The sequence below is a fragment of the Leucopleurus acutus genome, assembly GCF_964270905.1.
Source record: "Leucopleurus acutus genome assembly, chromosome: X".
In the NCBI taxonomy this organism is placed as follows: domain Eukaryota; kingdom Metazoa; phylum Chordata; class Mammalia; order Artiodactyla; family Delphinidae; genus Leucopleurus; species Leucopleurus acutus.
In genome coordinates, this window is record NC_139148.1 from 93550690 (window position 1) to 93612166 (window position 61477).

Sequence of the window (61477 nt, forward strand, 5' to 3'; positions counted from 1 at the left end):
GGACGTTTGTTGCTGGTGTGTCTTTATCTTAGGGCCCTGCCCTCCTGTGGCTGATCTAGTAAATGAATCCCAACCGCAGCGTTAATGGCAGAAAACAGCTTAATGTATTGCCTTCCCAGCTGGTGGGGACCCTTCAGGGCCTTAACACAAAGGAATGCTTGATTGTAGCGCTCGCAGGCTCCACATCAAGACTGGTAGGGGAGATGGTTTGAAGGAGCCCCAAGCCTGATTTCCCCCTTCCTCATCTCAGTAAATGGCATCTCCATTCTTCCAGCTGACTCCTCTGTCTCACCTCCCACAACCAGTCCGTCAACATAGCATCTTGGTTCTATCTTCAGAATCTAGCCAGAATCCACTCACTTGGGATCATAGCGCCATTATTACCATCTTGGCCCAAGCCTCCATCATATTTTAAATTGTATTCCTGCAGTAGACTCCGAACAGGTCTCCCTCCTCTGGCTGCCACCCTCCTGTACTATTTTCCACACAGCAGACAAAGGCATCCGTTTTAAATGCAAGTCAAATCCTGTCTGCTCAAAACCCTCCGGTGGAGCAAAATCCAAAGTTCCTGACACGGCTTACAAGGCCCTACGTGATCCAGCCCCCAGACTCCTCTGCGGCTCCCCGCTCAGTCATTCCGCTCCGGCCACACTGGGCTTCCTGGCTGTTCCCCACGCACCCCAGTCCTCCTCCCACCTTAGAGACTTTCTTGTTCTTTCTTCCTGGAAGGCTCTTGCTCCAGATGTCCTCATGGCACTCTCAACCTCACTTCCTTCAGGCCTCTGCTTAAATGTCATGTCCTGGAAGAGGTCTTCCCTGACCGTCCCGTCTAAGATAACACCCCGGCCGCTCCCCACCCTCACGGCCTCAGTCTCTGCTGTAGTCCCTCACTCTGCTCGATTTGCCCTCGTGTCCTTATTTGCTACCTAAGAGATATTTCTGTGTTTATTGTCTGTCTGTCTGTCCCTGCTAGGATGGGCGCTCCCTGAGGCCAGGGAGTTTTGCCCATCTTGTTCACTGCTGGATCCCTCATCACCTGGAACTGTGCCTGGTACAGAGTGGGCCCTCCCTAAATTTGTCACACGGATGAATAAATGCCCCCAAAGACATGAGGGTGCCCCTCACCAGGACTCCTGCATTTCCTCAAATCCACGGCCCACCCAGGAAAGACTTAGTTTCCAGCATTTGCTAACCATGCGTCCTGCTGAATTTGTGGGAGCTTTCGAAAACTGGAGAGCCTAGCTGATGGAGCATTTCTTATAGAATTGGATGAACAAAGTAGTGGAGAGCCCAGAACTAGGAAGCCAGGACACCTGGGTAAAATCCCTAATGGCTCTACTCCCCAATAGTGGAGAAATAGTGGAGAAATCCTTTTGGAGGGCTAGGCCTCCTTTCTTCCACATCTAAAATAATATTTTCTATGAGTCTCCATCCTAGGGGCAGGACATATCTTTGAAGTGAATAAGATTATTTCTGTAAATCCTTTGCGATGTTCATATTCAGACGTAATAAAAACCACCATTTAGGTATATCTCACATTAAGAAAATCAAATATATAAAACTTCAGTGCATGTTATTACAAAGAATTTTTGCAAACTCCCCTAGGCCTAGAGCATTAATAATGGGATTCAACTTACTCCAATTCGATTCATGCCCAGCTTACAGAGAACATACCAGTCACCTAAGGAAGCACTTAGCACATTGCCTTGCACCTAGTAGGGAATCAATACTTATTTATTGGCTTATTGATCAGCAGAGCAAAGGGTACCCATAAGGAGACATCTTAAGTCCCATGCAGCAAAGGTCGGGTTTTTCCCAGGGACGGAGAACTCACCAGCCCTCTCTGTTCTTTTTCCAGTCCCCCAAATCCGCCTTCATCAGTGCTGCGAAGAAGGCCAAGCTGAGATCCAATCCCGTGAAGGTCCGATTTTCTGAGCAGGTGGCAATTGGAGAAACAGATGCAGTAAGTGCAGCTTCGGCCTCCTCCCCTCGGCCCTTGGCCAGAGTCGGCCTGGCCGTCGAGGTCTCGCTCTGGGCCAGTTGCTCATCTGCTGCTCCTCAGAATGGACAGCATTATGATGAAGGGGTTGGAGCGGGGACCTCGGGACTCTGGGTGGGTATTGAGTGAGGGGTGTGTGGCATCCAGAGAAGCCCTGGGCATTGTGGGGAGAAGGAATATGTATCAATACACTCAGAATCCTCACGGTGCTTCAAGAAATTTCCATCTCTAGCACAGTGCTCCATAAATATCGTTTGGCTACTTGAAGGAAGGAAATAGTGGTTTTCTGAAGAGGTGGTGACATTGAGCTCTCTTCACGTTGAAGTGATCCCACAGCTCCAGGTCTCAATTGGAGAAGACTGTGCAATGAAGGGTGAAGCAGCCTGGGGGAAATGATATAGACTCATTAAGTCACAGAGCTTTTAGTAGGCACCGGCTGTGTTCCCAGTGTTACAAGGGATGCAAAATAAATGCCTGTTTCCTGCCTCTGGATACCTCCCAGTGATGTTGGGAGTACAAGCGGCTCAGACTGAGACAGTATAGAATCCACTGCAGGGTCGTATGATTTCGAGGAGCAGGTGATGCTTGACCGCCCATGCCATGCAGCGACCAATCTGGGGGGTCATGGCCAGCCCACTCTTTCGCACTGCTTTGTGGGGTTAACATGAACTGAGCCATCTGTTCCAGATAAGCAAATGAGAAGAGGTGGGTGGAGCGCAGAAAGATGTGTATTAAGCGGCCATGGATAACTCTGAGTCCTCTAGGAATCCGCAGAAGTTGGTGATATCCCATGGGGGTGGGTGAGGGAAGGACAGCCGGAGCTAACAGGCACTGTGTGCATTTACAGGCTGTCCTGGGCTGGGCTCTCGGGAGGCCCGTGGCATTTCTGTAGTGAGGAACAGCTGCAGCTGAGACAAGCTAGGAGGCCCAGCCTGAGTGGAGAAATCAGTGGGTTGCCAGGCACCCCTATAGTTCTTTGAGGCAGAGCCACCCAGACGAAGGGATGGCTAGAGGACAGAGGTGTCTTCCGTCTCCATTTCCCTGACTCTCATACCCAAACTCCACCTAGGCCCTCCTCCATCCCTGTTCAAGGAAGGCTGTGAAGCCCAAGTGACAACTGGGCCCCATTGGCTAAGCCATCGGAATAATTGGTGGCTGAGCTCCGTGTCGGTCACAGAAGAAGAGGTTGAAGAGAAGCCGGGGCCAGTGAGCAGAGAGGAAAGGGAGCGGTGTGGAGTCCTTGTGGATCGGAGTAAAGCAGATCCTGAGGTCCAAGTCACTAAGGGGACATCTGTGTCCTGAACCCTTGAACACCCAGAGGAAGTGAGGCTTGAATTTGGAGAGTACAGATAGGTACAACCTATCCCGTCTTGGCATCGCCGAGTAACCCACCAAGGCCAGGCCACCCAGTGAAGAATCCCTCCTCTCCTCCCCCTCCCCTTCTTTCCCTCCTTTTTCCTCCTCTTTCTTCCTCTCCCTTCCCCACTCCCCCTTCCTCCCCCATGATTCCCCTCTCCACATGTCACATCTAGCCACAGGCAGAAGCCAGCCCCCACTGCAGACCAATCTGCACATAAATGCCCCAGTGTAGCTAGAAGCCCCCTAGGGTTACTCTGTCGCTCCAGGACAGGCTCCCGGACAGGCCACCAAGCATGGTGGAGGCTCTTGTCTGGGAGAGACACAGGGATCAACCTTCTCACTCTCGCTGTGCTCAGGAAATGATGTCACAATACACCCCCCCCACCACCACCCCAGTGTGGACCGTAGCAGCTTCACCACCGGTCAGGTCCCGGGGAGAGTCCAGGCCCAGGTGACTCCCAGCTACCCTATCATCCCTTTCTCTTGGTGTTCCAGCGCTTTATTAAGTAGCCAGAGCAAAAATAAATCCTGTGGGTGTTCCTTGCCAGCTCTATTTTTAAGCAAGATCAATTAAGTAATTATCTGAGTCCAACCCAGTGTGCTAAATAAAACCAGCCACCGCTGAGCGTCATCAGCCCGGGAATCCGGGGCCTCTGGGCTTGGCGGGAGCGAGGCGTCTCGGGATCAGGGAGAGAACCGGGGAGTCACTTTTCCAACTTTAGATCCCATCACTCCCCACTGTGGCTTGACTCCATCACGAAATGATCTGATGTCACGATAGCACCACCCCCCTCCTCCTACCACACCCTGACCCAGGAGGACTTGCTTATGTTTTCATACTTTGTCCGTGACAGTCCCTAGATCCTGACTGTTCTTGTCTGGCCTCTCTAATAGTCCACGCCTGCCACCTCCTTTAAAATCAAAATCCAATTCACCTCATCTGGGAAACCTGTTGGTTTGATTTGGTGTTATTGTTGTTCTCTGGTGGATTTGCGTATGTGTGCCAGGTCACTACTAGTGTAAGGCTAGACCCCGGTCCTCTGCGCTTGCTGTAGCCCCGGGTATTCGAAAATGGGCTTTGGGGGCTTCCCTGGTGGTTCGGTGGCTAAGACTCTGTGCTCCCAATCCGGGGGACCTGGGTTCGATCCCTGGTCAGGGAAGTAGATCCCACATGCCGTAACTAAATGATCCCACATGCCGCAGTGAAGATCCCTCACGCAGCAGTGAAGATCCTGTGTGCCGCAACTAAGACCCAGTGCAGCCAGATAAATTAATTAATTAAATATTTTTTTAATGGGCGTTGCCAGTGGTTCTCAATCAGGGTCAGTACCGCCCACTCTCAGAAAGCTTTTCGGAACATCTGAGGGTGTTCGGAGTCATCCCAACGATTTGGCATGTTATTGACATTTATTATCTCAGAGTCAGAGACGCTAAATGTCCTGCGAGGATTATGGCAGTCCCTGAATGATGAGTTGTTAGAGGTATGCAGGCATGAAAGAGCACTGTGGGTACCGGGAATGGTAAGATATGACTCTGGAAAAGTAGGCAGGGGCCAGGTCACAGAAGACCTAGGATGCCTTGAGGGAGGGAGACTGGCAGAGCAAAGGCATGGACATGGAAGTGATCTCGATGTGTGAAGGGCCAGGTGGAAAGGCAGGAGTCAGGAGATAGGAGCAGGTGAGTGAGGCAGGCTCCTAAGGCCTTCCATCAGCCCTTCAGAGTGTGGTGGCCTCTATGGGCCATGCCCCCTCTGAGCTGTGGAGCTTTGAGCCACAGTAGACTGTGGATGTGCAGTGACATCGAATGAAGGGTGAGCTTTGGATATGGCCCAGTGTCTTCTTGGAGAATTCGGTTCTGGTCTCCACGTTAACATTATCATTGATGGGTTCTTTCCTCTGTATCTCTGTCCTTCCATACCTTTGGTTCCCTGTCTCCTTCACTCACTCCTTTCTCTTCCTTTCCACGCCCCTCCTCTGGCTTCCCTCCTCCTTCTAAATGAGTCCCCCTCCTTGTCCTTTCCCTGCCTGTTCACAGAAGATGATGAAGAAAGAAGCTCTTCTCCTCATCCCCAATGTCCTGAAGGTTTTCTTAGAAAATGGGCAGATCAAGTCGTTCACGTTTGATGGCCGGACCACTGTTAAGGTACCCACAGGGTCTCCTCTCCCGGATTGGTGTTGTCCTCTCTTAGGAGGTGCTCTCCTCTGGAGCACACACCCCTGCTGGTCCTTGGGTTCCTCTGAGTCTGCACCAAGCCGCTTGCTACCAGAGCAAGGTGGTCTTGGTCTTTGAACTCCTGCTTCTGGGAGCACCCTGTTGCAAAAACATACAGTCCTCGGATGACTGTGGTGAGGGAAAGTTGAATGCCCCACTGTGTGCTAGTGACTGTTTGTGTGTATGTGTGTGCGTGCGTGCACGCATGTACACGTACATGCATGTGTGTATGCATGCATGTGTGCACACATCTGCTAACTGTTTCGTGTCCATGTTACACTGCGTCCTTCAAGGAGTGCTTAGGAGCTAAGGAGTATGAAGATCATTAAAGCATTTATAAAGCAAAAGTGATTTAAATTGATACAATAACACCTACGCAAGTTTGCACACAGAAATCAACAAACCATCTCTCAGGAGATTAGCTCAGCCATGGCTGGCTTTTTAAATACCAACCAGCTCTTAAGCACTGAACCAAGATTTGAAAAGTCCACCAACAGTCCCTTTGGCTATTCCTTTCCCAGGAAGAGCAGTTAATGAGCTCTGATTCTTAACGGCTCAGCCAGGCATCTAGAAGTTGTAGTTATTCCCTTAGTCCTGAGGAGGAGAGGCGATGTACCATTAACCCTCAGGTTCAGCTCTGCTCTGGGATAGAAATATCTGCTCCTGCTTCTTCTGGATTCTCTCCAGAAAGAGAATGCCATCCCCAGAATGAATGTTTCCATGCAATCAGTGCTGCCTGCCCAGAAAACCCACCTTGGCCCACGAATGTCCTGAGGTGCCCCCGCTGGGGCTAAGACAACCCTATAAATAAAGCAAGCCCTGGGCCAGGAAACTTTCCCTAAGAGGAGTTATCAGGTGTTCAGAATTGGCCTTGCCAGCGGTTCTCAGCCAGGGTTGGCACTGTCCCCTCCCAGGTAGTTTTTAGGAATGTCTGAGGGTATTTGGGGTCATCCCCATGGTTTGGCATGCTACTGGCATTTGGCATCTCAGGGTCAGAGATGCTAAATGTCCTGCAAGGAATGGGACAGTCCCCGAATGATGAATTGTCCTGTCCAAAGTGCCAGTAGCGCCCGAGTTGCAAAAGCCTGGGCCTAACCCGTGTTGATTGAACCGAGAGTTTCTTAGGAAGGCTTAGGCCTGGGTGGGTCCCCCAGGGGACTTAGGACCAAAACACACTCCTTAGGGTGCCGCAGAATGGTCTCTTGACTATCGAAGGCTTCCTCTATGGGAGGGACATTGAAACTAGGCCACCCAGGGGTGTCCAAGTTCCCCTCCTCCAGATGTGGGTATCTCTCTGTGTCAGAATCCTCCTTTGTGTTAAATCATGGACCGGTATGTCCGTTGTCGATCTGTCTCCACACTGGAGCATTTACTCCTCTCTTTCCCCGTGGAGGCTCCTCTGAGCGTCCTCCCACCTCACAATGTCACCGCCGTTAGTGCTTCCAGGTAGCCCCAGCCTTCCAGGACAGCAGCGTCCCCTGGCTTGTGACCTTACCATGACTTCAGGGAGGGTGCACTGGCTGTTCATTGGAACTTGGACAGGCTGCCAGGCCTCTTGTCCCAGAGAGGTACCTGGGTGAATTGACAGCCTGGCATGGGAGCTGTTAGACTTGTAACACCGGTTGGCAATCACCAGCTTGGCCGTCCACAGTCCCAAAGCAGCCGAACTGCAGAGAAAATCTCATCTCTCCCTGCCAGCACTTCAGCAACACTGGCGCCTCTGTGACTACTTGGATAATACAAAGAGATATTCTCAAGTACCCACCAATTTCCAGCCTAACATTTGAATAGCTAAACAGCTGTCAATGTTCGCTGAGGGGCTTGTTTGGCAACCCTGGCTGGAAGGGAGCTTCGCATTCCCAAGCCTGCTTCTTTCCGGCCTTCGGGGGCTGAGCGATGCCGATTCTACGAACACACACGCTGGAGGCCAGTGTATGCTGAAGCCACAGCAAATAGATGGTAGAAGTCTCAAAACTGACATGTGGGCAGCCCCCATGGATCTGCTTCCAGACACCCTAATATCAAGAGTAGGACAGTGGAGCAGAGTGCAGAAGTAGTCAAATTCATGACTGTACATAAAACACATGACATTGTTCCTCTGCGTGGATGCATTTTTCAAGTTGCTAAATTGATCGTCTCTCAAAGCCAGCTAAATCAAAGATGAACATTTTGCCAGTAACTCCAGTCATTCAATTTAGGTTATGAATCCAGAAATCGTCTACTTTTTTTTTTTTTTTTTTTTTTGTGGTATGCAGGTCTTTTTTTTTTTTTTTTTAACATCTTTATTGGGGTATAATTGCTTTACAATGGTGTGTTAGTTTCTGCTTTATAACAAAGTGAATCAGTCACACATAAACATATGTTCCCATATGTCTTCCCTGTTGCGTCTCCCTCCCTCCCACCCTCCCTATCCCACCCCTCCAGGCTGTCACAAAGCACCGAGCCAATATCCCTGTGCCATGCGGCTGCTTCCCACTAGCTATCTACCTTACTACGTTTGTTAGTGTGTATATGCCCATGACTCTCTCTCGCCCTGTCACAGCTCACCCTTCCCCCTCCCCATAACCTCAAGTCCGTTCTCTAGGAGGTCTGCGTCTTTATTCCTGCTTTACCCCTAGGTTTTTCATGACATTTTTTTCCTTAAATTCCATATATATGTGTTAGCATACGGTATTTGTCTTTTTCTTTCTGACTTACTTCACTCTGTATGACAGACTCTAGGTCTATCCACCTCATTACAAATAGCTCAATTTCGTTTCTTTTTATGGCTGAGTAATAAGAAATCGTCTACTTTTTAATCATGTAATTGTGGCTTTGGCTTTTGTTAATTCCTAAGTTGCCGGACAAACCAGAGTGAACGTTCTGACTTATGGGAGAAGCTGAGGGGAGAACCAACACAGTGCCTGGCACTTAGGACACACTCAGGAGACAATTTGTTGAATGAAAGGAGAGAGAGGGGGAGGAAGGGCCATGACCTTCTTTTGCCATATGCCTGGCCTGGCCAAGTTCAGAAACACCTCCCTCCACCCCCTGCACCTGTGGTGTTCCCCAGGGCCCAGGCCTCTGAACAGCACTCCTGGGTCATTCTCCTCATCCTGGAGCACCATGCCTGGGCTACCATAAAGGCCAGTGTCTCTGTCTGGCCCACTTTCCCAGCGTCAGCCTTCTCCCCAGGACTATCTTTCTGGATGTTCAGTCCCCGTCTCCCATTTTGGGTCCTGTCCTGCTTAGAGTATCTTAGAGCTGGAAGGGATCTCTCTCTCAAGGCTCTTTTGTCTTCCACAGGATGTCATGGTGACATTACAGGACCGGCTTTCCCTGAGGTACATCGAGCACTTTGCCCTTGTCCTTGAATATGCCGGGCCAGAACAGAACCACAAGTTCCTGCTTCTCCAGGACAAGCAGCCCCTGGCTTATGTAAGTAACTCCTTTGTCCTGGCCTGATAGCTTTGCAGATGGCCTTTAGTAGAGAAGAGGCCACCAGGTACTCTCCTTCTGGAAAAGTCATCATGATATGCTCAACCAGCTCCCAGAAGTCCCAATTCTCAATCAAGATCTTTATGACCCACCCACAGAGGCCTTTTCAAATGTCTCTTGGGAATTCCCTGGAGGTCCAGTGGTTAGGACTCTGTGCTTTCACTGCCAGGGGCCCGGGTTCAATCCCTGGTCAGGGGACTAAGATCCCACAAGCCACACAGCACAGCCAAAAAGAAACTCTGTAAAATGTCTCTTGTGACCTAAGAAAGGCATGACAGTTGTTAGTCTTGGCGGTCACTAGTGGGGAAAGCATGGGATGGTGATTTACCGCGTGCAAGACTGAATTGAGCAGTGTCAACTCCACTGTCTCCTGGAGGTCCTGCTAGACTTTTCCTCCTGCGAGGGGAAACTTTACCTTCAGGGTGAAGGCTGTAACATGGAAGGATGAGCGAGTGGAGTCTAGTGAGACCTCTGAGGCTAGGACACGTGTGGGCTGGGAACGGGCTGGGTGCGACCAAGCATGGACAGCATGTCACCCGTGTCAAGTTCCAAAGTAGAGGAGGAGAAAGTGTCTTATCTTCCCAGCCTCTGGAAAAAGGCCAAGGAAATCCAGGATTGCTCGATAGTATTTTACCAGTGGTGATGCACCGTGGAGAGCAAGAGAGGCAACCAGGGCCAATCAGTGTTCCCAGGGAGTGGGGACTTCCTTCCCTGGTGGTCCAGTGGTTGAGACTCCGCGCCTCCAATACAGGGGACAGGGGTTCAATCCCCGGTCAGGGAACTAAGATCCCACATGCCGCGTGCCGCGGCCAAATAAATAAATAATTTCTCAGTTGCTTTAAAAAAAATATATTCCCAGGGAGGGAGGGAAGGAGTTGGAGAGGGACGGCTGGGAAGAAATGTCTGAAGGAAGCGAAACAAAAGCTGAAATCAGACACGCAAAAATGAAAGGATTTAGGAAAGAAGAATTCTTCAAGTTTAGCTCTCAGCCAGATGCAGTTCAGAGACTCACAGGTTCCCACCTGTGAAGGAAAGGTGGGTGTCCTGCCTGGAGGGAGGCCTAAGCGCCCCCCCACCCCTCGAGGGGCCTTGTGGATCCAACTGGTCTCTTGTTCCAAATGGGATTTTTAAGCATTTTTATTACAAAAAAATCTCAAATATACACCAAAGTAGAAGGAATTGGATAATGAACCCTCATTACCTATCCCAGCTTCAGCAGTTACTGGGATATTGCCAACTTGTTTCAGCTACACCTCCAAATGGGATTTTAAGTCTTTGATTTGCTTTCTCATAAGCAACTTCCTTTGCTTGAGGCTGAGCCCCTCTGCAAGGCAAAGGCATTAGCCCCACAGCAAGAAGGGTCAGAGAAGTTGCCAGGAGCCCTTGCTTCCTACCTCATGTCCTGGGCCTTAGGTTGTTGATAAAGGCCAAGTCGTGGATAAGTGGTTCGAAAACTCTAGTCACTTTGGGTCAGAAGGGCAGAAAAGACTTAAGTCCTCATCACTTTCCCCAGTGGTAATTGGAATCAGCCAGGCCCCGCCTTGAAGAGCCGCCGAGCTGACTCCTGGCACCCAGCCACTGATCCCAGCTCTCTTTTCCTCCCACCTCTCACCCCTGGGATTCAGGTAGTGCAGCGGACACACTATCATGGAATGAAATGCCTCTTCCGGATAAGTTTCTTTCCCAAAGACCCGGTGGAGCTGCTGCGTCGGGATCCTGCTGCTTTCGAGTACCTCTACATCCAGGTAGAGTCTGGCTTGGGGATACACAGACAGACAGACCAATGGACAAACAAGCTGGCAGGCTGTTCTGCCATCACAATGAAGTCGCTATGTAAGTTTTTCCAACCTTCAGGTAGCTCTGAAGGCTCTCTTATTTTCTGCTACCGCTGTAGGCCATGGTCAAGTTGGTTGGCCTGGCAACCTGAGCTGGCTCTGGCTCCAAGTCTTGTCTGTTTGTCTAGACAGATCTTATCAGTTTTCAGGAGGAAGCAACCCCAGTAACTCTGGCATCTTCACAGCATACCCTGGTTTAACAAGTGCATTTGAGTAACAGGAGGTCCCAATCCCCAATCCCGAGCTCCACTAAGGAGATGGTTCCCAGTTCAGTCCATCCAGAAACGTTTGCTGAGCACTTCCTCTGGGCCAGGCCCTGTGCTAGGTGCTGACAATCAAGGTGGTCAAAGAACTATCCTAGATCGCTAGAGCTCATAGGCAGATATGTGCACAAATAAAGGCAGTGTGACAGGCACGCACCATGAGGATGGCAGGGTACAATGTCAGTAGGGGCACTCAGGAAGCAATTTGCCAACTCTCCCTGGGAGGGGCACGATGCAGGCTTCACAGAGGAAGTGATGCATGCGTGCTGTTAGCCTTGAAAGATGAGTGGATGTTTGCTGGGTGCAGAGATGGATGTTTAGTTCAAATAGTTTGGAATTTGGTGACAGGACCTTGTCCACCCTCTCTCTCCCCTTTGTGATGATGTGTTCAGCTGTCTTCCTTTTTTATACTGAACAGCTTTAGTGAGGTCTAATTGACGCACGGCAAACTGCACGTATTTAAAACGGCAGTGTGATAAGTTTTGACGTATGTTTATATCCACGAAACCATCACCGCACTCAAGATATTAAACACATCCAACACCCCCAAAAGCCTCCCCAGTCTCCTTTGTAATTCATACTCCCATCTGCAGGCAGCCACCGACCTGCTTTCTGTCACTGCAGATTACTTTGCGTTTTCTACAGTTTTATACAAATGAAATCATACGGTGTGAACACTTATTTTGATCTCACTTCTTTCACTCAGCATAATGGTTTTGAGGTCCACCCATGTTGTTGTGTGTATCAGTAGTTCATTCCTTTTCATCGTTGAGTAGCGTTCTATCGTATGGATGTACAAAAATTTGTTTACAGTTCACCTGCTGATGGACATTTGGGTTGTCTCCATGTTTTGGCTACTACAAATAAAACTTCTATGAACATTCACGTACAAGTCTTTGTATGACATATGCTTTCTTTTCTCTTGGGTAAATACCTAAGAATGGAATGGCTTGATTCATACAGTAGATCTATCTTTCTTTAATTTCTTGAAGAAACTCCAGTGCTGTTTTCCAAGGTGGCTGTACCATTTTATGTAAGCAGCAGCCGTGTGTTAGAGTCCCAGTTTCTCCACATCCTCACCAGCACTTGGTGTTAGCCGTATTTTTTAAGTTTCCGTCATTCTAATAGCATGCAGGGGTATCTCATTCTGGTTTTCATTTGCATTTCCCTAATGACTAATGATGTTGAACACCTTTTCGTGTGCCTCCTTGTCATCATACAGCTTTTTTGGTGACGTGTCTATTCAAATCTTTTGCCCACTTTTTAAATTGGGTTTGTTTGTTTACTTATTATGGAGTTTTGAGAGTTATTTGTGTATTCTGGATACAAGTCATTTGTATGTTATTTGCAATTATTTTCTCCCAGTCTCTAACTTGTCTTTTCAGTCTCCAAAGAGTGTCTTTCACAGAGCAGAAGTTTGAATTCTGATGAAGTCCAATTTGTCAATTTGTTCTTTTATGGCTTGTGCTTATGATGTCATATCTAAGAAGTCTTTGCCTAATCCAAGGTCACAAAGATTTTGCTCTTAGTTTTTTCTAGAAGTGTTATCATTTTAGGTTCTACATTTAAGTCTGTGGTCCATTTTGAGTTAACTTTTATATGTGGTACAAAGTATTGACCAAAGTTCTTCTTTTTTCCATATGGATATCCAATTGTTCCAGCACCATTGATTGAAAAGACCATCCTTTCTCCATTTAGTTGCCTTTGTGCCTTTGTGAAAAATCAGTTGCCTGTATGTGTGTGGGTCATTACTGAGCTCTCCATTCTATTCCATTGATCTATGTGTCTATCTTTATGCCAACATCACACTCGTTTGATTACTGTAGCTTTATATTAAGTCTTAAAATCAGGTAGTGTCTGTTCTCCAACTTTGCTCTTTTTCAAAGTTGTTTTGGCCATTCTAGGTCCTTTGCATTTCTATGTGAGTTTTAGAATTAGTTTGTTAATTTCTACCAAAAACCTGCCGTGATTCTGATTGAGATTGTGTTGAATCTATACATTGGTTTGAGTCTTCCAACCCATGAACACAATATATATCTATTTAGGTCTTCTCTAATTTTTCTCAGCAGTGTTTTCTACTTTTCAATGTACAGGTCTTTCACATGTTTTGACAGATTTATCCTTAATTATTCCGTTTTTTGATGCTATTGTAAATGGTTTTGATTTTAACTTTAATTTCTGATTGTTGCAAGCATGTAGAAATACATTTGGTTTTGTATATTGATCTTATATCCTGCAACCTTGCTAACTCATTAGTTCTAGTAGTTTTTTTTTTTGTAGATTCCATTGGATTTTCTGCATAGATGATCACTGATGGAGTATTCCTTTTACACTCTCTCCTGTGCTGTAGTGATACCACTGTGGCTCTCTAGTCTCTTAGCTCATCCTGGTTTCACCTCAGCACAATGGGCAACTGGTCTAACCAAGGCTGAATCCTTGATAGCTGGGATTCTGACCTTCAGGGTTTGGGGGCTGTCATACCTTTGGCCAGTAGTTCCAGGAGACCCTTTTTAGGATAGCATAGGGAAGACTGACTCATCACTGCTTTGATCTGCAGACCCCAAGGAAAGAATATCTGCCCCATCCCTGCAATCCATCTCTCACTGTGGGCTTCTGGGCCAGAGACCTGTAGAGAATCCCTCCCAATGTCTCCTTCCTTTGTTCCCATCTGAGTTGGTAGAGGAGCCTCTGATGGCTGGGGCTGGGGGGCGGTGAGTATAGGCCCCAGAGAAAAGGCAGAAAGGTCTCTTGTAACAGGAGGAAAGAAAGGGAGTGTTGCCATGTCTCACTTTTGCAGCGCCCTAGATGTTCTGACCATTTGTGCCTTGCCATTGTGTGTACCAGTCACTGAGAAGGGGGCTGTCCAGTATCCGCTGAATGAAGCAAATAGTGTCTCTGAGACCTGAGGTTCCTCTGTTACCTCTTCCCCAAGGGCAGAATCTTCCTCTTCCGCTTGATCTAGGATGCTTACTTACACCACGAGTTTTTTCTAGGATATAAGGGAGTCCGTGGGGGTGGGGTGGGGGGTGGGGAGGGAACGTCTCCTTTAACTGACGGGTTTGGACTGCCCTCTCTCACAGAGTCGGAACGATGTCATCCGAGAACGCTTTGGAATGGACCCCAAGCCAGAGATGCTTTTGGGCCTTGCTGCCCTCCACATCTATATCACTGTCTCAGCTACTCGACCTAGTCAGAAGATCTCACTCAAGAATGTGGAGTGAGTTGCGCCAGGGCCCTTCCGGATGGGGGCAAATAGCTGTGTAGGGAGAAGGTGCAGTGGTTGAGCTGTGCTCTGCGTTTTAGGAATGTGGGCCTGGGATGGGAGTGAGAATTGGAATTCCTCACACCTAGACCAGGATGCCCTTGGGCTACAGCTTCTACTAGAGAACTGTGGCCAATGTTACTCGCCTGCCTCCAGCCCCTCTGTCTCTCTCTCCTAATCTCCATTCCTCCATCTCTGTCTCAGATTTCAGCTAGTTTCTGTCTTACCATTTTGCTTTCTCTGTCTCACCTTGTCTCTCTAATTTCTTACTTTTCTTCTGCTTTTAGGAAGGAGTGGGGCCTGGAACCCTTTCTTCCCCCCTCCCTCCTACAGGGCATCAAAGAGAAGAACCTCCGGAAATCTCTCTCTCAGCAGCTGAAGGCGCACCAAACACATCCTTCCAGCAGCACCAAGGTATCCAGAGTAGGCCACCGGGCACCCTGCTCGGGCACTAGTGGCCATGGGGGACTCCTGTGTGCTTTCCCAGCAGGTGTGGTCTTCTGGGGAACCCTCCCCCACTGTTTTTGACTTGGATACACATCTAGCTTGGCCAGATATGGGGCATGATTGTGGAGAGGGGTTTTCCCCAAGCCTGAGACACCCCCAGAGACTGCTCAGTGGCAAGTAACTGGGAGAGCCCAGGGTCCTCAAAGCAAAGGGACAAAGGTGCAGGAGGAGAATATTCTTGGGTCGTTCCACCCATTTAGTCAGTGCTGATGAAGCACTTGTGGTGTGGACAGCACTGGACCCTGGGGAGACATGTTTCCCGTGGAAACAACTGCTCTGTCCCTCATCAGCTTTCTAATTCATCAGCCCTGGTACAGGGAATTCTGGGAGATAAAAGCCCAGCCCCATGGGGCAAGGCCTGACCTGGAGAATGGGTCGCCGGGTGGCGGGTGGAGGACTCAGGTCACTGCTGTGCTCTCCCGAGCTTTCCCACTCCCTGCCTTCCCAACCCCGCAGGCCCTTCTCAGGCTTGCAAGGCTCAGTCTGCTTGCCTAGGAGGCAGGCGGGTGGTGAGGGGCACCAGAATCCACATGCAGATGGAGACAGTGGACACAGTTGCCCCCTTATATTCCACCCATGCCAGATTCCCTGCATTACCAACTAGCTTCTCTTTTAAGATGCAGATTTCCCCCGAGAGAGTTAAGCCATTCCTACTTTGCTGTGCATATTTAATCAGATTGTTTTCTTCCCAGCTGAGAGCTTCAGGGCTCCCAACCATCTCCTCAGCAAACACTTTTTCTGAGCGCCCCCCACCCCCAGTGCTTGGGCTGGAGATACAAAGATGAAGAAGGCCCGGTCTCTGCCCTCAAGTCAGGCACAGGCTGGTGGGGAAACAAGAGGCAGTCACAACACAGTGCGACCAGTGCAGGTGCCCTGGAAGCGCGGAGGAACAGCAGCCAGCCCAGCCTGGAGGAGATGGAAAAGGCCAGGAATCGGTGCATTTGATGCCAGAGTTGGGTCTTAAAGGACAGATAGAAGTTTGTCTAGATGAGTTGCGGGGAGGAAGACTTTCCCAGGCAGGGAGATCCAAAGAGATCAGCAGAAACCAGTGCGGAGGGTTCAAGGAAGCTGCCTGAGTGGGGTGCGGGCAAGAGAGGAGGCCAAAGAGGTTGGCAGGAACCTGTTCACGGAGGGCCTCGTGTGCCGTGGAAAGGGGTCATCCTTCACCCTGTAGGCAGCATGGAGCCACTGAAGGCTTTAAGCGGCCAGTGGTGTGATTATGTTTTAGGCTGTTCCCTCTAACTGAAAATGTGGAGGGATGGAGGGAAAGGAGTGTTAGTACTGAAGGTAACCCGGCTGCCACCGTGATGCAAGTGGGGGACATCCAGGCAATGACCACGGGGCTAGAGAAGAGGGATGGGTAGGGTGGAGAGGGACTCAGGAGGTAGAATCAAGATGATCTGGTGACTGGTGGCCCTCAGGTGAGAGGCTGAGGGAAGAGTCCAGTGTGACTCACAGGTTTCTGGCTCAAGTGCCCGGGGGATGCGGGTACCACTGATGGAGACTTTTCTGCCAGAGGAAGAGCAGGCTCGGGACTTAGAGGTGCTCAGGATAAAGGTACTGAGTGCGACCCCCAGTTGGGGAGGGCCAGTACCTAGTGGCCATCAGGGATCTCAGGAGAGAGGTATAGATGTCGTGGGGTGTTGGAGTTGGGGAAAGGCGTCGAAATTAACCGAGGAACAAAATGAGTAAGCTGGATTCTTCAGGAATGAAGATCGGGGGATAGGAGGAGGGTTTAGGAAGGGAGATGGGATGCTAGAGTCTGGCAAGAGCTGTCCGAACTGGAACCTTCCTGTGGTTCTCCCGAGCGTCCCACAGTGGGGCTTTCTGACTGGTCTGACTAGTGCCTGTCCTAAGCTGTTGACCCTCCTTCCTGCGAACATGGGTTTGCTTTTCCTGTGCACCTCAAGTTTCTCATATTTCTGAGTCGGTTGTTTCCACAGGGCTCTGCGATTCAGGCCAAACTCCAGTATCTTCGAATTCTGAATGAACTTCCGACGTTCACGGGCGTTTTGTTCAACACTGTGGGCCTGGTCAGTGAGGGCAGCGAGGGGGAGGGAACCCTTCGGGGGCGCTTGTCCTTGGCTGGGGGGACAGGAGAGACTCCATTAGATCTTTCAGGTGGCATGCTCTGTCCTCTTCCTCCTTCTTCTCCCTCTTCCCTCCCGTGGTGCTCTGGTCCCGCCTCGGGTAAAATGGTGAAAGTAGGAGGCAAAAAAATAAAATAAAAAATTTCAGGAATTCCCCGGCGGTCCAGTGACTAGGACTCCACGCTGTTACTGCCCAGGGCCTGGGTTCGATCCCTGGTTTGGGAATTAAGATCCCGCAAGCCTCGCGATACGGACAAAAAGAAAAGATAAAATGTAAAGTAGGAGGCTATATTTGTTTACAGTATCCCTCTAGGCTCTTTTGTGCCCCCTTTTCTCAATTTCAGAGGTTAGCAAACTTTTTTTATAAAGGGCCAGATAAGTGAATAGTTTAGGCCTGGCCGGCAGGCCATGAAGATCCCTGTCGCAACTACTCAGCCCTGCCGTTGCAGCAGGAAAGCAGCCGTCGACAACGCATAGACACATGGGCCTGGCTGTGTTCCAATATCTCTTTGTTTACGGGACACTGAAATGTGAATTTCATGTGATTTTCACATGTCACAAAATACGGTTCTTTTGAATTTTTTCCAAGCATTTAAAAATGTATAAAACCATTCTTAGTCCGTGAGCTGGACAAAAACTGGCAGAGGGCTGGATTTGGCCTGTGGGCCAGAGTTTGCCGACCCCTGCCCTGTTTCATTGCTCTTACCCATATTCCCTCAATCCCCTAGCCCAGACGTCCCCCCTCCCTGCCAGGGCCTTCACTATCGCAACGCTCCTCTCCAGCGGGGCACAAGTGGTCCCCCTAAGACTGTGCCCCAGGCTAGTTTACCCTAGTGAGCCTCCGTGAAAGGAAATTCAAATCATCTTGCTGACTGGATCCAGGTGCTTGTCACGCTCTGGGGAACACGCTGTCATGCTCGTGGGGCAACTGATGGAAAGCCGCTTACCGAAGCGTCTAGAGCAGATGGAATAGGTTCCTCGGGAATGATGCTAATGCCAGGGAATGGGCCGGCAGAGGGCTCAGGCTTGATGGCGTCAAGGAGCCTGTCACGACCACTTAAGGGAATCCAGTCCATCAGGCGCAGAGGTGGCCACTTACATACTGGGATTTGAGGATCACGGAAAGCCCAGTGCTGAAATTCTTATAGGTCATTCCTCTGGGGTAAGACTGCTGTAATGCCTATTAAAGGGCAAATATCTTCTTAGGGAGGGAGGTCCCCCTCCACTCCTCCAGTCATTAAGCGCCCAGTCAACCTTTGACACCTTGGGCAGAGTTACTTTGTCACTTCAGCTTTTAGCACCAGGTGAGAAGTGCAAGTTCAAGTGGCTGTTGGTGAGGGAGGGAAAAGACCAAACACAGGATGCCACCTGTTCAGACAGAGCACCAGGTGGGAGCCTTGAGTGGCCTGAGGCAACAAATGGAAAATCCCTGGGGCTTGGTAGGAAGAGGGTGCTTCCAAGGCGCCAAAATAAACCTCACCTATTTGACGATTTTGCTAGAACGAGCCCTGCTGCTGCCCTCTTCACTCTCCCTTCTGCTGAGGCTAATGTGTCCATTTGGACCGATGATCCGGGGCCCTGGCCTGAGAACAGGGGCATCCCAGACCATTTCCCCCTCGAGGTTGTCCTCTGGCCCTGGCACTGAGCTCCAGATGTTTCCAGACCTTCCAGCAGAACCGGTCCAACGCCTGTTTTCTGTTTCCTCCTCCCGCCTCCTCTCCTCACTTCCTCTGCCCTTCTTTCTTTGAATGCTGCCCACCACGCTGGGGCACCAGGATGAGAAGCAGTCGGCCACCACCCTCCTAGTGGGACCCCGTCACGGCATCAGCCATGTTATTGACCTCAAAACCAACCTCACCACTGTGCTGTCCGAGTTCAGCAAGATCAGCAAGATCCAGCTGTTCCGGGAGAACCAGGGCGTGGCCCGGGTGGAGACCAGCATCATGGATGCCAAGGTAAGTGCGGCTTCGAGGGGCTACTTCTTCCCAGGAACAGGCCTTGGGAACAGAGGAAGAAGTAAACTTGAGAAACAGAGTGTCAACCCATTAGGTGAGGTTCAGTGATTCTGAAGTGGTTCAGACCCTGGGCCTTTGGGGGCTCATCTTTCTTTCTGTTCTCAACCCTCTGGGACACTGTCTTGACCCCATATTAAGATCAGGCGGTGCTAGGAGAGGGTAGAAAGTGTCTGATTAACCTGTGACAGGTTTTCAGCAGTGGGCAGGGGGATTGGGGAACTTGGAGCTACCTCCCAGGCCATTGCTTCCCAATCTTTCTCGTGTCACAGCACACAGAGAAAATTATATTCGTGCAGGACACTGGGTTGAATGGACCAGCCCCGGGGACTCTGGCCACCCCAGGCCCCGCCTGGCTGCCCCCGAGGCTGAAGGGATATGTGCATGCCAGTTAGGGAGCTCTGCCGTAGGCGTGCACACTTGGATCCATGGATGAGAGGGTGTCTGAGTATGTGGACAGAACCAAGGGGGCCTGGGGAGACAGGGAGCAGGCAGAACCTCGTCCCCATTTCACCTCCCAGGGTCCAGCTCTTCTCGAATCTTAGAACCTTTCCCATAGATCAGCTCGTTCAGACTGGCAAGCAGCTGTCGCCTGTGCAGAGTCTGACAGCCGTGGTCAGCCGCCTCCTCCATGGCTCTCCTGTTTCAACACCCAGTGACCAGTGTGGGTGGCGGAAGGCCTGCCTGCCAGCTGGCGGATGCTCTTAGAGGAGGTGCAAGTTTCCTTTCTTAAAGGATTTCCCGGGGGGAGATATTGTTAGCAGATTAACAGGTGGAACGTTTGCTCTTTCTAAAAGAGCAAATTATTTATTTGTGTCTTTGTGAAACCCAGGAAGCTTTAATATGTTAAGTTTTCCACCTGTGATTCACAGGCTTCCCATTGGTTTAGGAACCTGCCCGGAGCTGATATTTCATTGGCTTGTGGCCACTTCCTCAACCAATGATTGCTGCCCTCCTCAGATGTTGCTGGGTAAAAGGCCAAACGGACAGGTAGGGAAGCGTGGGAGGAAAGACAAGACATGCAGGGGAGATATGGCTTCCTGAGAAATAAAAAGGTTTTAAAACTGAGAAACACCTTTCCAACCAAGTCTCCTATGTTCTACGAGTGATTCTCAATGTTGGCTACACAATAGAATTTCCTTGAGAGCTTTTAAAAAATACAGATGATTGGACCCTACTCCCAGAGATTGTGATTTAATTGGTCAGGGTACAGCCTGAGCGTCAGGATTTATTTCTTTTTCACTTCCCAGGTGATTCTGTAGTACAGCCAGGTTTGAGAACCACTGACCTCTGGGTCCAAAGCTCTGGGAGGAACCAGCCCAAGCAGGGTCAGTGGATGTTGCCTGAGTGAGGAACACTATTCTCATTTCTAGGAGTGATCTGGCCACAGTTGTGGACATGAATGCTGCCCAGGAGGGGTCTCGCTCTTAGTGGGGAGACTCACAAAGGCACATGACCTGCCTTAATCACACCACATTGGAACATGTATGGAGTTCTGGAATCAGACAGACCAGGTTCAAATCCCAGCTCTACCACTTCCTAGCTGTGTGGCCTTGAAAAGGTGTCTTAACTTCTGTGAACCCTGATTTCCTCAACTGCAAAATGGAGTGCCTTCCTCCATAGGTTATCGTTCAGGATTAAATGAGAAAATGTAGGTAAAACGTCTTAGGACACTGCCTGACACAGAGTAAGTAGTCAACAAACGAGACCTGTTATTTTTGCCGAAGCAAAACAGCAATGAGGAGAAGTTCATATGAAGTAAAATTTTGTAGGTAAGTGTGGTGTGGAACATGGAACAAAAGAAGAGGAAGGGGTTAACCAGAACTGGCTTCCCACAAGAGGGTATTTGAAGCTGGATCTTGAAGTGATAGGCATGGATTAGCAGGGAGAAGTGGGATGTGTTCACAGGAAGAGAGTAAGCACAGAAATAAGTAAGCCATATGTGCAGGTCGATAAGCATAGTTGCTTGACTGGAGAGGAGAATAACGAGAAAAGAGATTGGAGAGAGATTGGCAGTGGGCAGAAGAAGCTGGTGAAAAGCTTCGAAGGCCAGTCCGAGGAATTGAGAATCCTAGTGGGAATCCACTGTGGGCCCTTGAAGAGAGGAGTGACAGGATGGAAGCTGACTGGGACCAGTGTACCAGATGGATGTCTGCAAGGCTAGTGCCAAGCCAGGGAGGCGGGGAGGGGATCGTAGTGCTAGTGCAGGTGTGAAGTGACAAGGGCAGGGCCTGAGCTGGAGGAATAGCAGTGGTAATGGAAAAGAAAGAGTGAGGATGGAACGTAGAATCACTAAGAGTGCGTGCGTGTCCCCTTACACATTCCTGTCTTGCACACACAAAGCATAAGTCATACGTAACCCTTACTGCCTGCTGCCTATATCCTGAGTGCACTGAACGACAGTGCTGCGCACGCAGCACACGGACGGTCCAAATCGTGGGTGGGTGAAGAGGTGAGAGCCTACATCGCAGGATAAACAGGACATCGTGTTGGTGCATGGAGGGGGCTACGAGAAGGTTGCACTTTGCTGAGTGAGTGCTGTGGAGGCAAGAACTCAAAGGTACCGGTCCCCTGGGACTCAAGGACCGTCATCTTGTACACTTACTCCTCCAGGCCCCTGGATTCAGGGATGCTAGCATGAGGTAAGGCTACCCCAAAGCCAGTCCCCTCCCTAGCTGGCATCCCAAAGTGCTGGCTGCGTTTGAGCTCCCAGGGCACCCCAGGAAGGAGATGGGGCTAGAGCATGTCAAATTAATGCCTGCTGTACCTTCTCAGGGCTGGCCATGCCTCCAACTCCATTCTCCTTTTCTCCTTTTCCATTTGAAGATGGCCTGGGCATATTTAGTTACAGTTTTCACTCAGCTTACTTGCTCTTAGCGGGGCAAACGTGAGGTAGTATGCAAATATCTTTCTTCAGGAGACAGCACAGTCTGGGAATGAGACAGCTCTGGGCCACTACCATACCCCATTACCACAGGAGCCCGTAAGGGGGGAAAGTAAACCATCAAAGGAAAGTCCCAAGGGATCTCTTGCAGTCCAGTGTGTCTCCTCTTCTCGTGTTTGAGCCTTATTGCTCTCGTGCTTTCTGTCGGGACAAGCATTACATTAGACGTCATGATCATTAAAATTCTATTTAAAATAAAATGTTGCTTCTGAAGGTTTCTAAGAAAACCTATCCAGTCTCTTTGCTTGCCTGCCTTTGATTTGATTTTTACCCCTGCTGGCAAAAATTGCTTCTGTGTCCCTTTCGCCAGCTGCATTTGGCCGGTGCTGGGACCCAGTGGGCTGTGGGTGGATGCAGACGAGAGGCTGCTGATGTGCTGTGCTGAACCAGTTCGGGCTGTGTTCTGCCCTCTCTGGGCACAAGGTTTTGCCTTCATGCTGTTTTATTACCGACATTGGGCTGTATTGGGGGTAAGAGAGAAGAGGGGAAATTGAAGGCAGACAGTTAAGTCCATCAGCCAGTTAGGCACTCAGCCTCCGATCTGTCCATCGGCCAGCAGACCAGCCAGCCAGGCGGCTAACCAGTCAGGATGTCAGGCTGGGAGGCATTGTGCCTGTCCTGCAGACAGCTCGTCAGCAAGGACATCAGCGAGTCAGGCTACTCTGCAGCCAGCTAGTCTATCAGTCTGTCAGCCAGTCAGCCTGTGCTTTGGTCCAGTGGTCTCTCATTCTGTTTGTCAGCCAATGCCATTTCCTCAAAGAAGCTCCCTCCAGCTTCTGAAACCAAAGTAGTCACACATGCACACATTCACACCCACCCATCCACCCATCCCCCAGTCCAGGGTATTCTGTGTTCTGGTAGGTCTCTCTACTTTTCCTTCATAGTGCTTATCATACCTTGCAATCATATTCCTCTGTGTGATTATTTCATTTATGTCTTTGTGTTTTTTTTGGCCACACCACGAGGCTTGTGGGATCTCAGTTCTCCGACCAGGGATTGAACCCAGGCCACCACAGTGAAAGCGCTGAGTCCTAACCACTGGACCACCAGGAAATTCCCTTCATTTATGTCTTATTTCCTGATGGTTTATAAACTCCACAAGGGCAGGACCTGCGTTGGCCCCATTCTGGGATGCACAGCTGCACATCCCAACGGGTCGCGTGGTCCATGAGCCATCTAGCCAGTGCGTAGCAGCTTGCTGGGTGGACAGAGTGGGGCACGGGAGCATTTCAGTCAGAGGGAACAACATAGGTTAAGGTATGAATGGGTAAAACGACAAGGCCTCTCTAGCACCCTGTAAATGCGGTGGTGTTGCTGGAGCATACGGTGAGGGACGGTGGCGGGAGGAGGGCAGAGTTAGTGGGAGATATGCTTGGAGCTATAGGTTGGGTCACAAGAGGCTTTGTGTGATGTTGGAAGGCAGTGGGTTTTAGGTGATGTGCTATTAAAGATTTTAAGTGAGAGTTGTGTTTTAGGAAGACACTCAGGCAGCAATATGGAGGTGAAGTGGGTAGAGCCTAGAAGCAGAGAGGCCAATCAGGAGGCTGCTGAAGGTCTTGAGGTTAGTGTGTTCCCACCTTTTCCATATCATGAAAATGCCACAATTTGTACGACCCACTGGAATAAACAGATGAGGCACCTTGTGGCCAGAGGCAACAGGACCCAGAAGCCGAGGGGCTCAGGATCTCAGCACACTTGTGACCCATTCATATATACCTTGAGAAGTTTTTGGCCTTGGAGGAAGATGTTGAGGGTCCGAAATAAAGCAGTGGCAGCAGGGACGGCCATGATGTCTGTGAACGCTCTGGAGGCCAGCTTAGCAGGTCTTGGGACCTCATAGTAATGGCGGTAGCAGCTATCCATACCCAAACCTCTGTCATTGGTGGTAGGGGGTGAGGCAGAAAGGAAGGGCATCTTATTCTCCCCCACCCCCATTCTATTCCCCTTCTGTCTCTACTTTGTTGTACCCAGAGTTGACCATTCTGTTGTGATTAAGAAGCATGCATTAACTGGAGGTACAGACATCCCCTCTGCCCCTTACAAATGGTGACCCAAAGGTAACATCTCATCCCTGGTCCCTTTCTCACTGGAGAAAGGAGACATTGCTCTTCTGAGTATGGATGGTTCCTTTTTTTTCCTGATGGTATTGAATGAGTTCCATAGGAGCATCGCTAACTCATTGCCTGTGGGGCAGAATCCGAATGCCTTACCGTGGCGTGCTGTATAATTGGATGAACAATAACTATTAAACTCAAGAGAGGATTCGATCCAGCACGAGATTGTACGATATAGACCCAGCACTGTACGAGCTCTGAGATAGGAAGAGTTCAAGGGGGAAATAGACTAGAGATGGTGACTTTGGGATCCCCAGCTCAAAAGTGAAAGTTGATGCCCTCGTGGAGAACTGAGGGCTGAGCACTGAGCCTGGGACATCGGGTGCGGAGGTTGCACAAGAAGAGAGAGACAGAGATGGAGGTGGTCAGAGATTATAGAACCAGAGCACAGTGTCACCTCACAGAAACAGAAGCCAAGAGAAGAATTTCCAGTGGACAAGGAGATCACTGTTGACAAATGAAACAAGCTGAGAGGTGTGAAAAATGAATACAGACAATTGTATTTAACTGAAAAGAAGCTTTTCTCTTAGATCAGGTGGCAAACTATGGCCCATGAACCAAACCTGACCCGCCACTGCTTATTTCTGGAAACAGTTTTCTTAGAATACCGTCACATCCATTTGTTTAGCTTACAGATGATCTATGGCTTTTCTCACACTACAATAGCAGAGGTCTTGCAACACAGCCCGTGTGTCCCACAAGGCCTAAAATATTTACGATCTAGCCCTTTGCAGAAAAAGTTTGCCAACCCCTGGTCTATATGAACTGAAAATATTCAACTCAAGCTATGTGTCAGGATCCTGAGAAATAGCAAAGAAAACTGGTACAACTTTAGCTAAAAGGTGAGCTGGTTTGGATTCAGAATTGTTCCCAAGGTGATGATCCAGCCAAAGAAGGCTAGTCTAGTTGGTGACCAAGTTCCATCAAGTCTTCATTATGTCCCTTTTTACTGCCAGTACCCTAGTGGGGGCCCTAATCACCCCTCACCTCACTCCTCACCCCTCACTAGTCAGAGAAGAGACTCATTCCCTGCTCTTAATTCTTTTAGCTCTTAATGCCTGGTCCGGGAACCCTCAAAAGACGAGATGCCCCACGACCCCATGGCTCCCTCTTCAGCCAGTCTTCAGTGGTCTTTATCTGGAGGCCACTGCCCTATGGCAGGGAGAATACTCTCATGGCTGACTTCAGTCTGACCCAGATTTATTTTCAAACCATAAAATTACAATGCAGATATTGGAAAGGTTTCTTAAAAAGGTACTGATTTGGGGGGTATATCGTTGCCAGGTCTCTGAAGCAGTCAACTAGCTAACGCCAAGATTAATTTGACTGATTTACGGTCAGGAACAGAAGTCAACAGGGTATGCTAGTATTTTCCAACGTGGGTTAAACAAGACAAAACAGAAAAAGCAACCCTACTACCATGAGATGTTCTATGAAAATAGATTGTTCCATCAAATAATTGGAAAAAGTTGGAATACTAAAGCCCTCTTGAAGTTTCACAGTGCACGTTAATATATTAAAGGATCTGAGAATTCCCATAAGTATAACTATCTGCATAGCTTTGTTTAACTCAACATTTCACCACGTATTTGACCAAGGAACTCTTTTAAGGAGCACCAGTTAACATCGTGAGAGCACTTTGGGAAACAGAGGAAAACGGGGGGGGAGAGCATGAAGGTCTGAGCAGGACTGCAGACCGTAAAGACTTTGTGGCCCAGAAGACACAGTGAGAACCAGGTTGCACAGAGTGTCCATGTCCGGGGGGCTGTTCTGGGTACCATAACGGGTTATAGCGATGAGCAAGAGATAGCTTGTGCACTTGAGGAACTTCCTGTCAAGGATGTTCCCCAGCCTAGCCTAGACTCCCAGGTTCAGCCCTGCTCTCCCGGCAGGCCTGCACATCTGCTGAGCCCCAAAAAACCCAAACAGCCACACAGCAGTCATGTGATGTCATATTATTTTAGTCTTTTTCAGTAAAAGTGGTTCATTAAATGTGTAATTAAAGGGTGATTTAGTTTTGATACCTGGGTAAGAGTTTACTATAAATGAATTCTCAAATCAGAAGAAATTATTTGTCAGGCTATGTGCCTTCATTTGGGGTTCAGAAAGTATGTTCTCATAACTATGCAAGTCATCTTGCCTTTGCTGTTGTTCTGTTGGACACGCACCTGCTCCGCTCCTTCCTGTGTCCTCACATTTCCTCCCATGTCTCCCCCAGCCTCTGGTGCTGTTGATGGAGTGGCCCGAAGCCACCAACTTTGCCTGCCTGATTGCGGGGTACTGCCGCCTCCTGCTGGATTCCAGGAAGATGGTCTTCTCCAGGCCTGCTAGCCAGCCTCTCCCACCTCCAATGATCAAGGCAGGTAGGGCTGAGTCTCGGTTTTCAGTGTAACAGAGGCCCTTTGGACCCTGGAGACATGGAATGCTCACCCCATTCTGCCAGCGCCTGGTTTACCAGGAGCCCATGCTGTACCACTGCGTCCTACGTGGCACAAGACAGTGGAAAAGACAGCTGGCCTTCAGATGGGCCTGTCCCACAAAGGATGCCTGTGACAATACCTTGTGTCTTAGTTGATCAAGGAACATGAGATAAAAATAGCAAACGAGCAATACATAGAGCCAATTCGAGAATTGCATTGGATCTAAGGCAAAGCTTTAGAGCTACAGTGATCTAAGAGAGATGCACGGGTGTTCTGGCTTAGTTGAAAGTGGAGGTGGAAACTGAAGCTAAAACCTTTCTTTGTCCATCAGAGTCGGCATTGACAGAGCTGCCTGAAGTAAGAGGCCATGGAAGGCTGGGATAGGAAAGGCTGTGCAGGCCCAGAATGCAATCCAGCAGGAGGCTTGGAGATAGGAGGGGACGATCACTGAAAACAAACAGGGTCAAGTGCTGCCCCCAAACAGAAGGCTTCCCAGTTGGGCAGCTCAGTACAGCCACCCCTCAGGGCTGTCCTGGTGATGACACAAACAGGGGCCTCAGGACAAATCGGCCCAGTCCAGATGCTGCTGCCCCGAACCAGAGTAGGAGGAGAAGGGGGAGACCCAAAGAACAGGTACTCTACGTATTAGACCCGAGGCTTTCCCCATCCCTGCACCCAAACACCACGGGTGGAAGCTGAGACTGACCACCCGGGAGTCACCCTCCTCACGTGCTGATGGCTCCATCCACTTGCCTTGCTGCTTGACTCTTTCTTCTCTCTTCAAAGCTGTCTTGGTTTACGGCGTGGTCCCATGTGATCTAGAGCGAGGAGTTTGAGAGTAGAAACACTCCTTTTTTTTTTTTGGTGGTGGGGGGCCATGCTGCACAGCTTGCAAGATCTTAGTTCCCCGACCAGGGATCGAACCTGCAGGGCCCCCTGCAGTGGAAGCGCGGAGTCCTAACCACTGGACCGCCAGGGAAGCCCCTAGAAACACTCCTGATGGATGACCAGCACCCCGTGGGCCGTGTACCTACACCCACCCTCTCACCTCATGATCTCTTCATCACGAACGTCGTGACAGGCCCACGTTTACATCTCATCACGTCCACAGGAATTAGAATTCCCACCACAGGAATTAGAATCACACCACAGGAATTAGAATTCCCACCACAAGAATTAGAATCCCACCACAGGTGTGGGAAAGGATAGGTGGCCTCAAAGCATATGAAGGAGGCTTCACGTAGAGAAGCAAAGGAACTGACTTAGAATAGAAGGAGCCCAGGGGCTGAGCTGCCACACGCCTCCAGGTGAATAGCTCTGAAGCGGGTGGCCATCTGTACTATCAAATCTCAGATGGCCAGAGGAAAGCAAGGCCGGCATTAGCTTTGTCAGTGTCCCCTGTGGTCTCCCTCTCTGTCATCACACCCAATGATACCTCTTACTGAGCAGGATAGAGAGGGAGAAAGGGAAAAGGGAAGCTGTTCCGAAGGCAAATCGATTTCTCTTGGAGGTGTTGCAGCCTGGAAAGGAGACTTCTAGAAATGCCAGGCATGGCTTTAGAGCCCCTCCCTGATTCCTGAGAGCCCCCTTGGGCCTGCAGAGTGACGGGGGCTCAGGCTGCCTCTAGCACAAGGCCTCTGTGTCCGTACAGGAGCCACAGGGACCACGGTGGTGTCCCTGCTGTTTGCAGTGCTTCACTTCCCCAAGGCCCTGAGTCCACGCTTGGGGCCCAGATGTGTGGCATTTGGGACTGTTAGATGCTGGCTTCAACAGCAGCCACCCAGTGCTCTTGGCCAGTGGGACAGGGTGAGCCTCACAGCTCCGCTTGTCGGGGGCTGGTATGCACATCTTATCCCATGGCCCCAAGGACGGGCAAGGGGGACAGCAAGCGGCACCACTGAGGAGACCTCTGCCCAGGTTACAGTGAGGGGCCATCAGTCCCTGGTACAAAGTTGAGATGGGTTTCCTCCATTGGCCCGCACTTTCATATCAGAACAGAAGCCCCAGTGCTACCTGTTGTTTAGCAAAGGCCTATGGGAAACAGGAATCTTGCCAACCTCAGCGGGGCTTTTCCCTCGGGGCCCAAAACTCCAGCCTACTCAGGGCCTGGTCTCTCTGGCCGGCCCTCTACTCTCGTTCCTCTGCAGCCGCTGGCTGCCAGCTAGCCAACTCAATGCTCAGCCGGCTGGGCCGAAAGGGCCAAAAAGGTTTAACGGCTGTTAAACCCACAAGTGGAAAAGGGAAAGCATCACCTCTCCTTTGAGACCGAGAAAACAAAAGGAAAATGGGGAAGTGGGATGGAAGGGATTACCTCTTAGGCTTTATCAGTAGTTTCCCCACAGTAGGTATTTCATTTATTCACCCAACAACTATTTCTCGACTATTCATTATGTGCCAGGCCTTGCGGATAGAGCCATGAGTAACAGACGTGGTCCTTGCCCTCACTGAGCTTACAATCTAGTGGGGGAATACGGACAGATGATTAAAGGGATAATGTCAATGCAGTAAGTACATTTGCATTTATTTAGGGGAAATTCAGCTGACACAACAGAACAACACCTGGGCTTGAGAAAGGCTCAGACAAATACCAGTTCTCCAGCTGTACCGCTGGTGGGAAATCCAGAGACAGCTACCATCTCTCCAGCCTTGAATTCGCTTGTGTCCTGGGGAAATCCAGGAAAATAAGGCTTTGGGGGCCCCAACTGGGACTACAGTTGGAGGAACTCACTCTACATTTTCTCCCATGGTTAGAAAACAGTTTGATCTAGTGAACTGAATATTGGTTAAAGGCTACTACATAGCCCATGTGTGGCTTACTGATTTTCATGAAGTTAAAACTCCACAACATGCAGAGTGCTAAAGCTAGACTGAACATAACAGACTCTTTTTTTTTTAATGATGATTCAGAAAGAACATGAACGTATTCCAAGTCTTCTAGGTCATTATAACCAGTAATGATCATCGGACTATAGAATACAGCAAGGCCAAGTAATAGAAAGCTGGTTGGGTCAACATCGTGCTGTGTGTGTGTGTGTGCATGTGTGTGTGTGAGATATATATTTGAGCATATATATATATGCTGATCTACTTGGATCACCGTCCTGTTTCTTTGCAAGCATTTCTTTCAAGTCAGCCTGCCGAGTGGCTGAGTACAGAGCGATAGACTAGGGCATCCCCCTTGGGGAAAGCTGATGAGCAATTTACAGCAGATTCACAATCTGAGAGGCATGCTGTCCCAGCCATCAGCCTACCGCACCTGGCTTTACTGGCATTTCTAACCTTCTGTCCAGAGGAGGTTTGGGCTTTTCCAGGCACATTTTCTCCTCCACACAGCCCCATGCTGCTTCTTGGATCTGCAAATCACAATACCGAGTGGCAGGCTGCGCATCACCTGGCCTTGATAACCTGATGTTGGGAGATGTTTCCATCTTGCAGGGAGGGAAGCCACCGTTAGACTTCCAGATCTTGTCTGAGAGAAGTCACCACCTGCTTATTGGACACGCCCATGGGAGCCACCTCTGATGGCAGCTTATTGCCAGGCTGGCTATGCTGATTGTTCAGCTGTGTCACAGGGAGTTAGCACAGGTACATGGCGAGGACCCATGGACAGTGCCTGCGGGTAGAGACTTCCTGAACTGATAGTTTGTGCTCCTGGCTCAGTGCTCCCCTAGAGCACTTCTTACCTAAGGCACAGAGGTCATTACATACTACTCCCCCAGCTGACCCAGAGTTCCCTAGATACAGCCACTATGATCTAAATTGAACCCACTCAATGTGGTTACATTGACTGTATAGAGAGGCAACATGGCTTATGGAAAACAGCAGGGGTTGAGATCTGAAGTCAGAAAGACTTGGGTTCCAGTCCCTGCTCTGCCATATCCCGGCTGTGTGATCATGAGGATAATAATAGTTCCTGCCTCATGAGGGATTGACAGGCTCATGTGAGATAAACCCCATAAGGTCCTTTCAAGTACAGAGCACATTTCTGCTCTTTTTATAATGATTGGGGGTTCATCATGTACCCAGGGCTGTGCTTTTTTTTAAAAAATATACAACTTTATTTAGACATAATTTCTAAGCCATAAAATTCACCCATTTAAAGTTCACAACTCAGTGTTTTTGAGTATATTTAATATATTCACAGGGTTGTACAATCCTTGCCACATTTTTTTTTTTTTTTTTTTTTTTTTTTGGTACATGGGCCTCTCACTGCTGTGACCTCTCCCGTTGCAGAGCACAGGCTCCGGACGCGCAGGCTCAGCGGCCATGGCTCACGGGCCCAGCCGCTCCGCGGCATGTGGGATCCTCCCGGACTGGGGCACGAACCCTGTCCCCTGCATCGGCAGGCGGACTCTCAACCACTGCGCCACCAGGGAAGCCCCTTGCCACATTTTAAAAAAAAATAAATTTGTTTATTTATTTGTTTGTTTATTTTTGTCTGTGTTGGGTTGCAGGCTTTCTCTAGTTGCGGCGACCGGGGGCTACTCTTCATTGCGGTGCGCAGGCTTCTCATTGTGGTGGCTTCTCTTGTTGCGGAGCATGGGCTCTAGGTGCGCGGGCTTCAGTAGTTGTGGCTTGCTGGCTCCAGAGCGCAGGCTCAGTAGTTGTGGTTGCACGGGCTTCAGTAGTTGTGGCTTGCTGGCTCCAGAGCGCAGGCTCAGTAGTTGTGGTGCACGGGCTTAGTTGCTCCGTGGCATGTGGGATCCCGGATCAGGTCTCGAACCCATGTCCCCTGCATTGGCAGGCAGATTCTCATCCACTGTGCCCCCAAGGAAGCCCCTTGCCACAATTTAGTTTTAGAATGTTTTCACCCCTTCTAAAACAAACTCTGTACCCATCAGCACTCATTCCCATTCCCCCACCCAGCCCTAAGCAACCACTAATTGACTTTTCTGTCTCTATAGCTTTGCCTATTCTGGACATTTTGTATAAATGGAATTATATAATATATGGTCTTTTTGTAGCTTGGTTTTTTCACTTAGCATAACATTTTCAAGGGTCATCCATGTTGCAGCATGTATCAGTACTTCATTTCTTTTTGTTGACTAATAATATTCCTTTGTATGGATAGACCACATTTTGTTTATCCATTCATCAGCTGATGGACATTCGGGTTGTTTCCACCTTTTGGCTGTTATGAATAATGATGTTATAAACATTGATGTACAAGTTTTTGTAGGGACACATTTTTTCATTCCTACTGGGTATTTATATCTAGGAGTAAGATTGCTGTTCTATGTTTAATTTTGAGAAACTGCAAACTGTTTTCCAAAGTGACTGCATCATTTTACATTCCCATCAGAAATGTTGGAGGGTTACAATTTCAACATATCCTCGCCAACACTTGTATTGTTCATCTTTTTTATTATATCCATTGTAGCGGATGTGAAGTGGTATCTCACTGTAGTTTTGATTTGCATTTCCATAATAATTAGTGATGTTGAGCATCTTTTTGTGTGCTTATCGGTTATTTGCATATCTTTTTTTGTGAAATATCTATTCAAATCCTTTGCTCATTTTTAAATTGGGCTATTTGACCATAAAAGAGAGTTTATTTCTGGACTCTCAGTTCTATTCCATATAACCTATAATGTCTAAGTCTTATGCCAGTACCACAGTTTTGATTACCATTGCTTCGTAGTTAAGTTTTAAAATTGGGACGTATGAGTCCTCCTGCTTTGTTCTTCTTTTTAAGATTGTTTTGGTTATTCTGGGTCTCTTGTGATTCCATGTGAAATTTTGAATTACCTTATCAGTTTCTACAAAGTCAGCTGGGATTCTGATAGGGACTGTGTTGAATCTGTAGATCAATTTGGGAAGTATTGCCATCTTAGCCATATTAAGTCCTCCAGTCCATGAACATAGAGTCTTTCCATTTATTTAAATCTTCTTCAAATTTCTTTCACAAATGTTTTGTAGTTTCCAGTATACAAGTCTTGTACTTCTTTTATTAAATTTATACCTAAGTATTTTATTCTTTTTGATGCTATTATAAATAGAATTGTTTCCTAATTTTACAATTAGATTGTTTCTTGCTAGTGCATAAAAATACAATTGATTTTTGTATATTAAGCTTTTATCCTGTATGTAACCTTGCTGAGATTATTAGCTCTAATAGCTTATTAGTGGATTCCTTGGGATTTTTCTTTATATAAGATCATGTCATCTACAAATAGAGATAGTTTTACTTCTTCCTTTCCAGTCTGGATGACTGTATTTCATTTTACTGTCTAATTGTCCTGGCTAGAAATCCAAGTATGGTGTTGAATAGAAGTGGTGAAAATGGAAATCCTGGACTTTTCCTTATTTTAGGGGGAAAGCTTTCAGTCTTTCACCATCAAGTATGATGTTAAGCTTTGTTTTTATTTATTTATTTGTTTGTTTATTTATTTATGGCTGTGTTGGGTCTTCATTGCTGTGCACGGGCTTTCTCTAGTTGCGTTGAGCAGGGGCTACTCTTCATTGAGGTGCGCAGGCTTCTCATTGTGGTGGCTTCTCTTGTTGCGGAGCACGGTCTCTAGGCACATGGGCTTCAGTAGTTGTGGCACACGGGTTCAATAGTTGTGGCTTGCAGGCTCTAGAGCACAGGCTCAGTAGTTGTGGCACACGGGCTTAGTTGCTCTGCAGCATGTGGGATCTTCCCGGACAAGGGCTTGAACCCATGTCCCCTGCATTGGCAGGTGGATTCTTAACCACTGCACCACCAGGGAAGCCCAGCTTTGGTTTTTTATAGTTAACCTTTATCGTGTGGAGGAAGTTCCCTTTTATTTTGTCGAGTTTTGTCATGAAAGGTGTTGGACTTTGTCAAGTGATTTTTCTGTGTCTATTGAGATGATCATGTGGCTTTTGTCCTCTGTTCTATTAACGTAGTGTATTATATTAATTGATTTTTGGATGTTAAATCAACCTTGCATTCCTGCAGTAAATCCCACTTGGTCGTGGTGTATAATTCTTGGTATATGTTTCTGGATTCAGATTGCTAGTATTTTGTTGAGATCTATATTTTGTATCTAAATTCATAAGAAATATTGGTCTGTAGTTTTCTTGTGATGTCTTTGTCTGGTTATGGTAGCAAGGTAATATTGGCATCACAAAATGAGTTGAGAAGTATCCCTTCCTTTTCTATTTCTTGGAAGGGTTTTTGAAAAATTACTATAAATGCTTCTTTGAGCATTTGACAAAATTCACCAGTGAAGCCATTTGGGCCTGGACTGACAGACTGACTGACTGACTGACTGACTGACTTGATTGATTGATTTGGGGAGAGTTAATTACTAATTCAGTTTATCTTCCTGTTATTGGCCTATTCAGACTTTCTGTCTTCTTAAGTCAGTTTTGGTAATTTGTATATTTCTAGGAATTTGTCCATTTTATCTCAGGTTATCTAATTTGTTGGCATAAGCTTATTCAAAATATTCACCTTATAAATGATTCCATACCTGTAGAGTCAGCAGTGATGTCCCTTCTTTCATTCCTGATTTTAGTAATTTGAATCTTCTCTTTTTTGCCTGGTCTGTACAGCTAAAGGTTTGTTATTATTATTGATCTTTTCAAAGAACCAACTTTTAGTTTCATTTATTTTTCTCCATTTTTGTATCCTCTATACTTTATTATTTATTTCCTTCTGCTTGCTTTGTTTTAGGTTTAGTTTGTTTTTTTGTTTGCTTTGTTTTGTTTTGTTTTGTTTTTGGCTGCGCTGTGTGGCTTGCAGGATCTTAGTTCCCTGACCAGGGACTGCACCTGAGCCACAGCACTGAGAGCGTCGAGCCCTAAGCACTGGACCACCAGGGAATTCCCATAGTTCGCTCTTCTTTTTCAAGTTTTGTAAGGTGGAAGGTCAGGTAATTGATGTGAAATCCTTCTTCTTTTTTAAATATAGGTGTTTATAAATTTCCCTCTAAACCCTACATTAGTTAGATCTCATAAGTTTTCATATACTGTCTTCATTTTCATTCATGTCCAAGTATTTTCGAATTTCCTTTGATTCCTCTTTTGACCCATTGGTTATTTAGGAATGTTTTATTTAATTTCCACGCATATATGAATTTCGCAAATTTCCTTCTGTTATTAATTTCTAATTTAATTCGGTTGTGCTCAAAAAACATACTTTATATGATTACATTCCTTTTAAATTCATTGAGGTCTATTTTATGACCTAACATATGGTCTGTCCTGGAGAACATTTCAGGTGTACTTAAGCAGAATGTATATTCTGCTACTGTTAGGTGACATATTCTATAGATTTCTCTTTTTTTTCTACATCTTTATTGGAGTATAATAGCTTTACAATGGTGTGTTAGTTTCTGCTTTATAACAAAGTGAATCAGTTATACATATACATATGTTCCCATATCTCCTCCCTCTTGCGTCTCCCTCCCTCCCACCCTCCCTATCCCACCCCTCTAGGTGGTCACAAAGCACAGAGCTGATCTCCCTGTGCTATGCGGCCACTTCCCACTAGCTATCTAATTTACGTTTCATAGTGTATATATGTCCATGCCTCTCTCTCACTTTGTCACAGCTTACCCTTCCCCCTCCCCATATCCTCAAGTCCATTCTCTAGTACGTCTGTGTCTTTATTCCTGTCTTATCCCTAGGTTCTTCATGACATTTTTTTTTCTTAAATTCCATAATATGTGTTAGCATACGGTATTTGTCTTTCTCTTTCTGACTTACTTCACTCTGTATGACAGACTTTAGTTCCATCCACCTCATTACAAATAGCTCAATTTCGTTTCTTTATATGGCTGAGTAATATTCCATTGTATATATGTGCCACATCTTCTTTATCCATTCATCCGATGATGCACACTTAGGTTGTTTCCATCTCCTGGCTATTGTAAATAGAGCTGCAATTAACATTGTGGTACATGACTCTTTTTGAATTATGGTTTTCTCAGGGTATATGCCCAATAGTGGGATTGCTGGGTTGTATGGTAGTTCTATTTGTAGATTTTTAAGGAACCTCCATACTGTTCTCCATAGTGGCTGTATCAATTTACATTCCCACCAACAGTGCAAGAGTGTTCCCGTTTCTCCACACCCCCTCCAGCATTTATTGTTTGTAGATTTTTTGATGATGGCCATTCTGACCGGTGTGAGATGATATCTCATTGTAGTTTTGATTTGCATTTCTCTAGTGATTAATGATGTTGAGCATTCTTTCATGTGTTTGTTGGCAGTCTATATCTTCTTTGGAGAAATGTCTATTTAGGTCTTCTGCCCATTTTTGGATTGGGTTGTTTGTTTTTTTGTTATTGAGGTGCATGAGCTACTTGTAAATTTTGGAGATTAATCCTTTGTCAATTGCTTCATTTGCAAATATTTTCTCCCATTCTGAGGGTTGTCTTTTGGTCTTGTTTATGGTTTCCTTTGCTGTGCAAAAGCTTTGAATTTTCATTAGGTCCCATTTGTTTACTTTTGTTTTTATTTCCATTTCTCTAGGAGGTGGGTCAAAAAGGATCTTGCTGTAATTTATGTCATAGAGTGTTCTGCCTGTGTTTTCCTCTAAGAGTTTTATAGTGTCTGGCCTTATATTTAGGTCTTTAATCCATTTTGAGCTTATTTTTGTGTATGGTGTTAGGGAGTGATCTAATCTCATACTTTTACATGTACCTGTCCAGTTTTCCCAGCACCACTTATTGAAGAGGCTGTCCTTTCTCCACTGTACATTCCTGCCTCCTTTATCAAAGATAAGATGACCATATGTGCGTGGGTTTATCTCTGGGCTTTCTATCCTGTCCATTGACCTATCTTTCTGTTTTTGTGCCAGTACCATACTGTCTTGATTACTGTAGCTTTGTAGTATAGTCTGAAGTCAGGGAGTCTGATTCCTCCAGCTCCGTTTTTCATTTTCAAGATTACTTTGGCTATTCGGGGTCTTTTGTGTTTCCATACAAATTGTGAAATTTTTTGTTCTAGTTCTGTGAAAAATGCCAGTGGTAGCTTGATAGGGATTTCATTGAATCTGTAGATTGCTTTGGGTAGTAGAGTCATTTTCACAATGTTGATTCTTCCAATCTAAGAACATGGTATATCTCTCCATCTATTTGTATCATCCTTCATTTCTTTCATCAGTGTCTTATAATTTTCTGCATACAGGTCTTTCGTCTCCTTAGGTAGGTTTATTCCTAGATATTTTATTCTTTTTGTTGCAGTGGTAAATGGGAGTGTTTTCTTGATTTCACTTTCAGATTTTTCATCATTAGTGTGTAGGAATGCCAGAGATTTCTGTGCATTAATTTTGTATCCTGCTACTTTACCGAATTCATTGATTAGCTCTAGTAGTTTTCTGGTAGCTTCTTTAGGATTCTCTATGTATAGTATCATGTCATCTGCAAACAGTGACAGCTTTACTTCTTCTTTTCCGATCTGGATTCCTTTTATTTCCTTTTCTTCTATGATTGTATGGCTAAAACTTCCAAAACTATGTTGAATAAGAGTGGTGAGAGTGGGCAACCTTGTCTTGTTCCCGATCTTAGTTGGAAATGCTTTCAGTTTTTCACCATTGAGGACGATGTTGGCTTTGGGTTTCTCATATATGGGCTTTATTATGTTGAGGAAAGTTCCCTCTATGCCTACTTTCTGGAGGGTTTTTATCATAAATGGGTGTTGAATTTTGTTGAAAGCTTTCTCTGCATCTATTGAGATGACCATATGGTTTTTCGCCTTCAATTTGTTAATATGGTGTATCACCTTGATTGATTTGCGTATATTGAAGAATCCTTGCATTCCTGGAATAAACCCCACTTCATCATGGTGTATGATCCATTTAATGTGCTGTTGGATTCTGTTTGCTAGTATTTTGTTGAGGTTTTTTGCATCTATGCTCATCAGTGATATTGGCCTGTAGTTTTCTTTCTTTGTGACATCCTTGTCTGGTTTTGGTATCAGGGTGATGGTGGCCGCGTAGAATGAGTTTGGGAGTGTTCCTCCCTCTGCTATATTTGGAAGAGTTTGAGAAGGATAGGTGTTAGCTCTTCTCTAAATGTTTGATAGAATTTGCCTGTGAAGCCATCTGGTCCTGGACTTTTGTTTGTTGGAAGATTTTTATTCACAGTTTCAATTTCAGTGCTTGTGATTGGTCTGATCATATTTTCTATTTCTTCCTGATTCAGTCTTGGCAGGTTGTGTATTTCTAAGAATTTGTCCATTTCTTCCAGGTTGTCCATTTTATTGGCATAGAGTTGCTTGTAGTAATCTCTCATGATCTTTTGTATTTCTGCAGGGTCACTTGTTACTTCTTTTTCATTTCTAATTCTATTGATTTGAGTCTTCTCCCTTTTTTTCTTGATGAGTCTGGCTAATGGTTTATCAATTTTGTTTATCTTCACAAAGAACCAGCTTTTAGTTTTATTGACCATTGCTATTGTTTCCTTCATTTCTTTTTCATTTATTTCTGATCTGAATTTTATGATATCTTTTCTTCTGCTAACTTTGGGGGTTTTTTTGTTCTTCTTTCTCTAATTGCTTTAGGTGCAAGGTTAGGTTGTTTATTCGAGATGTTTCCTGTTTCTTAAGATGGGATTGTATTGCTATAAACTTCCCTCTTAGAACTGCTTTTGCTGCATCCCATAGGTTTTGGGTCATTGTGTCTCCATTGTCATTTGTTTCTAGGTGTTTTTTCATTTCCTCTTTGATTTCTTCAGTGATCACTTCGTTATTAAGTAGTGTATTGTTTAGCCTCCATGTGTTTGTATATTTTTCAGACCTTTTCATGTAATTGATATCTAGTCTCAGAGTGTTGTGGTCGGAAAAGATACTTGATACAATTTCAGTTTTCTTAAATTTACCAAGGCTTGATTTGTGACCCAAGATATGATCTATCCTGGGGAATGTTCCATGAGCACTTGAGAAAAATGTGTATTCTGTTGTTTTTGGATGGAATGTCCTATAAATATCAATGAAATCCATCTTGTTTAACGTATCAGTGAAAGCTTGTGTTTCCTTATTTATTTTCATTTTGGATGATATGTCCATTAACGAAAGTGGGGTGTTAAAGTCTCCTACTATGAATGTGTTACTCTCGATTTCCCCTTTTATGGCTGTTAGTATTTGCCTTATGTATTGAGGTGCTCCTATGTTAGGTGCATAAATATTTACAATTGTTATATCTTCTTCTTGGATCGATCTTTTTATCATTATGTAGTGTCCTTCTTTGTCTCTTCTAATAGTCTTTATTTTAAAGTCTATTTTGTCTGATATGAGAATTGCTACTCCAGCTTTCTTTTGGTTTCCATTTGCATGGAATATCTTTGTCCATCCCCTCACTTTCAGTTTGTATGTGTCTCTAGGTCTGAAGTGCGTCTCTTGTAGACAGCATATATATGGGTCTTGTTTTTGTATCCATTCCGCCATTCTGTGTCTTTTGGTTGGAGCATTTAATCCATTTACATTTAAGGTAATTAATTTTCCTATTCCTATTTTCTTAATTGTTTTGGGTTTGTTATTGTAGGTCTTTTCCTTCTCTTGTGTTTCTTGCCTAGAGAAGATCCTTTAGCATTTGTTTTAAAGCTGTTTTGGTGGTGCTGAACTCTCTCAGCTTTTGCTTGTCTGTAAAGGTTTTAGTTTCTCCATCAAATCTGAATGAGATCCTTGCTGGGTAGAGTAATCTTGGTTGTAGGTTTTTCTCCTTCATCACTTTAAATATGTCCTGCCACTCCCTTCTGGCTTGCAGAGTTTCTGCTTAAAGATCAGCTGTTAACCTTATGGGGATTCCCTTGTGTGTTATTTGTTGTTTTTCCCTTGCTGCTTTTCATATGTTTTCTTTGTGTTTAATTTTTGACAGTTTGATTAATATGTGTCTTGGTGTGTTTCTCCTTGGATTTATCCTGTATGGGACTCTCTGTGCTTCCTGGACTTAACTATTTCCTTTCCCATATTAGGGAAGTTTTCAACTATAATCTCTTCAAATATTTTCTCAGTCCCTTTCTTTTTCTCTTCTTCTTCTGGAACCCCTATAATTTGAATGTTGGTGCGTTTAATGTTCTCCCAAAGGTCTCTGAGACTGTCCTCAGTTCTTTTCATTCTTTTTTCTTTATTCTGCTCTGCAGTAGTTATTTCCACTATTTTATCTTCCAGGTCACTTATCTGTTCTTTTGCCTCAGTTATTCTGCTATTGATCCCTTCTAGAGTATTTTTAATTTCATTTATTGTGTTGTTCATCGTTGCTTGTTTCATCTTTAGTCCTTCTAGGTCCTTGTTAAATGTTTCTTGCATTTTCTCTATTCTATTTCCAAGATTTTGGATCATCTTTACTATCATTACTCTGAATTCGTTTTCAGGTAGACTGCCTATTTCCTCTTCATTTTTAGGTCTGGTGGGTTTTTATCTTTCTCCTTCATCATTAGTGTATTCCATCTTCATTTTTAGGTCTGGTGGGTTTTTATCTTTCTCCTTCATCTGCTATGTGTTTTTCTTCTCATTTTGCTTATCTTACTGTATTTGCAGTCTCCTTTTTGCAGGCTGCAGCTTCGAAGTTCCCATTGTTTTTGGTGTCTGTCCCCAGTGGCTAACGTTGGTTCAGTGATTTGTGTAGGCTTCCTGGTGGAGGGGACTAGTGCCTGTGTTCTGGTGGATGAGGCTGGATCTTATCTTTCTGGTGGGCAGGTCCACGTCTGGTCATGTGTTTTGGGGTGTCTGTGGCCTTATTATGATTTTAGGCAGCCTCTCTGATAATGGGTTGGGTTGTGTTCCTGTCTTGCTAGTTGTTTGGCATAGGGTGTCCAGCACTGTAGCTTGCTGGTTGTTGAGTGAAGCTGGGTGTTGGTGTTGAGATGGAGATCTCTGGGAGATTTTCGCCATTTGATATTACGTGGAGCTGGGATGTCTCTTGTGGACCAGTGTCCTGAAGTTGGCTCTCCCACCTCAGAGGCACAGCACTGACTCCTGGCTGGAGCACCAAGAGCCTTTCATCCACACGGCTCAGAATAAAAGGAGAAAAAGTAGAAAAAAAGAAAGAAAGAATGAAAGAGGGCTTCCCTGGTGGCGCAGTGGTTGAGAGTCCGCCTGCCGATGCAGGGGACACGGGTTCATGCCCCGGTCCGGGAAGATCCCACATGGCGTGGAGTGGCTGGGCCTGTGAGCCATGGCCACTGAGCCTGCACGTCTGGAGCCTGTACTCCACAACGGGAGAGGTCATAACAGTGACAGGCCCGCGTACTTCAAAAAAAAAAAGGAAAAAAAGGAAGGAAGGAAGAAAGGGGATAAAAGAAAATAAAATAAAGTAAGGTAAAATAAAATAAAGTTATTAAAATAAAAAATAATTATTAAGAAAAAATATTTTTTAATTAAAAAAAACCAGACAGATAGAACCCTAGGACAAATGGTGAAAGCAAAGCTATACAGACAAAATCTCCCACAGAATCATACACATACACACTCACAAAAAGAGGAAAAGGGGAAAAAATAATAAATCTTGCTCTCAAAGTCCACCTCCTTAATTTGGGATGATTCGTTGTCTATTCATGTATTCCACAGATGCAGGGTTCATCAAGTTGATCGTGGAGCTTTAATCCCCTGCTCCTGCGGCTGCTGGGAGAGGTTTCCCTTTCTCTTCTTTGTTCGCACAGCTCCTGGGGTTCAGCTTTGGCTTTGGCCCTGCCTCTGCGTGTAGGTCGCCAGAGGGCGTCTGTTCTACACTCAGACAGGATGGGGTTAAAGGAGCCGCTGATTCGGGGGCTCTGGCTCACTCAGGCCGGGGGGGAGGGAGGGGCACAGAGTGTGGGGCAAGCCTGCGGCAGCAAAGGCCAGCATGACACTGCACCAGCCTGAGGCATGCCGTGCGTTCTCCCAGGGGAGTTGTCCCTGGATCCCGGGACCCTGGCAGTGGCGGGCCGCACAGGCTCCCTGGAAGGGGGGTGTGGATAGTGACCTGTGCTCGCACAGAGGCTTCTTGGTGGCGGCAACAGCAGCCTTAGCGTCTCATGCCCGTCTCTGGGGTCCGCGCTGTTAGCCGCGGCTCGCGCCCGTCTCTGGAGCTCCTTTAAGCAGTGCTCTTAATACCCTCTCCTCGTGCACCAGGAAACAAAGAGGAAAGGAAAAGTCTCTTGCCTCTTCAGCAGGTCCAGACTTTTCCCCGGACTCCCTCCCGGCTAGCCATGGTGCGCCAACCCCCTGCAGGCTGTGTTCGCGCAACCAACCCCAGTCCTCTCCCTGGGATCCGACCTCCGAAGCCCGAGCCTCAGCTCCCAGCCCCCACCCGTCCCGGCGGGTGAGCAGACAAGCCTCTTGAGTTGGTGAGTGCCGGTCGGCACCGATCCTCTGTGCGGAAATCTGTCCGCTTTGCCCTCCGCACCCCTGTTGGTGCGCTCTCCTTGGTGGCTCCGAAGCTTCCCCCCTCCGCCACCTGCAGTCTCCACCTGCAAAGGGGCTTCCTAGTGTGTGGAAACCTTTCCTCCTTCACAGCTCCCTCCCACTGGTGCAGGTCCCGTCCCTATCCTTCTGTCTCTGTTTATTCTTTTTTCTTTTGCCCTACCCAGGTACTTGGGGGGTTTCTTGCCTTTTGGGAGGTCTGAGGTCTTCTGCCAGCGTTCAGTAGGTGTTCTGTAGGAGTTGTTCCACGTGTAGATGTATTTCTGATGTATCTGTGGGGAGGAAGGTGGTCTCCGCGTCTTACTCTTCCGCCATCTTCCCCCTTTCTCTATAGATTTCTATTAGGTCTAGTTGGTTTATAGTGCTGTTCAGGTCCTCTATTTCCTTGTTGATCTTCTGCCTAGTTGTTCTATCCATTATTGAAAGTAGGGTATTGAAGTCTCCAACTATTGCAGTTGAGTTGTGTATTTCTCCTTTCAATTCAGTCAGGTTTTGCTTCATGTATTTCACGGCTCCATTGTTAAGTGACGGCACCATGCTTTTGTGATGACTGTAAGCACTAATAAAAAGCAACACTGACACATTGACCCTGTCCAGCTGGAATTTGAAGGGCATTTGAGATTTTTTTTTTCCCAGCATCTTAAGAATCATGATGAACTATAGGGTAATGGTTAAAAAATATGGGCTTTGCATAAAAAGAAACGAAATTGAGTTATTTGTAGTGAGGTGGATGGACCTAGAGTCTGTCATACAGAGTGAAGTAAGTCAGAAAGAGAAAGACAAATACCGTATGCTAACACATGTATATGGAATCTAAAAAAAAAAAAAAAAAGGTCATGAAGAACCTAAGGGCAGGACAGGAGTAAAGACACAGACCTACTGGAGAATGGACTTGAGTATATGGGGAGGGGGAGGGGTAAGCTGTGACAAAGTGAGAGAGTGGCATGGACATATATACACTACCAAACTTAAAATAGATAGCTAGTGGGAAGCGGCCGCATAGCACAGGGAGATCAGCTCGGTGCTTTGTGACCACCTAGAGGGGTGGGATCGGGAGGGTGGGAGGGAGGGAGACGCAAGAGGGAAGAGATATGGGGACATATGTATATTTATAACTGATTCACTTTGTTATAAAGCAGAAACTAACCACTGTAAAGCAATTATACTCCAATAAAGATGTTTAAGAAAAAAAAGAAACATGGGCTTTGTGGACCCTCAAACCTGGGCTCAAATCCAGACTGCCAGGGCATTCCCTGGTGGTCCAGTGGTTACGACTCTGTGCTTTCACTGCCAAGGGCGCAGGTTCAATCCCTGGTCGAGAAAGTAAGACCCCACAAGCCACGTGGCACGGCCAAGAAAAAAATAAAGAAGAATCCATACTGCCATTCACAACTCATGTGACCTTGTGTAAGTCACAAAACGAATGGATCAGTTTCTTTGTCTGTAAAATGGGGATAATGATAGCACCTACCTCACTGGGTTGTTGTGAGGATTAAACAGGATCATGTTTATGACCTTAGCCTAAGTTAATGCCTGCCATCTGTCTGTCTGCTGATAGCAAAGGGAATTAATTGGCATTGTCTGAGTATATTCTCACAGATAACATGGGAAGGGGTCCCCAAAACAGACTAAAAGAGAGAAACCAGAAAGAAAGCATTTGCTATGGATAATTCTCAGATGCACACACCATCGTTAAAAACTTTTGACTAGAACATTTTGCCACATGTACATAGAGCAGGCAGCCTAGCCCTGTATGAATACAGAGAAGTGCTATGATTTGAGGAGTTGACAAAAATGCTCCCCCTACCCTCCTCCCACATCCCAGCGTATCCCTCATATGCTTTACACATTCAGATACACTGAATTTTACTAGTAGAGCTCTATTCTTTTAGGGTCCCTCCATCGAAAATCCTCTTTGAAATACACACTCTTGGGATTGTACTAGCCTATTTTACACTTGCCCACTGAACCACTCCTAACCTGTCAGATTCATTTCCTTCTGCCTCAAGAGATCCAGCATAACACGAGTGTAACAGAGCACTGGGGGTGGTTCAGATTCTGAGTAGATTGGGGTTTGAGACAGGGACAGTTCCAGGGGGGACATAAAACAAACCTCACCCTACAGCTGACTCTCAGACCAGACATACCCATGTAAGAGTCCAGCTGTGCCCAGATACCAAGGTGTTCACCCCCACCCCAGCCCATGCCTTTTCCCATTTCACAGGTGATGGGGCTATTAGCAGCCCAGGCCATTTGATTCCACTCACTTTACTTTCAGGGGCAGCAGCAGCATGGCTGCCCCTTGCCCTCCTCTCCAGCAGCCAGATAGTGATCCCTCTCAGTACCTACCACCCAACTGGGCTCCAGAGACCCAGGCCCGAGACTCCAAGGAAACTCAGCCACAGTCCTCAGCACCAGGGCTCATGTGTTGATTCTCTTTCTGGGTTTAGATTACATGCACAGCGCCCACCGCCCTGTCACTGGGGGCCACCTGGGGAAAAAGGAGAGTAGTTATGTGGGCAGCATGGGCACCAGCCCCAGGAAGTCGAGCCGCTGCACGCCCCCGCCTGCCGACTCTGAGCTTGTCAGCTTTTGCTACCTCCACATGCGGGAACAAAGGAAGGATCAGGAAAGCCGGACAGATGTCAATGAGAACTTAATCTTCTTTGAGGAGACCAGGCCCCGGACCAAGTCTGACCCCACGTCCAAGAGTTCTGGCCAAGGTTATGTGATCCCTGATGACTTTGATGCAGCTAGCCTAGACCATGAGCCTTGCGCCAGCAGGGCCCGTTCCTACACTTTGGACAATTCCCTTGGGGCTGAAGCCCTGAATTTCTACTGTGACTCTTGCAAAGCCAAACTCCAGGAGCAGCTGGGCCCTCGCAAAGGTGGGAGGTCTGGCTCCTCTCGTGACAATATGGTAGACTTGATGTCCCTCCCACCCCCCGGGAGTGAGGAGGAGGAAGAGGAGGAAGATGAGAGCACTTCGCTGTTGCCTTCCATTGCTGCCCCACCTCCTGGTTTCCGAGACAACAGTTCTGATGAAGAGGACCCCAAGCGCCGGGCCGTCCAGAGCCAGGAGCAAGGACGCCACCTGCGTGGGCTCCTGTACGATGAGATTCCGGTGACACTGATTGACAGCGTGCAGACCCGGACAGTCCGAGATCATGCCCAGGAGCTAGATGATGCCCTGGTGTCCACTCTGCAGGCTCTGGAAGCCCTGGCAGCCTCAGAGGATGGACCACACCCCCCAGCCCCTCAGACTGCAGGTAACAGCGCGTTCCTCCTCCCTCTTGCCTCCCTTTCCTTCTCCTGGCCAGGCAGACCCAGCAGGTGACATTTCTTCTTCCCAAGCAGAGGTCAAAGTCAGCATGGTGTGTCAGGGCAGTGGATGGGCCAGAGACAGTTCAGGTAGGGTCGGGGGAGCGACGAAGTTGCGGCAGGGATCTACTGCTCAGCCCCCGCTAGAGCTCTCTTGCTCTCACCATTCCTATCGCTTTGGAAATGTCTTGCCGATGGACCCCAGGGATTGGGGCCGTGACAGCTACGGAGCCAGGCCAGGATGGAGGATCAGAGCAAGATTGTGAGACATATAGAAGACAGGCAAAGAACATCCAGCATGCATATGACTGGAAGAAAAACAAAATGACCAACTAACCACCTAGGGACCTGGGATCAGGGGAGCCAGGAGCCCTCACCGCTCAGGGCTGAGACCTTTATCCGCCTAAGAGCTTTGGCTCTCAGACGCATCCAAGTCCTGGCTTCTTCACCACTTTCAGTGTCACCTTTGCTTTGGCACTTAACCCTCTCTGAGCCTCACTTTTGTCATCTTCAATGGATTTGACAACAATAGTCCTATCACGTAGGGTTGTTGTGAGGATTAAATGAGATCGTTCATGCAAAGTACATAAACGCTTCCTAGCACATAGTAAGGACTCTGTAAGTGGTAGCCACTATCATTGTTATTATTATTCGGTGGGCAGACTATACAGCATGCATGCTATTCCCTGTTATAGACCCACATACATCCATCTTGTAGACAAACACGGATGTCAGACATGCACCCATAGTCACACGTACATCCTTCCACACACATATGCCTTCAAACAAAGAGGTCAGCGATACAGTGACAGGAAGGAAATAGGGAGGAATAAGGCATATGAGAAAGCCTGTGAGGCGAGGGCAAGTGTGGACAGAGAGGGTGAAGCAATTGGGGTCAGAGGGAGCCTCGCTGACCAGAGCGAGTACCTGCCTTTTCTGTATGTGAGCGCATCCTTGGTGTCGGGCAGCCCCCATGTGTTCGGCCCCCAGGCCTGGCATTTCTCTTTGCTCAGAGTCTGGAGCTCCAAGCACTGGCTGCTCCCAGGCTAGAGGCCCATGTGATAGCCAGGTTGAGCTCAGCTAAATGGCCTCAGCTGCAGGGACTGTAGGCAGGCCTGGCCAGATGAGGAGGGCCAGAGAGAGAGGGAGCTCTCTTTGCTGGCTCTCTTCAGGACAATTAACAAAAATTTCCTAGCTGTTGAATCTAAAAATAGTGATGATTAGCATGTTGTTTTGCCTGTGATCTGCATGTTAATTTGCCATCAAACTGCCCAGATCTTCTCTAGGCCTCTTTTGTTTCTCTCTCGGATTCCAGCCCTTCATCACCCCTCTCCCAGTTTGCCTTTCTTTGTCCCCTCCCCTCCCGACCTCCCACCCTCAGCCCTGCAGGCCCCCCAGGCCTGACTGGTTTTTTCCAGCTTGAAATCCTGCTGACTAACCTTGACCCTCATAGACTCTCTACATATGGTTGGAAAGGACTTGACACGAGTAAATGCTGCAGACCCTATCCCTGTCCCTCCAGGTCTGATTGTGCTGGCCACAATCACCCCTGAATCGTCGCTGGACTCGGGCCATGAAACCAACTCTTCGGAGCTCACGGACATGTCAGAGGTGATGTCAGCCATGAAGCAACACCAGAATACCACCTACTTCCTGGCCCAGCATCTCAACAAGGACAGCCTCCTGGCCCGCAAGGACCTGCCCTTCCGGATCCAGAGCTGTGCAGCCCAGGCCGTTCTCACGGCCCCTTACTCTCTCGGGCGCCCGGATCCCAACCCATCCCTCCAGCCAGCTGTCACAGGCCAGAGTCCTGGCGCCCCTGGTGCTCGGAGGAAGGTGCCCCCGTCAGAGGCGCAGCCACAGAACGAGCGAACGTACGCCCTGGCTGTGCACCCAGCACTGTCCCCTCAGCTGAGTGAGCAGAAGAATCTGAGCCTGCTGTCCCCAGTTCCTGAGGACAAAGGGCCTGGCCACACTCGGGTGGGCCTAGAGATGTCACTGAGGGCGGCCACACCGTCTCTCAGTGAAGAGCAGGTCTCTGAGCTAAGGGAGAGCCTGCCCAAGGAGGTCAGGTTGAGCCCCAAGCTTATCCTGGACCCAAAGGGCAGTGTGACCCCAGCCATCATCTCGGCCGCCCTACAGCAGGTGGTTCATACTAAGAGTCTGTCTGCCCCTGGCGGGGCCTTGGGGAGCACCCCCAACAGTGGGGAGAGGTTAGAGGCCAGCATGGGGAGGTCAGAGGTCAGCATGGGAAGGCCAGAAGTTAGCATGATGAGCGGCAGTGCCAATAAGAATCTTAAGTTCAAAATGAGTCCCAGTGCTCCAGAGGCCTCACGGAATTCCCAGCCGCAGCTGAGCCCAGAAGTCTCTTCCGGCTCCAGAGCGCCCACAGGCAGCCGAGCTGATAGCCTGCACCTCTCCTCACAAGAGGACAGGCTGCCTATTCAAAGTTTCCCTCCCAAAAGCTATCTTTCTCGAGTGAGTCGAGAGTCAGTGGGCAAGCAAGGTACCGGGGAGGTGGTGGGCAAGGGCGGGCCTGAGGGTGCTAAGCCTTCCCTGCACAAGCAGGGCACCGTCTCCGGCCAGGGGGAGAAGGGGCAGCTGGAGAGCACCCCCCAAAGCAGCAAGCATGAAGACACCAGCCTGGTCCCCCGAGCCGGCTACCCCATGGTTCTGCAGAGCCCCAGCTGTCCGCCGCGAGGCCAGAGCCCCAGCTGTCAGCAGCGAGGCCAGAGCCCGCTGAGGCCTCAGGCTGCCAGCCGGCAGGTGAGCACCATGCCCTCCAGAAAGATTGAAACGACCCTGGATGGAGCCCACTTGGCCTCAGAAGGCCCCACCAAGCCCAAATCGTCCCGGGGCCCTTTCCGGCTCCGCAACTTATTCTCTGCCACCTTCCCAACCCGCCAGAAGAAGGAGACCGATGAGCGGCAGGCCCAGCTGCAGAAGGTGAAGCAGTATGAGCTGGAGTTCCTTGAGGAACTTCTCAAGCCACCAAGCCAGGGGGAGCTGTCGGGCACCGAGTACCTGCAACCCCCAGCTCCAGGCCGCTGCAGCTGCCAGCTCCGCAGCAGCCCCGTGCAGCAGGGGCCCGGCATGTCCCGAGAGCAGAGGCGCAGCTGTGATTGCAAGCGCATGTGCCGGGGGGCCCGGCCTCAGGCTCCCCAGACGCCGGTGCCCGGCCTCCGGGGGAGGGAGAGGGACAGGGTCCCCCCGACCCAGAGGCAGCCAGAGGCCGGCCTAGGCTTGAGCCTCGGCAGCCCCACCAGTGTCCGGCGCATCCGCTCCACCAGCCTGGAATCCCGAGAGTGCCGATCGGACCCTGAGAGCGGGGTTTCATGCCTGACCACATGTGCCTCGGGGGGCGAGTGTCTAGGAGCTCCCAACTACAGGAAACTGATGCGCCGCTACAGCATCAGTGAGCTGGACCAGGGCGACAGGGCCTCGCTGACCTCGGACGTCTACCCGCACCCACCCCTGGGCATGCTGCCCAGGGAGGCCAGGGAGGTAGAGGCAGGCCTCCCCCTAGGCGTGGGTCCCAAAAGCATGTCGCTGGAATCCCCGACCCTGGGAGACCCCTCCTACGTCCACGTTGCCCCTGAGACCAAAGGCCCCAGACAGATGGCCGTGTTCTCACTGCCGGAAGAGGTGTACCGGAAGCCCGCGGAGCTGGACGAGGACAGCGAGAGTGGCAAGTGCTGCTCCATCCGCTACTGCTTCTACTACCGCAAGTGCGACATGGCGGATGACACCAGCGATGGCAAGGACGAGCTCTCCTACTCCATCCCCATGAAGATCCTGCCCGGCATGAAGCTGGACGAACAGGTGGTGCCCGTGGTGAGCAGGACCCTGCAGGTGCTGGATGCCGCCACCTGCAGCAGCCCGGAGGCCTCCCGCACCCAGGAGATCGACCTGCGGGTGTCCACCTTCGAGGGGAGCCTGGCCAAGATCAACGCCCTGCGGGCCCATGCCTACGGCCTGCCTGACGGCTTCCTGGCCGCCCGGCTGGACACCAACGAGCTGCTGACGGTCCTGAGGCAGTGCGTGGCCAGCCCCGAGGCCCGCGCCCCCAAGCCCTACGTCTCCCAGATCTCTGAGTACAAGCTCGAGCTGGCTCTCAAGTTCAAGGAGCTCCGGGCCTCCTGCCGCCGCGTGGCCAACGTGGACAAGAGCCCCACTCACATGCTGGCGGCCATCACGGGCAGCTTCCAGGTGCTGAGCAGCCTCATTGAGACGTTCGTGCGGCTGGTGTTCATCGTGCGCTCTGAGGCCCAGCGCCAAGAGCTGCTGGCCAAGGTGGAAGAGGTGGTGAGGAACTACACCTTCCTGCTGCGCGCAGCCGAGGAGTCCACCGCCCGGAGCCTTAAGCAGCAGCAGCAGGCAGCAGCCGCGGGGCACACGCCGGGCTCCCCCACTTCAGCGACTGTTATGAGCACATTCACCCGCTCCTTAAAAACCCTTATCAAGTAGGCCATCTGCCCGGGCCTGCCCCCCTTCCCTAACCGTGGCCCCAGGTTTGAGCTTTGTGGTGTTTGCATCTTGTGGTGAGTATAGGTGTCTGCTGGGCCAGTCAGGGTCCCAGAGCCCTCAGTCTCCAGGGAGTGACAGCTCCGTGCATTGAGGCTGTCCCTGAGGGCTCCGGGTAACTGCCACCCTGGGTATCCTCACCCCTTCCCTGGCCTCTGGGCGTCACTGTGAGGGCCAAGGCCCCCCCTCCCCCGTCACTACGCCCGCTGCAGATCTGTATTGCCTCTCTTCTCTAGGGCTGAGACGTGACGTCAGGTCCGCTTCCTGCTCCATCGTGGTAGCCGGAGGGAGGCGGGCCTGAAGCAGGGGGCCCGTGGGCCTTGAGCTCCTCTTGGCTCCTGTGCCCCTCTGGGGAGCAGTGGCAGTAGCAGCAGGCCACAGCGCCGAGCGAGCGGAGAGGCTCGGGCACGCAGTCCAGACGTGCCCACCCACCCTGGGCTCACACTAACTCGGCAGGAGCCACCCCGGAGGGCTTGTGCCCAGGTAGTGGGTCTGCAGAAAACAGCCGCGCTCAGCTGTTTGTGGCCGGCCCAGCAGGCTGGCGGCCTCAGGGAGCGCTCGCCCCCGGGCCCAGTAGCTCCACACCAGCCATCCCCAAAGTGCCCTGCCCCTCGCTGACAGGCAGGGCGGCTCAGTCCACTAGGGAGCAAGCATCTGGGATCACCCCGCTCATTCTGGGTAAGGTACCTGGTGAACACGTCTGCGCTGGGGAGACCCAGCGCAGGCCTCAGAGCCCGCCTGGCCCAGCCCAGCGCAGGGGCTGTCGCTGCCGGCGTGCGGCTCCTCTCAACATCTTTCTACCAGACAGACTGTCCTTAGGAGTCCGACTTAGCTACAGATGGGGGGTGGGGGGTGGGGGGTGGGGGTGGGGGGGAGGGGTCAGGGGGGCTGTTGATGACTATATCTTAAACTTCTGGAAGCTAGCGTGATATGTTAACCCTGAGTATATGCTTTTGGCTGTGTATTGACCCTGTGGATTTGTCTCTCTAAGAAAAGAAGCTGAGCGCCTTACCTGGTGCAGTCCGGCACCTCTCTCTCTCTCTCTCTCTCTCTCTCTCTCTCTCTCTCTCTCTCTCTTCCCCCCCCCCACTCCCCCGGAGTCATCTGGAAGGGAATCCACACTGTTTAGCATCCTCCTTGACACACATCTGCTGCCGTCACCGCCCCCACTACAGCGTTCCTGGGAGTGAAGACACGGAGTCCCTACTAATTGCCCATTGTAGGGAACAAAGAAAGCCAATGTTTCTTCTGTATAGATTGCTTCTCATCCACCTGTCCATACCCCCCATTTCCCACAAGCTCGTGCCCTGTGTCTGCCTCTCTTTCATCATTCCGTGAGAGGCTTACGTGAAACCTTCCGTTCTTATGTGAGTTTTATAAAGATGTACACTGTGCTTAACCCCCACCCATCCTTGGTGTCCCCGAGTGCGATAAAGGACCCCCTGAGTGGCGCTTCCTCCCGGCAAGGATTAGGGGAGCTCCTTCTGCAAAAGCCAGCCCCCCTCTTCCTTGCCTCTCCTCCCACAGGACCAAGTTGTTTAATGGGCCAGAGATGCAGCCAGTGGGGAACCGTTGCCCCCCGCAACCTCTGCGACCCTGCCTGCTGACGTGGTCTGCCTCTTCTCCCAACATCTTGATCCTGCCCCTTCACCACTCAGGCCCCGCCTGTGTCATTCATTCCACCGCCATCCTTCACCTCTCCCTCGGCTTCATGGAGAGAACATATTTTCTAATGTCTGTATATAGTATATATACTACATAAAATATATAAATTCTATATTATACTAATTTATGTCTTGTTTTTCAAACAAGAATGATTAAATCTATTCATCTTACTATCCCAATAAGTCTTTGCAGTGCCTCTGTGTGGGTGTCCTTGTGTCCTTGAATTGTTGGTTGCTGGGTGCTCCCCCGGGCCTCTGCGCCCATCTACCTGGGCCCTGGTGGTTGAGGAGAGATGAGGATCCTGCTCCTCCCGCCTCCCCTTTGCCCGTCTTAGAAGTCTCCTGTTGGTCACGGGAGTTGGATACTGTCTACTCCTTTCTCTTGACCTTGGGTCCTTTGGCTCACCTGGCCACCATGGCTGTGACCTCAGAGCTGATGGGTGGGCTGGGCACATAAAAACAATGTGCTCCTCAGCACCGGACAGCCTGGGAATTGGGAGATAGGGATTCAGGTCAGCTCTCAAGTTGCTTTGGGAAATGGGGCCTCTCCCTCTGAAATGTTCCCAGTCACCTCAGTACGTAGCTTGACTGCCTTGTAGCTCAGGCTAGCCAATCCCTTGCAATGGCCTCTGGCGATTTCTTGGGAGAGGGTATTTCCATACAATAGAAGCAGCAGGACCTAAGCAGAGCTGACTTCTCCGGCTTTTCAGAGAGTTACCTAATGGTGGGTGATGATTCTATTTCTCCTGTTCTAGGTCCTTCTGGTAATCACAGGTCCCCTCTAGCCTATGAGATGCCTTTGTGCCAACTAGAAAAAGATTCTCCCTGCGGGACCTACCCACCGTGATGAATTAGAAAACAACAGCAACAAGAAAAAAACAGTCCTCTGGGTGATGCTAGACCTGTGAGCACAGGTCTTGGTAATTTCAGCCCCACTTACTTTGATGGCCGGTTGTACAAACTATACAACCATTTACAGTAGCCCTGATGAGTAACTTCCTTCCACAGCTTGGGCACAGATGCTTTTTCTCATGTTTGCAAAAGTCGTGGCTAAAGTGGTTTGGGAGAGGGCAGACAGCAGAAGCAAGAAGAGCTAAAATTCTGCAGCCTGTGGAAGGAAAACCACATTCATAGAAAGACAGACAAAGTGAAAAGGCAGAGGACTTTGTACCAGATGAAGGAACAAGATAAAACCCCAGAAAAACAATTAAATGGGGCTTCCCTGGTGGCACAGCAGTTAAGAATCTGCCTACCAGTGCAGGGGACATGGGTTCGATCCCTGGTCCGGGAAGATCCCACATGCCAAGGAGAAACTAAGACCGTGTGCCACAACTACTGAGCCTGCACTCTAGAACCCACAAGCCACAACTACTGAAGCCCACGCGCCTAAAGCCCGTGCTCCACAACAAGAGAAGCCACCTCAATGAGAAAGCCATGCACCACAATGAAGAGTAGCCCCCACTCACCGCAACTAGAGAAAGCCCGCATGCAGCAACGAAGACCCAATGCAGCCAAAAATAAATAAAATACATACATTTATATTAAAAAAAAACTTAAAAACAACTAAATGAAGTGGAGATAGGCAGCCTTCCAGAAAAAGAATTCAGAATAATGATAGTGAAGATGATACAGGACCTCGGAAAAAGAATGGAGGCAAAGATCGAGAAGATGCAAGAAATGTTTAACATTGTTTAACAAAGACCTAGAATAATTAAAAAACAAACACCTAGAAGAATTAAAGAGCAAACAAACAGATAAACAATACAATAACTGAAATGCAAAATACACAAGAAGGAATCAATAGCAGAATAACTGAGGCAGAAGAACGGATAAGTGACCTGGAAGACAGAATGCTCAAGCCTCAGTAAATTTAAGATTATTGAAATCATATCAAGCATCTTTTCCAACCACAATGCTATGAGATTAGAAATCAATTACAGGGGGAAAAAAACCGCAAAAAAAAAAACATACGGAGGCTAAAAAATACGTTACTAAATAACCAAGAGATCACTGAAGAAATCAAAGAGGAAATCAAAAAATACCTAGAGACAAAGGACAGTGAAAACACGAAGATCCAAAACCTATGGGATGCAGCAAAAGCAGTTCTAAGAGGGAAGTTTATAGCAATAAAAGCCTACCTCAAGAAATAAGAAACATCTCAAATAAACAATCTAACCTTACACCTAAAGGAACTAGAGAACAAAGAACAAACAAAACCTAAAGTTAGTAGAAGGAAAGAAATCATAAAGATCAGAGCAAAAATAAATGAAATAAGAACAAAGAAAACAATAGCAAAGATCAATAAAAATAACAGATGGTTCTTTGAGAAGATAAACAAAATTGATAAACATTTAGCCAGATTCATCAAGAAAAAGGGAGAGGACTCAAATCAGTAAAATTAGAAATGAAAAAAGAGAAGTTACAACAGACACCACAGAAATACAAAACATCCTAAGAGACTACTACAAGCAACTCTGCCAATAAAATGGACAACCTGGAAGAAATAGACAAAGTCTTAGAAAGGTATAACCTTCCAAGACTGAACGAGGAAGAAATAGAAAATATGAACAGACCAATCACAAGTAATGAAATTGAAACTGTGATTAAAAATCTTCCAACAAACAAAAGCCCAGGACCACATGTCTTCACGGGTGAATTCTATCAAACATTTAGAGAAGAGCTAACACCCATCCTTCTCAAACTCTTCCAAACGAACTCTGCAAATGAATCTATGGACAAAGGATTAATCTCCAAAATATATAAACAGCTCATACAGCTCAATATTAAAAAAACAAACAACCCATTCAATAAATGGGCAGAAGACCTAAATAGACATTTCTCCAAAGAAGACATACAGATGGCTAACAAACACATGAAAAGATGCTCAACATCACTATTATTAGAGAAATGCAAATCAAAACTACAATGAGGTATCACCTCACACCAGTTAGAATGGCCATCATCAAAAAATCTACAAAAAGTAAATGCTGGAGAGGGTGTGGAGAAAAAGGAACCCTCTTGCACTGTTGGTGGGAATGTAAATTGATACAGCCACTATGGAGAACAGTATGGAGGTTCCTTAAAATCTAAAAATAGAATTACCATATGACCCAGCAATCCCACTACTGGACATATACCCTGAGAAAATCATAATTCAAAAAGAGGCATGTACCACGATGTTCATTGCAGCTCTATTTACAATAGCCAGGACATGGAAGCAACCTAAGTGTCTGTCAATAGACAAATGGGTAAAGAAGATGTGGTACATATATACAATGCAATATTACTCAGCCATAAAAAGGAACGAAATTGGGTCATTTGTAGAGACGTGGATGGATCTAGAGACTGTCATACAGAGTGAAGTAAGTCAAAGAGAAAAACAAATATCGTATATTAATGCGTATATGTGGAATCTCTAAAAATGGTACAGATGAACCGGTTCGTAGGGCAGAAATAGAGACACAGATGTAGAGAACAAACGTATGGACACCAAGGGGGGAAAGGGGGTGGTGGTGGTGGGATGAATTGGGAGATTGGGATTGACATATGTACACTAATATGTATAAAATAGATAACTAATAAGAACCTGGTATATAAAAAATGAATAAAATAAAATTCAAAAATTCAAAAAATTAAAAATAAATGAATGAATAAATAAATAAAATTAAAAAATTAAAAATATATATATAGTGGTTTGGAAGCCAAGCATGGAGGAGGAGCCAGAGACAACACAGTCAGACTGGGAGCTGCCCATCAGGGATGTGCCTGCCAGGGATACTGTCCCACAACATCACGTTGGGACTCAGGAAGTTGGTGCCAGTATAAAGTGAGGCCTGCCACCACTCAAGACGACCTGACTGGACAGTCCAGAAACTTGGGCTCCTGAACTACACTGGTAATTCCTTAAAGTCAGAAAGCATTCTTATTCGGTTCTATACTCTGGGTACCCACCCACCCGGTACCCACCCGGCACATAGTAGTTCTTCAATAAGTATTTGTTGAATGCATGAGTGTTGAATGAGATGACTGCCGTGAGTGAGTCCTCCCAGACCTCTGTACCTCGTGAGAAGGGTCCTCTCTCCTCTGGGAATGACTAATCCAGCTCAGTGCAGTTGGACGAGGCCAGGCAGCCTGGCATCCTCCTATCAAAGATGAGACAGGTCCATCACCCAGCGTCCCACGCACTCAGCTGAGTTTCACCAACTACTTTCCAAAAGCTTTGCCAACTCCCCAAGCTCCTTTTCTGTGGTCCCAGGGCCTTTCTCTGCAGAGCTGGGAGCCCTGAGTGGGGGCTGGCAGGGACATCTTCCCCCCAGTATCTTGCTCACCAGCTTTGGCCTGAGCTGGAGCCTGAAGCTGAAGCTCTCCAGCCATCCCATACCTGACACAAATCCCCAGAGCCTGACTCCTGCCTTTCCAACTTCAGTCCATTCAAGGAAAATGGGTTCATGCTATTGGTGTGGGCCCAGGATGCCTGTGGTGCTGGGACAGTCACATTTTTTCCAAGCTGTTGTCAAGGCACTGCGGATAATAGGCAATTTCATCAACAATGATTTGAAAGGACCTGCCTCAGCCAGAGCTTTACTGCCCAAGGGGCGGGGAAGGATCAGCTGCCCGCACTGGGAAGAAGCATGAATTTAGCATAATGTCTTAGGATCAAATTCCTCCAAACAGCCACTAGGATGGCAGTAATAACTGCACCCCATGCCCCATCCTGTAGGCTGGAAGCCAGAGTGTGGGTGTGTCTGGAGCAAGGAGGAGGTCCTCCATGGAGTGGGAGGAAATGGCCTCTGAGGGTTCAGTCTCGGGCCGGGGCAAAATGTCCTGGATTCCAGATTCCAGGCGGGTCTCTTGGATTCAATGCCCTGACCTCCTGGAAGCCACCATTAGGTGGAAATTATGGAGGCCTGCCTTCTCACAAGTACAGAACTGCTTGTTTCACTTTGGGTTTCTAGCAACTGCTTCCCACTCATGACCACGTGCCCACGCATCAAGTGCTGCCCACGCTCCCAGCATCACAGGGACATCCTCTGACACCCTCGCTGACGTTTCCAGCTGCAGGTTCTAGACCTACCACTTAGCAATGTGCTCAGTTTGAGCTTCCCTGCCCTCCTGTCTGTGATGTCCGTCCTTCTGCATGTTGACTCCTCATTCCTATGTTCACTGCTTCGGCTGAAAGGGATATGTGGCTGTAGTAGGTCGGGAGCCTTGCACAACACAGAAAACTTGACTGCTGCCCTTAAATGTGCACAAACAACTGTGTACAAGCATTTACCCTATGCCAGGCACTGTGTTAAGTACTTTACATGCAAAATCTCACTTTTTAAAAGTTTATTTTATTTATTTTTATTTTTGGCTGTGTTGGGTCTTCATTGCTGCGTGTGGGTTTTCTTTAGTTGCAGTGAGCGGGGGATACTCTTCATTGCGGTGCGCGGGCTTTTCACTGGTGGCTTCTTTTGTTGTAGAGCATGGGCTCTAGGCACGTGGGCTTCAGTAGTTGTGGCACGCGGGCTCAGTAGTTGTGGCGCACTGGCTTAGTTGCTCCGCAGCATGTGGGATCTTCCCGGACCAGGGCTCGAACCCGTGTCCCCTGCGTTGGCAGGTGGATTCTTAACCATTGCGCCACCAGGGAAGCCCCACAATCTCATTATTTTTAAGTTTTATTTCTTCTTTTTTTTTTTTTTTTTTTTGGCCATGCCGAGAGGCTTGCAGGATCTTAGTTCCCCGACAAGGGATTTAACCTGTGCCCTCGGCAGTAAAAAGAGTCCTAACCACTGGATTGCCAGGGAATTCCCCACGATCTTATTTAATCGCCTTAACAATTCTTTGAGAGAGATACTATGAGCATATCCACTTTTCTTAGGAGAAAGCTGAAGCCTAGAGAGGCTAAATCCCTATCCTGAGGTCACACAGCTGGTAAGCGGTAAGCCAGTTGGTTTCCAAGCCCAGCCCAAGATTTCACCTGCTACCCTGCAGTACTCAGCCCAGTGCCGCCTCTGAAGCCCTTCCCCTGAAAACAGAGGCATGGATGCAGCCACACTCATCAGAGGATAACCTGTAACAGTTGTTCAGGGTACAGGCAGCCTGTGGGTAACCAGACATTGGTAACATTGGGGTGTGAGGTGTGGGATACAGCAAGCCCACCTGACTCTCTTCGCCAGGCGGCCCTAGTGCCACATGCCTCTCGGAACCAGGAGGGTGGAGTGGTATCTGTGCATGAAAATTTGTGGGTAGAGCAGCTGTGTCCAAAAAGCCACCATCAAAATGAGGGGACCCACCTGTGTTCCTCAAATTGGGGTCTGAGCTCCCAAGGCTGTGACCCATACTCCTTATGCATTTGCATTTTTCTCAAAGATTTTGGAGGCAAATATCACACAAATGATATCTTCAATGTTTTTTTTTTTTTTTTTTTTTTTTTTTTTTTTATTGCGGTACGCGGGCCTCTCACTGTTGTGGCCTCTCCCGTTGCGGAGCCCAGGCTCCGGACGCGCAGGCTCAGCGGCCATGGCTCAAGGGCCCAGCCGCTCCGCGGCATGTGGGATCCTCCCGGACCGGGGCACGAACCCGTGTCCCCTGCATCGGCAGGCGGACTCTCAACCACTGCGCCACCAGGGAAGCCCTCTTCAATGTTTTTATGTAAAAATATGGATCGGAATGCAGAAGTTGCACACCCTGTAAAGAAAACATCATTTCAAAGACACTTGAGACTTGTGCCTGATACTTCTGGTTTCATTCCCATGTCCACCTTCCCAGCGTCCAGATTCACTCTCCTCTACCCCAGAGATGCTTTGGTGGAAATGCTGGACACACTCAGGGTCCATCAGATAAACTAACTAGTGGTGTGGGCCCCAAGGGGAGGACATCTAGGACTGGCCTATTTCCATGGATCTGGGCATAGGTAGGGGTCAGGCACTTCTCTGGGGATGAGATACCTGGCATAACAGGGTGCCAGGAAGGAGATGGGGCAGCGTTATCAAAGCCTCCTTCTCAGTCCCAGTGTTGCCTCTTATACACTTTAGCACAGGGTCAGCTCCAGGCACAGACTGAGGGGAGCCAGATTCTGTGCCAGCCGAGATTTCCGCATCTGTAATGAGTAAGCAAAGCAGGGAGGCCATGTGGACTAAGGTGAGCGGTACCCCCTAGAATCAGGGCTTGGCTCATATCTTCAGCCCAGCCGCTGACTTGCCATATGATGGGATACAAGTCATTTCACCTGCTTGGGTCTCGTCTCTAAAATGAAGATGACTGAGTTTTCAGCCTCTCTCTGAGGCTCGGAGGATTAATGATGTGGTGCTGAATAAAACCGCTATAAAAATCCCAAATCCTAGCCATATGAGCTTAACAAGTACAAATTGAACCGCCCCGTTTGCAGCTGGTCCACAGAAACTAATTAAGCTTGCACCAAGAGCCTAGCACTAGAAAACTGGGTGTCTGTTTCCTTCAAATATCCATTATTTTCCGTCAAAACCACCTTCCCCTAAAAAAGGCATATTTGAGGCCTGCCTCCTCCCTCTTGGGCCTTTCTTTTGAAATTGGGAAGCCCACCTGCTACCTCAGTAAAGACCCACGTCCTGGGGTGGACACAGTCAGGCAGACCCAAGACTCTTCTTGGCCTTTGGCCAATATCCCAGCTTGTTTCTCTGACACCCTCCTCTCCTCTCTTCATTCTCATCCTCTTCGCTAGAAGCAGCTATAATTCAAGGAGGCTTGAACTTCTCGGTTTTTTTCATCATTTAGGCTTAGGTCACAGGAAACGGCTTTCAACTCCAAACTCTTAGCCAGCTTCCCGGTGACAGCTTCGAGTTCTAGCTACCGTGCCCAGTGTTTAGTTCCCGTGCATCCCACTCCCACCCTAGCGGTTTGCCAACCTATGGCAGCATGCCAAGGGCAGCCGGAGAAACGATTTTTGAAGACCCATGGTGGGGGGCAGGGGTAGTTCAGTTCTCAGATCATGGCAAGATGGCTTAGAAGGCAAAGCTGGCTTCGATTCCCACCTCCTGGTTCCTTCCCTACCCCCTGTTCTCGCCAGGATGTCCTGGGCCCTCAAGCATTCTTCTGGCTTCTCAATGCCCTACGTGGTAATAACCCTCTAGGCCTGTTCTCCCTTCAAAATGACCTCTTCCTCTCCCCAAGTAAAAACTGGTCTTATGGGCATATGTTTGGTTTTGAGCCATCTGATTAACATACAGAGCAATAATGCTGTGCCTCAGGGCTTCCTACAAAGTGAGATTTAGTCATATCCAATGCAGGACGCAATGAATCTGATATTTTAATTGGTATGCATGCCTGTGACCTTGGTAACGGGGCTGCTGGAAATTCCTTCTCTCAGTTATGGGATTATGCCAGTGGGGAGGGTCGAAGCCACCAAGGTAAACAGTGTTCTCTTCGCCTTCTCTAGAACCCTAATCACTCAATCCCTCAGCCTGCCCACTTGTAAACTCAGAAGCCCACCTGTCTCTCCCTACCTCATATAAAAAATAATTTTGTTTTGGCCAAGCCACAAAGCATACAGGATCTCAGTTCCCCAACCAGGGATCAAACCCGTGCCCCCTGCAGTGGAAGTGCAGAGTCCTAATCACTGGTCTGCCAGGGAATTCCCCTCATTTAAATTGGAAGATAAATCTGCAGTATGGGCAGGCTGTTTTGCAGTTTCTTGGAGGTAACTACAATTCCTGCTTCCTAGTACAGTTTATAGGAAAAAAGGGGAAAAAATGCTATATGGCAGTGGCATGACCCTTGGCCCCCAAGGACAGGGGAATTGCTAGGAAAGAGAGGCAAAGACAAGCATTCCTGCCCCTTTTCTAACCTGGTACAGCAGGCATGTATGCCTCCAGGGACCTGGAAAAATTCAAAGAGCCAAGTCGAAAACAGACAGATGTTCCTCCTGCTGAACAATGGAAGAGGCTTTGATCTGACTTGCAGTTTCTGCAGCCCTGAGCCCACGCTAGCTTGGCTCTGTTAACAGAGCTGCATTAGGTGCCAGGAGATTTTGGTTCTACTTGCAGCTCTTCCAAGAACTAGCTGTGTGACCTTGGGCATTCGCTTCCCTTCTCTGAGTATCAGTGTCTTGCCATACAAAAGGAGTGGGTTGAACTAGAGGGCCTTTTAGCTTTTAAAAAAAGCACATTTTCTCTACATTAAACATTTTTTGGACAAAGGCAAGTACTTCTAGCATCACCCAAACACTCCTCAGATCAGTAATTAAACTGGGAGAACTCCCCAACTCATAAAAGTTAAGCACCAGAACAGACCACAGAGCCTGCTTGGCCCTGCTGCTTTCATCTAATTCCCTTCTGTCAAGGGGGGCTGAAATCTCCCATCTCTTTTAAATCCCCAGATGATTCTAACTCACTGGGATACTGAACTTGTACAATAAACCCTATATTCACAGGAAACCAACTCCCAGGCACCCTAGGAGAGTGAAATGCATCTAAAGGGTCCAGGCAAATCCTAAGGTAAAACAGCGAACTTTGTTTTATGAGATAAATCTTCTGGAACAGGCAGGGCTGCTTTTAAGATAGACTTTTGTTGGGAATTCCCTGGTGGTCCAGTGGTTAGGACTCTGCATTCTCACTGCCAAGGGCCTTGGTCAGGGGACTAAAAATCCCACAAGCCATGCCACACAGCACACACACAAAAAAGATACACGTTTGTTAATAAAACCATGATTTACATGTATGCCCTTTGCTCTTTCAAAGGACTCCTAAAGTGAATCCTTTTGAAAAGCCATTAATACTCACCTCCTAATATATCTTCGGTGTAAATCCAGTTTTTCAGTTCAAATCCTTAAGCGTTTAAAATACATCCAAGGGGACTTCCCTGGTGGCACAATGGCTAAGACTCCAAGCTCCCAATTCAGGGGGCCAGGGTTCAATCCCTGGTCAGGGAACTAGATCCCACATGCATGCTGCAACTAAGAGTTTGCATGCCACAACTAAGGAGCCCACATGCCGCAACTAAGACCCAGCACAACCATAAATAAATAAATAATTTTAAAAAATAAAATAAAAAGCATCCAGGGACTTCCCTGTTAAAAAAAATAATAAAATAAATAAAATAGAAAGCATCCAGGGACTTCCCTGGCAGTCCAGTGGTTAAGACTTCACCTTCCAATGCAAGGGATGTGGGTTCGATCCCTGGTCAGGGAGCTAAGATCCCACATG

General features: G+C 48.2%; 1 protein-coding gene across 1 annotated transcript; it reads left to right on the forward strand.

Annotated features, from left to right (window-relative positions):
- Nucleotides 1-5395: 5395 nt before the first annotated feature.
- Nucleotides 5396-49593, forward strand: FRMPD3 (FERM and PDZ domain containing 3; the record flags this gene model as incomplete). Its single annotated transcript, XM_082864625.1, has 10 exons — nucleotides 5396-5500; nucleotides 8855-8986; nucleotides 10672-10791; nucleotides 14225-14361; nucleotides 14694-14820; nucleotides 16857-16946; nucleotides 18779-18958; nucleotides 26292-26436; nucleotides 44256-45074; nucleotides 46649-49593. The coding sequence occupies 10 exons, from the start codon at nucleotides 5396-5398 to the stop codon at nucleotides 49591-49593; spliced, it is 4800 nt and encodes a 1599-aa protein (XP_082720751.1).
- Nucleotides 49594-61477: the final 11884 nt, after the last annotated feature.